Raw genomic sequence first — 72,089 nt, 5'->3', positions numbered from 1 at the left:
CCACAGTATCTAAGTGGCTTAGCTTAGGAGATGCAAGAAAGAATCTATGGCACATCCAGCTCTGTCTTCCAACACCTCATTGAGCATCCCACAGGATCTGTCACCTGAGGCACATGCCACACTCTGCCAAATAATTTCAGCCCAGATGTAAGCTATTTCAAATTCCACATGCAAGATGAATAGAAGGACACAGGCAAGAACCTAAGGGTCTTGGATAGATGGAGAAAATATAGAGTTGTTGATATAATGGTTGATATAATGGAATGGAATGTTTTGGCATCATTATCATCTTACCATGCTACTGTGCCTAATTTTTATGCCGCAATAAAAATCCTCAGAGTAATTTCATATTTGCATCTGAACTATGGTCAATCATTTACGATGAGAGACCTGCAAGGGATATATATTTGGAATTTAGATGGTGTTTGGTGTGGGCTCACTACAGATGAATCAAACAATATGCAATAAATTTCATGGACAGTTAAGTTTTACTTATGGTGGCATAAATCACAGGGGAGATCATATTATAGAAGGCTATGCAGGGAAACGGATAAAATGGTAAAACAAAGTCAGATCTTGTTGTGAGTAGCTAAGCTTCAGTAGAGTGGGAAGCACAGGAATGAGATGCAGAATGGCAGGATTAAAAATGAGGTTTAACTTCCCTCTGAAAATAAAGGCATATGTAACAGCAGCGAAGCCACCTTTTTGACCCACCTGAACATCCAGAGTCTGCTGAAGAATGGAATTAATTTATCAGAGTTCCACAGCTGTAATCAAGCATGCCATGGTATTAAAAGAAAAAACTACATACCTGTAGGACAAATTGAATGGGAGAAAATAGATGCTACAGTTTTGATCAAATGTTAGTCTCTTTCATTGTGTGGAGAGGAAATCAGGTGGTTTAACTCTTCTTGTAGATTTCAGGTCATAGACTCAACATACCAGAAAGCATGTCTCACAATGCTTGTTCTTTATTTTTGCCACAACTCTGAATAGTTGCAAGCTTTAATTTGTAGATTAATAACCTAACGCCTTAGTTTATTAATATGCGGAGGCAAATTTTAAATGGTAGGGCTGCAAGTTGTTTATTGTTTTGTGTTATTTTGGTTCTGGTGTGTTGTTGTAATAGAGGGAAGTATTTTTGTTGTTGTTGTTCTTAAATAAAATGGTACCAGAACTGCAACACACTTCTCATGTTAGAGTAGAATTCTGCATGTGTCTGCATGTGAAAATGATTAATTAGCCATCTGGTGGAAAAGAAGAAGTGGAAGTGGATGGCAGAAGCTTTTCTATTTCAGGCTGTGGGGTTCCCTAATGATTTTTCATTTGCTCCAGCTTTTAAGTTTCAGGTGAACTGTTAAGACCTTTTTCTCTTACCAAGGCTTTAGTGTGTTCTGTCTTTCTGTCCCGATCTTTATTTTAATATATGAAATTGATTTTCATCATTTAAACTGTTTTTGTGTTTCATGTATTTCGTTATTTTTGTAAGCTGCTTTTGGTGTCTGTGGGTGTGTACATATATAGTGTGCATGGACCCAATATTCACCTTGCATCCATATCTGTGCATTAAAAAAATAAATCTGATGTTTGTCAGCTGTTCTGAGCTCTCTCTGTTTTGATCTGTGCTCTAGGTTCCAAGCAGCTCTGTATAAAATGAAGCTCATTCCTCATTCACCATATTGGGGAATCTACAAATAGCTATAATGGGTGGCCAAAGTAGAAAACTTACACCACAGGATCTCCTGCAGAGTGGATTAAGCCTGCCCAACTGTAGGCAAATACATCCAGAGGTTTTGTGCAGGTCAGCTTTTCATTTTGATATTTTAAACAAAGGAAAAGTCTATAACTTTTTGATTGCCTGGCAGAACTTGATGCAATTTGCAAGAATGGTCACCCCTTCTGAAGGGATGGAGTCTGTCAGATTTCAGAATGCATCGAAAAGACTGCATGAAAAGACTTGACTATTTCAGGGTGGGTGCAATATAAATAATCGGGGGTGGAAAACAGTGCATGGTTCCGTAGGAACAGCTGCAGTGTGGGAAATGTCGCTCCCCAGCAATGAAACTGTTGACTCAGGAGTTGTTGATGGGTGTGGATTTCTGCCCTCCGTGGGTGGGTTTGTTTGTTTTTCTTTGAGCAGGGGTGCATGCAGCTTTTTCTTCCAAATTTAAAGCTGGAAAATTGAGAAATTAAAATTGACAGATTTGTCTATCCCTACTGTCCCAGGACATTTTAGCATCAGTCTGAGCATCATTCTGGCAGGATGCCGCTGAAAGGGGTTTCCTTTATAGGGTAGATGCTTGTATGTGACCACACACCATTTGCCCAACATCAGGGACACAAGCCTCAGCTCACTTCACAGTAGCTAAAACAATAGCACATGATTTAGACGCAAATGTGACAACAGATGCTTTAAAGCCTGTATTTAATTGCAGGCTGATCCTACCAGATTTTGGAGTACCAGAGCTGAGCAAAGCAGTCAAATATTTACTTATATTTTACTGCCACTGGGTGGGTATGATGAGGGTTGTGCCACCTGAATTTTCTGCCAAACAACCATCTCTTTGTTGGACACCATCACCCTAAAACCCCCTGTGCTGAAATAAATTTTGTGGAGCTGGGATATAGGGTTTACATGCAGTGGAGTGTTTAAGGGAGCCCAATCAACATTGCTTGATTGTTTATTGGCTATTTATTCTTCTCTGTCCTGAGGGCTCAGGGTAGGCTACTTGGCTGTTCTCCCTACCTTAACTTTTCCATCCAATTCAACCCTGGTATCCATTAATGCAGCAAGAGCGCTATAACAAAATACTGTTGTGAATTTCTAATTTACCAGTTCACCAGTGCAGACTTCATGAACTCAACGTCTTTTGAAGTAATGGAGTGGAATTCAGGGAAGATTTTATCTCTTGCATTTTTCCCTCTCCGTCTCTCTCTCTCTCTCTCTCTCTCTCACACACACACACACACACACACACACACCTCAACATGAAGAAACAGCCTAAATAAAGTATGCTTCTAGAAAGATATTGGCGTGTACACACAGGCTCAGGTATGCGCACCCAATTTGAGATTTCCTTCTTTAAGTTGCTGTCAGGAGCAGGACAGCAATGAAAAACCACATGTCAGTGAAGTTAACTCTTTATTCAAAGCAACAAAATTATTACAGGTCTAGTGATCACAGCAACCCTTCCCAGAAGGTCTTCCCTCAATGAGGCAGTTGTGAGCACTGAAATTCAAACCTGAGAGAATTTATTCAGTGCAGCACTGTAGCAAACTTTCTTTACAATCTATGCAGGACTGTAGAGAAGTGGTATCAATATCCTCAAGGGCTTCCTAGACTACAGAAATAATAACAGCACTTTGCCACTCGGCAGTTATCCAATCCACTCACAGTTTGGCCTTCAACCTCATCATTTATCTGCTTGGGCACCAGATTATTAGTCTATAAACCAATCAAAGGGGGGCTCTTATTGCTTTAAATAAGTACACTTAATTAGTAACGTGTTTTGGAATATTATATCAAGAGGTCTTGGGTGCCAAGTTAAAAAATTACTAGGATAAATGAGATGGTTGCACCTCTGTAATTAAAGCCAAGGCAATCTATAACATTATGTCATTTTCTGATTACTAATGATTTATTGCACTATTACATCCATTATTATATAATTACAGTTACCTGGTCATTAGTATGAATTGCACGATCAAACCCTAGAGGTGTGAGTGAAAGAGGAGATTGTCCATATTGAAATGCAATGTCCAAGTTAGGTAACTGGCTTTTGTAGCTCACACACGTCTGCTTGGTCACAGGATAGTTAGAACTTTCCATTTGGAAAGATGTGAATAGAACCGTGTCTTCTATTAATGCCAAGGTGGGTCTCAGTTTTTTCCTGAAAAAGTGGTGGTAGACAAGTTTCCCCTGGATTGGTTTGGAACAAGCACAGAATAAACTATTTCCCCCCTAAATAAGCATATCAGACAGTATTCAACCCCCAATTAACAACCTCACTTTTCACTTTTTCCAAAACTGGTTGGTGGCAGCAGTGGTGAGGTCTTGTGACTTCATATCTGAGACTGCATTAGACTCAAAACTTTGATGTGGCAACATCCTGAACATTAGAAATATGTTAAATGTAGCACCCATGGTTCCTGATGTGCTGTCAGGAGTGATGGGTTTGAGCACTTTGGGCAAAAGATCTCTAGATGGACTAGATGATCCCTTTGGTCCCTTCCAACTCTACAATTCAGTGACTCTATGTCTCCAAGGGTTACTGATGTCCAGTATGTAGGACATACTGCAGGCTTGGGCAAACTTGGCCCTTCAGATGTTTTGGGACTACAACTCCCATCATCCCTAGCTAACAGGACCAGTGGTCAGGGATGATGGGAATTGTAGTCCCAAAACATCTGGAGGGCCAAGTTTGGCCATGCCTGACCTAATGGAACACTTTCCAGATGGCTGCAGCCACTGCCAGATAAGGTTGAATGGCAAAGGGAAACGTGGCATGGGCTGGAACCAATTACAAGGTGCATCTGAAGTTTGTGGCTTAGGAATCTGATTCGTTATACTCTTGAATTGACCCTTCTAAACTTTACCACCGTAAGCCTTGGTACCATCCCTATTTGTATGAAAATCAGTGCATAGGACGCAACTCCTACTGAAGGAGTTTTGCTGCCCCCCCTAAAATATTTGAGGGGGCTGCCCCCCCAGTTGATTGACATTGCCATTCAAATGGTGTGTGCGCACAGCATCATGTGATTGATTACATGGGGTGGGGCTTACCCGCCCCCCAAATATTTTATCCAAGTTGGCACTCCTGAATCAGTTTTTAAAAAATTAATAACAAAACATTAGAATGTTAAAACTGTGAGTTAAAATTTTGATTTCCTGTTTTTGTTTTGACGAGAACTCTTGTAGTCAAATCACATCCAGCATTTTTAAAATTTTACTCTCTGTTTTAATGTTTTAGGATACTGGTTCTGTTATGAACATTATACATGCTTTAAATTATATGCTCAGTAATATAGTTGCATCCTGATTTTTTTAAATATTGATAATTACCTTAGAGTTGATTTAATATAGTTCTCTAATTTAATTTATTTTAATCCAACTTTCATATTGCATTTTAAATTGCTATAATCTACACTTGGGCCTTATGGTGAAGTGTGGGTACAAAAATGAATCACCATCACCATATTAAAATTGGATGTTTTACTCTGCTTTTGTACTTAACATTTTTAGATTATTGGTAAAGTAAGTGTTTTCTTCCAACACCATCCAGTGTCACAACTATTTGCCTTTGATTGCTTGTTTCAGAATGGGACAAATTGAACTAACATAAATTCCAGTGGGTTTCACTTGGAAGAACAAAGCCTTGAGCATGGGGGTGCATATATAAGGCAGCAATAAAAATGAAATCAGAATCTGATTTGAGGAAAGCTGAATTCTACAACCTATATAAATCATGCAGATTTGCATATATTATATTTTAAAATGCATTATGCTTCTGTTACTCATTGGGAAGACATCATGTCCTTTATAGATCAAACAACCCATTTCAGATATCCAGCTATCCATTTCAGATATCCTTAGAATAAGTCCAATGCTACTGAATCTGTTAAATCTAATAATAAGTCCAATGTATTCTAATGTTTTCCATCTTTAGCTGTTCCAGCTGCAGTGAAATGTATACTATGCTTGTGTTTAGGGTTCCTAATCCAAATAAAGACCAAAGTCAATTTTTCCAAATTTTTTTTTGGGGGGGGAGGGGGTAGAATTTTTGTGTTTAAAGTTCTCTCCAAGCTGTTGGGAAAAGACTGAAAAAATTATGCGTGCCTGGATAATATTTACTGAAATTCCACATACACAGACAGCATTTCTGTCCATGAATGAAGTGGTACACTGTGAATCCAGTTTTAGTTATTGTTTAATACTAGAGCTGTGATGGCCCTGCCTGTTACTATTTCTAATCCTTTATCTTATCCCTTTGCTTCTTCATCTGCTGAATAGTTTCATTCAGTATTAACTGAGCTGAAATATATCAGGAGAGCATTTTCTGAGAATATTGCTAGCAATTTTCCTTTCCAGGCATCATCAAACTGTTGCAGCATCTCACCCCCCACTTCACCATTTGCAAATACAGTGGTACCTCGGGTTAAGTACTTAATTCGTTCCGGAGGTCCATTCTTAACCTGAAACTGTTCTTAACCTGAGGTACCACTTTAGCTAATGGGGCCTCCTGCTGCCGCTGTGCCGCCAGAGCACGATTTCTGTTCTCATCCTGAAGCGAAGTTCTTAACCTGAGGTACTATTTCTGGGTTAGTGGAGTTTGTAACCTAAAGCGTATGTAACCTGAAGCGTATGTAACCCGAGGTACCACTGTAGGATGGGACAAACCCACCAGAGGGTTTGAGCTCCTTGGAGGAAGGGCAAAAGTTACAAATTTCATCAATATATTAAAATAGATGAGTTAGAATCACATGTTTAGTTACAGAAGAATTGAGATGTTACAACATGATTTCATGAATGTTTGTCAAAAGAAACCAATAAAGATGAATTGCAATAATAATAATAATAATAATAATAAAAAATAAAAAATAGATGAGTTAGATTTCTCCTGCATCTGATCAGTTACTATTTTTGTACTTTAGCATTGAACTCCTTGAATCACCTCATCTGTTTGTAGATTATATTTTACTAATGAGATACTTAAAAGCAGATTCCTGCATCACAGGGGGTTGGAGTAGATGACCCTCAGGGTCCCTCGCAGCTCTACAGTTCTCGTATTCTATGACTTAATAGACTTTTTGAGACTTAATGAGGCAAAATACCTGATGTGTCGGCACAAAATGTCCAAGCAAACCTGCAGTTGCCAAAACAGAAGCCGAGTTTCTAAAATAATAATGCTGACAGTGAAATCCTAAGGAGCTGCCACATCTGATACACTGCTGTGCTCTTTCAGCAGGGCTGAAGTGAGAGAGGAGGAAAGGTCTGCATTCCTATGGCCCTTTCCAGGCTGCAAAACTCCTTCCCATATCCAGAAGCATGTCTAATTCCCATCTACCATTTGCTTGGCATGCAAGGGGAACAAGAGAGCTTTAGACCATGGAGGCTACAGGTTTACTAATTAATGGGCCAGACCATGTTCCTGGTCAGGTGTTGTGGCGATCACACACGGTCCCCGGACGTTTGACGGTCTATTGATCCCTGTGCCACCACTGTGATTGCTTTCTTCGCTGCCACCAACCCAATTCTCTCGGGTACACACGGAGTCCAGACAGTTTTTAACATTAACAAATAATCAAGTTTATTTTATAGGTATGAACTGTTAATGGTTTCAGAACTCACAGAGTTAAAGAGTTCTGGTGACGTCTCTTTCCTGAGGCGTGGTTAGAAACACTTAAGGGAGTGATTTGACTCTAAGTGTTTCAGTCTGACTCTGGGACGCTATGCGAGAGGGAGAATGTGTCAGTTCTCGCCAGGTCTGAATTTATGGTGTTATTCTTCATGATTAAAGGCAAGGGAAGATAAGGACTGCCTTGTGTCTGCTCTGAATTTATTACACACGTGCTGCAATTGCTTTTCACCGCTGTGTTTCGCTCTGCCACCGGCAAGAGAGAGAGGCTGGAAGGATCGATTGATCGGCACGGACAGCAGCAGAGTTGCGCAAGGAGGAAGTGTGCCAGGCTCCATGTTCAGCCTCTGTTTACACTCTTGTCCGGTGTAATCCAAGAGGTTATGGATGCTCGCTAACGCTTTGAAGCATTGCAGGAACGTCCCACGTGTGGGGGAAGCCAGCTGAAAAGTTGCTGGGTACAGCTGGAGCTCTGGAGCTGTGTCTTTGAAGCTGGAAGGAGCTCGCTGGGGAGAAGCGATCTGCCGGAGCCGGGAGGCGGAGGAAGCTACTGCCGAGGCGTGAGTAAGCTTAGCCCCCGGGGGAGGAGATGGCTCAGTCCCAGGAACACGGCTTTGAGCTTAAGCTGCCGTGTGCGAAGTTAACGATTAACTCGTGGCTAGAGTGGAGTTATTTAGCAGAGTTGTCCCTAGTTGGAGCCAAGCTCTGGGAAACAGTCGCGCCGATGTCTACGTCAGCTGGGGCTGTTGCAAGCCAACATGAAGCTGAGGAGCGTGTGCTTGCTTTTCTGGCTGAGAACGTGAGTGCTGATTTGAGGCCTATTGTTCTGGATGCAAGGAAGCCTGAGGTCGCTTGGGTAGCTCTCCAGGAAGCGTGTAAAGCTGGGGGCGGAGACAAGGGCCGGGAGATGGCTGCATCAGGACAGGAGAGGCATGAGAGCACGGAAAGCCGGTGCACAGCTGGGAAAGGCTGTGGGACCCCTGAGGGGGGCGAAGGGACTATTGCCACTGCTGCTGCTGCTGGTGGTTTAGCAGAGTCTAAAAGCTGCGTGGGTGATGCAACATGTCTGCGTGAGGAGCTTGGAGAGAGGCAAGCTGCTGGGGGCCCTTTACCCATCACTGGGGGTGCAGGAAAGCGTCCTGGGAGCCCTGTGAGCGGGGGGGGGGGGGGCGGTGAGCAGTAAAAGCTCAGAGAAGCCTCTTTTTCCAAAGGCTGCCAAGAGTTGTTTGCGTCGTGAGTTGAAGCCTGGGAAACAGGACAAAGCGAAAGGCTTCAAGGCCAGCCATCTGCTGCAGAGGGAGATACGTGCTGCAGAGCTGTCTGGGAACTCTGAGATAAGTCCAGTCTTCAGAGCAACGCAGGAAGTTGCGGTTACAGACGCTGCCAAGGACAGGTGCAGCCAGACGTTTGTTGGCATGGCAACGCTACAGAGCAATGCCAGCAGGGACACAACTGTGAAGTGGGTGTTGGACTCAGGAGCGAGTCATCACCTGATAACGCCATCTGCTGGGGAGCTGCGGAATTGCAGAGCTGTTTCAACTGGAATGACTGTTATATTAGCTGACGGGACAAAACGAAATGTATCTAAAGCAGCAAATGTATATGTTTCTGTTTTGCAGGCGGAGCTGGAGTGCTTCATTGTACCAGGGATGAAGTGTTGCCTGTTATCGATTTCTGCTCTGGCGAAGCAGGGATACAAAATTTGTTTTGAAAATGATACCTGTTCCATTTTCAGAGGGGGGAGGCAACTTGTCAACGTGGAAAGCAAGGACAATCTCTTTGTTCTGGAAACACCTCTGGAGGGTGGTGGGAATGCAGGGAAAGCACAGGCGCAGTGTGCTAGTGTTCCCAGCCATGATTCATGTGTTCATATATGGCACAAGAGAATGTCTCATGCTTGTCTGGAAGATGTTAAAAGGTTGCCAGGCTACACCAAAGGTTGTAAAATCACGCCATGTGAGGGATCCCTAGTGTGCAGGGCATGCAGCAAGGTTCAAAGGTGCAGGTTTCCCGGGGTAAAGAGGGTAACCACAAAACCTTTTGAGTTGGTTCACACAGACCTTACAGGACCAATGAAGTGTGAGAGTCTGGGTGGGGCCAGGTATCTGCTAACGATAGCGGATGATTTTTCTCAGAATTTATGGTCTTTTTCTCTCAGGTCGCAGAGAGAGGCGGCGCAACTCATCCAGGATTGGGTTGCGGAGGTAGAACTAAGGTTCTCCACCAAGGTGCAAGAGTTCAGGAGCGACCGTGGGTCACAGTTCACTGGGTCTGCTCTGAAGGAGTTCTTCAAGGAAAAGGGAATTCGTCACCAGGTGACGGGTGCAAAGTCTCCTCAAGAGAGAGGCGTGGCAGAGCACAGGAGTGAAGCACTGGCTGAAGTTGTCAGGGTTTTACTGTGTGACTCTGGGCTGCCTCAGGGCTTTTGGAGTGAGGCTTGGAAGTTTGCCAGCTTTATTTTTAACAGGTCCTACAATCACGATGTAGGTGACACACCGTTTTTTCTGTTGCACAAGAGGAAGCCACAGGTGCATTTCTTCCGTTCGTTTGGTTCCAAGGCTTCAGTGCCAATACCAACAGCGCAACGGAAGGAGGGTGGTCCTAGGTACCAGGACATGATCTTCTGTGGGTATGATCCTGCAACAAATGGGTGGAAGTTTGCATACCCAGAGGGTGATCAGACCACGCTGCTGGTCAGCAAGCATGCTGAGTTCTTTGAGCAGGGTGGTTGGTCACAACCTAGGTATGGTTCTGATTTTCTCTCAGAATGCTTGTCCGATTCTGAGGGGGAGGAAAGGGAGGAAGAAAGGGAGGAAGGAGAGGCAGAGGCGGAGCCTGTTGCTGAAGACCAGGTTGCCGATGATGGTCAAGCACAGGGGTGGGTTTCTCCACAGGTTAAGAGAGAACCCAAGAGTGAGCCTTCATCTCCTGTTAGCCAAGTGCAGGAGGCCCGAAGACGCAGCAAGTCAGAGGGGGAGTCTTCTGAGCTTGCTGGAGACACACTTGCTGACCCCAGTGGGTCAGGAGGAGCGCCCGAGGTTGTGCTCCGGCGGTCAACTCGGACCACAAAGGGGATTCCACCGGAGAGGTTTCAGGTCACCAGTGCGTGGGTTGGTTTCGCACAGTGTGATTCTGGGAGTGTGGAAGGGATTCAACAATTGCCTGGGATAGATGCCAGTGGGAGGAAAAAGGCAATGGGAGGTGAGTTGAACTCAAAGAGGTCTGTAAATAGGGGTTCACAGTTTCCCTCAGGATTCGTGACGAGAGGGGGTGTTAATGGTTTCAGAACTCACAGAGTTAAAGAGTTCTGGTGACGTCTCTTTCCTGAGGCGTGGTTAGAAACACTTAAGGGAGTGGTTTGACTCTAAGTGTTTCAGTCTGACTCTGGGACGCTATGCGAGAGGGAGAATGTGTCAGTTCTAGCCAGGTCTGAATTTATGGTGTTATTCTTCATGATTAAAGGCAAGGGAAGATAAGGACTGCCTTGTGTCTGCTCTGAATTTATTACACACGTGCTGCAATTGCTTTTCACCGCTGTGTTTCGCTCTGCCACCGGCAAGAGAGAGAGGCTGGAAGGATCGATTGATCGGCACAGACAGCAGCAGAGTTGCGCAAGGAGGATGTGTGCCAGGCTCCATGTTCAGCCTCTGTTTACACTCTTGTCCGGTGTAATCCAAGATGAACAAGTTTATGATTTCAGTTAATTTTTCTTGGCAGTTGCTTAATCTTAGTTTCTTAGTGACCTATATGTTCCTAACAACTTCAAACTGATTATCCCAACTATCTATCTGACTCCACCTAACAGTTTCTCTCAATCTCTCACCACACAACTCGACCAACCCACAGACTTATCCTCCCTCTTCCTTTTCCAACTCCCTACTCTCAACTGACCCCCCCCCACAACTCTAACTCCTCCCCTTGGTTCCCACTGGCCAATCATCTTCACACACATTTAACCCTTTCCTTATGACCCACCTAGGAGGCAAACGGCACAGGTGTACACTGAAACTGAAGCTTGCAGGCAGGAGTCCACTGAACCAGATGACACAGACCAGTGCCTATAGGACCAAAGTCTCAAGAGTCCTCTGGGCCTGAGGAATCAGGTTCTTCCCAAGGTATACAGGACACACACCAAGTGAGAGGTCATAGAATGTAGGAGACATGCCCATCTTCAGGTCAAAAGCCTGGCTTTGGAAGAGGTGCTGGGGCTGTTTACACACTATGCCTTTAAAGCATATTCAAAGAACCATGATTCCCTCAAAGAATTCTGGGCACTGTAGTTTGTTAGACCAGAATTCTTTGAAGGAAAGAATGTGTTTCAAATGTACTAATAGTGTGCACACAGTCTAGTTCTCCAAAAGGGGGCTGAATCAAGGAGAGATGAACTGGAGACAGAGGTTCAAAAGGCTTCAGTTCACTTCTTGTATAAGCAAGTTACTCACTTGGAGCTCTCCATGGTACTGCCTTGTTTCAAAACCTCCTTCACAGAACCTTCGTTCCTACTGATAATTGAAATCCAACATTGGTTGGGCCAGGACACTGGACGTTCCAGTAATTCTGGAGAGGGAAGCTCCAAGATTAGATTGCTTATGATTTCAGATGAGTAGATCTTATATATTCTATAGCTCCTGGGACATTCTTCCAGGAATGATACAACTGCACTCTATATCTCTTCAATTTACTAAATTAATCCTTCCCTCTCCCAGGTAACTCCTTGCAAAAAACAAAATCTCTAAGAGTTCTCTTTACCAATAATTAGTCTTTATGAGACTTCAGGGGACCCCAACAACCTCCCTACCACATGTTTATGTTATTTTCCTCAGTTTTAATTTGGGACTGAACAAAACACATAGCTTTGTGTTTCTCATTTTCCGGACAAGGTTATACAGCTAAGTACAAGTATATTTCCTTAACCTAAATGTAACATTATAACTTACTTGCCACCAGACTCCATTTTGTCCCCTTCACTTCATGGCTGTAAGTTCTGTTTATTGCTTCCTTCCTTCCTTATTATTTTCTTTGCTTATAAAGCAAGCTGTTGTTTTCCTGTTGTTTGTACAAGCTTTATTGTTTTTGCATTGATTTCCTATTTGTTTTTCCCTTCCTAAGTCATCCTGCCAAATGCACTTCTTGGCAGTTCATGTGCTCTTACAGGAGATATACAATATAGATTCCTTACAGATAATTAGTAGATCAAATTTCCAAGACAGGCAAGGGTACAGAAGACTATACAGGTACAGTTTGTCACAGAACACAATGGAACCACACATAAATAGGTCTTGAACATTTCCTTATTGAGCACACTATCTGAATGATTTAGCTTGACAGCCTCCTCTGAAGGGCACTGCTTTAATGTGTTCTAAGCTGGCTCAATGGGTTTTAAATTCACTAAACTTTGCAGCTCTTCTAAGCCCAATAGACTGTTTATTGCTATTTGCTGATTGTAGTTGACTTAGGCAACACTCTAAACCACAGCTGGTGCCCAGTATGGTGTTACAAAGCAGTGCACATCAGCCAGGGAAGAAGCTGAGGGCAGCGTGATTGCTGTGCTAGCCTGGAGCTGGTGCAGTAATTGGACCCAGACCATGTGACATCAGTATGAGGGTCCAATGGATCTTGGGTCAGCTCAGCCTTTTCCTGCAACTGAAATGCCCCATTTCAGGGCCTTCCATTGACTGATGCCACTGGGATCCTGCTGGTAGCTCTCTTGCCCACCCCCATACTTGGTGGGAGGATGGAGAGCTCTGTACTGGTGGAGTGATAGCTGTTAGTGGGAGGAAGGCTTCCTATACCCTGCCCAATACAGCCCTTCTCCCCAGATTGGCACAACGGTTTTGTATTGCTTGGCCCAAATCTGATTTATTCTTGACTCATGAGACCAATTGCACTCGAGGGCACAATGATGGCAGTAGCTTTACACTACCTTATGTTTTTGAATAATCTACATTTGCCATGTGTGTTGTCGGCAGGTTTAAATACCTCTGTTCTCATTCAAACTCTCTGCCCAAAGATTCACAGAATGTCATTGCTCATGCAGGGATCATTTCTCCATTCTGCTAAATGTTGATAATGGTTGCCTGTCAGGGTTGATAGTGAAGCCCTAAAACTAAATAAACAACAACAGCCCTAAAACTAAATAAACAAATTAATGTAAAAATAAATCTTCTTTGATAACGTAATGATTGACTAGTATGTAGATGTCCTGAGTTTACTTGAAAACAATAACTAATCTGTTGCCTGAGGACACCATTCTGCCACCATTTTTGCTACCCTGACTTGAAAGTTTCCATTTTGTCTGGAAAAGAAGGCTAGAACAATCATGGACCCCGGAGAAAATGCACTTGATAGTTACCACTGAAATCATCTTTTGAAATACAGGGTGCTGCCCTCAACTCTCATGGGACTTCCTAAAGCCATGCTCCATCTTTTGCCCTTTCCTAAACCAATCAAAACAACACTGAAGCTCTCTTCATAAATTACTCCTGCGAAGCAGAAAAAAGTGAATGAAGAGGTATACTTTTCGCCCCTGCCCCCATGATGCATTGCTTCCCTCCATCTCTGCCTTTGAGGTCCATGGCTGTCTTAAGCTGGAATACCACGTCATGGTTACCTCTCTGAAGGTCTTCAGAATCCTGGGAAGCCTCTGAACACAAAGGGAAATCCACAGTGCATTCAAATACATTGAATATTTAGCATCCTTTACAAAAAGTACTTTAAGTTCCACCTTTGAATTTTCCTGCGCAAGTGTATTTCTAGGATTTGCATCTGTAATTTGCCACGAAAATATAATTGATTGAATACTGAAACTACATAACCATTTGGGGTTCATTAAACAAATTTTTCTTTAATGTCAGCATTTCTCTGCAGCCCAATACTGAGCAAAACTCATTTATAATTAGGGACATCTAATGCTATCATTTTCCCCCTTAACATTCAAATCTTGAATCTCTTTATTTAAAAAGCTGCTTTTATTTTCAACCATCTGGAATGAAACATAGCTTTATACTCTGGTTATTGAGTAAGAGTGTCACGCTTTTGCGGAATTGTGTTTGGAACACGGAATAAATGGCCTGTGATGTTTAGCACTCTTGGTTAAAATCCCATTTTTATGGTTCAAAAAAGTACTATGACCTATGTGCTACAGTGACTGATTTATCTAAACAGCAGTTCAACTACCCGGGAGTTTTAAAAGACTTGGTGCGGGACGGTGGGAGACAAATGTTTTATGGCTTCCAAATGAACAACATAAATTAAATCACATTATTGAGTGACTTATGCTGCCAAAAGCACACCAGAGTTATGATTTAATGGCAGCTGAACTAGCATTAGATTATAATAATTTGGCTGCACTCCTTGAACAACTTACTCCAGAGTTGTTATGGTGACTTAAATGGTCCAAGGTACAGGTTGAAGCTTGCATGAATACTGGATATTTACAATTTACAAATGGAATTGCAGATTGAGGAGTTCTAACTTTTACCATATGACTGCAATTATAATGGCACCGATTCACAATTAGCCATTATTTAAGACAGTGCATGGATCATTTCCTGAAGAAATTGAAATGTTATGTGCAGATTATAACAGTTTTCAGTGGTCAGCTATGCCTACCTGTAGTCCTTGGTGGGTTGACCTTAATACCTTACTAGCACCAGATTTGAATGTTGAAATCACAAATAAATTCTTGTAGTTGCTCTACATTTATAAAGTTTCCCATTCCTATGAGCTGACCAACCACAACTATATTATGAAGAAGTGGCAACAGGACTGCGTATTTGTTTAGGAAATTGGGAGGAGACTGTGTACATAGGGAAGGCCACATAATTTTAAATCACAAGTTTAAATTTCATTTAAACTTTCTAAAACAGGGTCAGTATAAACATGAAGGATTACAGTTAGAAACATAGAGTCTGCTTAGAGCCCTTAACAGTTTGGGACCAGTTTACTTGTGGGATCAATTTATTCCATATATGCCCCCTCAATTGCTTCTGTCTGCAGATCTGGAACTGTTATAGGTGCTAAATGGTACCCTTGTAAGAAATCAGTCTTTTAGCGTGTGCCATCTTCTGTGCTTTGGGACTCCCTGCATATCAACATCAAGGACACACCCTCACCATATTCCTTTTGGCCCCGCTATATATATATATATATATATATATATATATATATATATATAATGTCTAGGGAAGGCTATCTAGACATGTAGAATGTTTACAGGTATTTTAAGATCTTCCAGCCTATCATTGATTTTAATTATCTTCTCAGTATTTTAGATACCTGTTTTAGATTTTTTTATAATTGATACTTTTCATGATGTTTTCTTTTTTCTAAACTGCTTAGAGGTTTTATTATAATCAAGCAGCATATATATTTTTGTTAAATATAGAGTGTGAAGATTCTGTTTTCGTTGCAGCAATGGTGCTATATAATGTAACCACAATCTAAACTAACCTGATTTCTTTTTTTTCATACTTGGAATACTTGTTGAATAATACATTTTCTTTTCACTTTTCTGTTGTGGCTTTTAATATAACCTGGAAATATAATAAAAACAAAATATATCTTATGAACTCTCAACACAGTAGTAAATGAAATATCCACAAGTGAATTATAAAGTTATGCATGAATTCTAACTCAATTGTATTTATTGGAATACTATTTTGTATGTGCATCTTTCTATTCCAGAAAATATAGTGTAGGGTTTTGCATTATATTATATCATTTGGAGCTATGAAAGAGTGCATCTGTATCTATATTTATATATGCCAATTCTTAGCTTCTAGCTGTAGTGTAAAATATTACATACTAGCATGATCATACCAACTCTCAGATACATTATGTGGTGACATATACACTGTGCTAAGTTATCTCTTACATTATTCAGTCTTGATTCAGGCACCAAAAAATAAAAATCCATATTGTTACGACTGCTGGCTGACCATTTGTTTCTTAGGAAGACTGCTAGTGAAAACTGCTGCAGTATTATATTTTACTTGGGAAATTGTCTGGAAATAAGTCCTGTTGAACTCAGCGGGGTTTACTTCTGAGTAGACACATAGAGAATAATGCTGTCGTACAAGGAAATGGTTGACTAAATGAAACCAATAGTTAGAAGGTAGTTGGGGGGGAAATATGTGTGTGTTTAAATGAGATGCCCATCAGAGTTTTGGGAAAGTAACAGCTCTCTAGATAAAGGGAAAGCGTGTTCTCCTTCATGGAGAGCACGTGTTGCGGTGGGGGCCGCCAGGACACTCCAAAGTTTGGGGGGCGGGCTAATTGATTGTTGGCCACTGATGCGATTGGGGCTTCCCTTGTTGGGAAGAAGTTAATGTTGCCATTTATTGATTGACAGCCAGAAATACTAAAACTCCTTGCACGAGGCTAGGGCTTCCTCTTTTCGCCCGTGCATCGGATTGCCCGTCCCTCCCTCCCTAGAATAGGGTTGTTCGCTTTGACCTTGCTATGCCTGTCATGGGGTCGTCTGCTTTGGAGCGGGGGCCTGGTAGGAATTTTGTCCATCTGGCTGATTGGCTGGGGCCATTTGGTTTTTGCCTACTGCGTAGCAAATCGCCACAACTTGTAAGGTTCGCGGTTAGGCATTGGTTTATGGTTTGGTTGGTTGAGGGGCATGGATTGGCTGTGCCTGCCCCTCTAATGCTGCTGCTGCAAGGGATTCCGTTAAAGGAATTGGGGGCTAACTGTTGCTTGTCCACTCTGTCAAGGGGGCTCGGGCCATAGCAATGAGCTCCTGGTTGCATTTGGGGTGAGGGCCGGTTCCCTGCTCCGTCGCTACCTCCCAAGTGTATTCCCCTATTCTGACTTTCGCATTGTGCAGAATGTCAGTCAGTCCCCCATGGTGGGGGCAGATAGTCGCAACCAATGCCTACGCAACCACTCACAAATTTGTATTTTAATAAAGTTGTGACCAAAATTATGCCAAAAATCTTAAACAAAAAATTCTGTGTGATGAGTGAGTTATTTGGGTGGACCTGGGGACCTCGACACGCAAGTGACAGATATTTGGAAAAGAACCAGTTTCTTTAATTTTGGTATATGCCTGAAAGTTCTGCTAACAAATTGGAATTATTGTGTAGATATACTAACACTGGAAGGTAGAAATAGACACAAACAGTGGAACAAAGAACAGGCTTTCCTTTGGGGTTGAAAGCTTGTTGGTTTCCCAGAAAGATATTCACCAACTGCATTTCAAATTCCCCCCCCCCCCAGCTCAAGAAAAGGTCATGCAATTGTGCCTTCCTATAGAATTCCTCCAGTGCATCTGAGGATGAAACTGTTGCCAATTTTATTGGATTTCCCCTTCATTCAAATTCAGATCCAGTGCAGAACAAGAATATATTTTACTTGGCTGTTCTGCAAGCTAATTCCAATCAAATTCTTACTGCTTTGACACAGCAAGGCGTTTATCCTATATTTTACGTTGCTTGTTTCTTAAATTTCAGCGTGCGGCAAAGCTATGCATTTGGCTTTCTGAATTATATCAGAAACTGCAGAGGACTCTTTGCCAGAGATTTTCACTTTCCCAACAGAAGTAGTTTGCTTTGGACAACTTTGAAGTGTTCACTACCGTCTGACCTTTAGGTGCAAGAAGAAAGGCAATTCTTTTCTAAAGGTTGCATACTGATCACGGCGGCAGCTGCATATGAGAGAGACAATAGGAGGGCACAACCATTTTTATGCAGATAAAAAGCACAGCAATGCAAGATTCTCTGGGGCTGAAGAGCCACTGGATTCCTCAAAACCCCAAAGCAGGCATGATGAACCAAAGCGGAAAGGTTTGGCTTTGTGCAATACATGTCTACAGAGAAGCCGCATACAGATAAGACTTTGGCTTCTAATGTTGACTGTGTTGCACCTCCAGTATCAGAGCAGCTATGATTCTGCTGATTTCAGTGTGATGGAACTTACTGACTTTTGAATGCTGGGGCCTTACAGACTGTTGCTATTCGTGGTTGGGATTCAGTCTCATACCAAGACATTCAGTTTGCACAATTAAAGTTGATTTGGTGCTTTTATGCAACAAAACTGCTTGCCCCCCCCCATTTTTTTATCATTTTATAATACAGTGGTACCTCAGGTTAAGAACTTAATTCATTCTGGAGGTCCATTCTTAACCTGAAACTGTTCTTAACCTGAAGCACCACTTTAGCTAATGGGGCCTCCTGCTGCTTAATGCCATGTGTCATGTGCCATGTGCCGCGCCGCCGCTGCATGATTTATGTTCTCATCCTGAAGCAAAGTTCTTAATCCAAGGTTCTGCTTACGGGTTAGCGGAGTCTATAACCTGAAGCATCTGTAACCTGAAGCATCTGTAACCTGAGGTACCACTGTAAATGAAAGCAGTGGGGAAATGCACTTGAAGTGTGGGTTAATGATTGCTTGATGCAACATTGCCTAACCTGCCAACAAACAAATCAGGATGAATGCTCAATAAATATGTCACCTGGAAATAACAACGGTTGTGGAGGCTTCTTCCCCCTTTCCAACTATTTTAAGATGGCCATGGTTGAGCAGAACAAAAGTCTGCCCTATGATTGTCCATAATGCACTGAGATTATGTGTTTACAAACCCTTTATATTGTTCATGTTCCATTCTGAAATCTCTCCAGCAATGGTCCTAAACATAGCATAGACCAGAGTGGGCAACCTCAGTCTAACATCAAGCTCACTTGGGGGTACAGAAGGAGGAGAAGGAAGAAAATGCCAAAACAATGGCATAGTGGAATGTGGCAGAGGGGGGAAACCTTCTGCAAGTGATCAGTTCAGACCGCTGGCAAGACTAATCTGCTGTCTTTCAGCAGTCAGTTGGGTGGGGAGGTATGGGAATGGGAGAGAAGGGATGTCAGTGAGAGAGAGAGTATTTAAGGAAAGGGTGTTACCTCACCCACGTTAGGCTCAATCTCACCAGTATGCGGCTCCTGACAAATTGTGCATGAGAGAGTGTGTCCCTCAACAGAAAAAGGGTTCCCTATCCACAGTATGGACCACTCTTGTTTATAAAGGTCTGTATGGAGTGATACAAACTCTCAAAAGGCCTTAGAGGACAAGCTCTCATTTTCCAGTTTAGTTCTTTCCTGCAAAGGTGGCAACTCCATTCCAGTGCCTCCCCCACCCATCAAATTATTTATATATCTATAAACATATTAAAAACAAGTCTGGGGAGAATTGCATTTACTGCTAGCTTTAATGAATGCTATTCACAGTCTGTGGCTTTATAATTAAAGTGTGCATACAACTGTTAGTAATAACAACTCGGATATTTCTCATTGATTACCTAAATATATTAAGAAGAGACAAATGACTAGTTTAATTATTCACAGAGCACTTTTTTCTCCTGGAAGCTCATTACTCAAGGCAAGACTTGACTAAAAAGAATACATTTCTCACATGGGGCAAGTGTTAGCCACATTATGGAATCAAATGTTTCTGATAAACTAAGTTCCCCATTTTCACCCCTTCATGAACACCACTCTTGTTTCTCTTCTCAAATCCTGAATTTAATATAATAACAAAGCACTTCATTTGCTTCAAACTTTACTTTCCCCCCATTCCTCCATTGTATTTCTGAGGTGGTGGGCTTTTTAATAGGAGGGTCAAGTTTTAAGACTCTTCTCATTGTCCTCCCCTCTGTGTGTATAATTCATATCTGCATTAGTATAGACAAACCTTTTCCAACCATTTGTAACTGGGTAATGTAATGAAGGGTAAGGTAACTAAACGCTGAAATCTTAAACACCATTTTCATATTTCCATTTATAAATATCGGATGGTAGACTTTTAATTTTTTTTAAAATGAAGTCAGTTCTTAATTCAGATTCTTGTCATTGTCCTGCTGCTGCAATGTTGCAATTAATTTTTAACAGTTTTGTAGGTTTTTTGGGGGGGAATATGCTAATCCATTCATTTTCTCATGCTCAAAAGTCCTTTGAAAATAAATTCCCTCAATATTGCTTTTGTAAGAAGAGTTTAGTTTCACTGTGTCATTCATCTCCAGCACTGGCCCCATGACTTATTAATGATTATGTTCAAGACTCACCCTTCCATTTTATTCCAGCTTCCCCAACTCATTAGAGATGGATTTATTTATTTTCCTCCTTCCCTTTTCTTGCTCAATAATTTCTGAAAAATCCAATATAATTCATTGCTTCCACATATGCTCACATAACAGTACACAATGCAATGTCATACTTAGTTCTAAGCAGAAGGCACCATTATAAATTTCACTTTTGTGTCATTGGGGAGGGAAGAAGGCTCAGCAGCTAAGGAAGGGGTGGGGAGCCTCAGCCCTACAAGCCAAACATGGTCCTGTTTGCTCTTTTGGATCTTGTTTGGGCCACACACATCCCAGGTCACATCCCTCACAGTCCTTGCTCTGCGTCCCACTTTAGTGATTTTACCTTGCTGGACTTTGTTATCTTGCCTGTCTGAATGGATAGTGGGACATACCTGGCTACATCCACTTTTGCCACCCCAACCACTGGCATACAGGCCATGAAATACCCACATACAAGGGTATGTGGCCCTCACAATGGCAAAAGTCTTTCACTCCTCCACTGAGGACAACATCTGAAACTTCTATTTCATATACACTATACAGGAAGCAGAGAGCTGACTTCAAGTTTTGGCATGCCATTGGACAAGATATCTTGAGTATGGACCCTCCTTTCTGCTGTGGCTGCCTGCCCTCTTTGTTTGGAGAGTATTTTGGACCACCACCCAGAAACAGAAGCCTATGGAAAAAATTGCTCCTTCTCACAATTGCTTATTTATTAGGGACAGGCTGATGCGCTGCAGTAGCAATGAGGGAAAGGGCCATGGCTCAGTGGCTCAATGGCAGTGTGCCTGTTAAGTATAATTGTTAATTTCACACCAAAATGGAGAATGCCTATATGTTTATTGCCAAAGTGTTTAACATTGGAAAATTCAATTGAAGCATACTGAAGCTCTCTGAGCTTGAACAGGTTGATAATTAACAGGTGAAGTTCTCTACTAGCCTTCATGTGGTGTTTAACTTTATATCATGTGGGTGCGGTATTGAATTGCAAGTCTCCATTTTGAAGGGAGTTGCCTCTTAGTCTTTCTCTGGAAGCCACAGAGAACAAAACGATGTGATAATGATTCCTCTCCAGGAGCAAATAGCCTTGGGCTCGATGCAGGCTAATGTAAGCTATGGGAGAGATGAAGCTTTGATTTTTGCTCTGATTGTAATTATATTATATATTTAAGAAGAACATATGCTTGAATGTGCATAATAATAATAATAATAATAATAATAATAATAATAATTTATTATTTATACCCCACCCATCTGGCTGGGCCTCCCCAGCCACTCTGGGCGGCTTCCATAGAAACCAAAAATACAGTAAAATACCACACGTTAAAAACTTCCCTGAACAGGGCTGCCTTAAGATGTCTTTGTACAACTTTTTGGATGCATCATTGACTGTTTTGTACCTGTTTTGAATAAGTTCTGGTTAGTAAAGCTTTGAATCGTATTTATGGGTCTGGACAATTGTTATTCCAAAAGAAGTCAGCTTTTATGCATCATATTACTTAATGCTGTGCGATATGAATACCTGCAATACTGTTTCATAAGCAAAAGGCTCCAGTTTGGTCTCCCTCCCTCATATCCATGTGTGGTTGGAAAAAGGAGAACGCTTCCATGCTAGCTGGTACTTGAATTAGTACATGTAGCAGGCACAGAGGGTATGTTCTGTGACTGCACAGAGGAACTGCAGCCACAGGGAAGCAGCCTCTCTTTCTTCCTTGTGGTCCCTATGTATCACATGTATGCATGGGTAGCAAGCTAACTTTCCAGAAGTGGGGCAGATGTGTCAGGTTGCAGTGAGGAGAGCAGTGCCTTTTCCAAAAGGAGCATTGTCTCAGGAGCAGACATATCTCTGTTCGTATGAAAAAGTATACACTTGGTTTGTATCAGAGGCACTAGCTTCTCAGGATGATTGAGGGTGTCCGGCATGATGTCCTGATGTTGTGCACATGATGTCACGAGGAGCCAGGGGTCAGAGCCGAACACCCTCTGAACATTGAGGGAACCCAGGTACACAGACCATACTTTCATTGGAGGTGACATGTGAGTGCTACTAAATATTAAACAGTAATTAGTGAGCTTAAATATAAGTGAGATATCAAGTCCTTTAATATGCTTTTGAAACGCATGTCTTCTGTGTAGAGTGAATGCTTTACCATTTGACTTTTTCAGTTCCTGACTACAGTGCATAAGGAGGCGACAAGAACTAAGAGCACAGCTAGTCCAAAAGGGAAAAAAATAAATCACAATGATGGATGACTCCATTATACCTGGCAATATTGTGCAGCTTAACAAAAAAGAGCTAGCAGTAGGAAATTATCTTTTTCTTTCAGTTACTCATCATAAAGGAGAATGTTTCTACTCAACACACAATTGTAAAATCATTTAATCAGTGGTCAGAACAACTTTCATCCCTCAGCAGAGCTGAATGGTGCTGAAAGCAGTAGTAGCTGGTGTTTGTTTATTTTCATGAATTAAATTGAGCAGGTGAAGGTTTGCAGAGTCTGTAAAGTGCTTCATATTCTTCCACAAAAAGCAGGCTGGAGTTGTGAAAATTGCCTTCCTTATTTGCAAACTGCTGCTGCTTACAGACAGGAATGACATAGGAACCCAAGAAGCTGCCTTACAATGAGTCAGGCCCTTGGCCCATCTATTTCATTAATGTCTGCACCAAGAGTGGGGAGCCTGTGGCCCTGCAGATGATGTTGGACTGCAATTCCCATCAGCCCCAGCCATCAAGGTCAATGATTAGGGATGATGGGAGTTGTAGTCCAGCAGCATAAGGAGAGCTACAGGCTAATAATAATAATAATTTCATTATTTATACCCCATCCATTTAGCTGGGTTGCCCCAGCCACTCTGCGTACCTTCCAACACATATGAAAACATCATAAAATATCAAACTTCCCTACACAGGGCTTTCTTCAGGTGTCTTCTAAAAGTTGTGTAGTTCTTTATCTCCTTGACATCTGATGGGAGGGCATTCCATGGAGAAGGTGGAGAAGGCCCTCTGCCTGGTTCCCTGTAACCTCACTTCTCACAGTGAGGGAACCACCAGAAGGCCCTCAGAGCTGGACCTCAGTGTCTGGGCTGAACAATGGAGGTGGAGACACTCCTTCAGGTAAACAGGACTGGGGCCATTTAGGGCTTTAAAGGTCAGTGGTTCTGATTTAAAGGCGAGGTAGAGCTGGGTATCATCCGTATACCGGTGAACCCCCAGCACTTGTCTGTGTATGTAGAAATGCAAGGATGCCACAAATCCCAAAGTCAGATCTGCTGTCAGAACTGAAAATAATTCTTTGGTATTGCAAGCAAGGCACTTTGTTCAAAAAAGGAATAATCTAGTCAAACGTAAGCACTTGGAAATCCAGTTTAGCTCTCTGTGATTGAAGTGCACCATTTTGGCTGTATCATGTTCAAGGTTTTGTTTTGTTTTTTATAAGATATTTATTGAGATTTTCAAAATATTACAAAATAAAAATAAAAAAGAAGAAAATACAAAATAAAAATGGTTAAAAACAACTCAATCTTTCCATTACTTATTTTTCATTAGCTTGTTTCCCGGACCTCCTCACGCCTCCCTTTTTTGTATTCCAGTTTGGTTTGTTGGTTCAGCAAATCCTTACCCTCTTTGTTTATCCTAGTCTTTAATCTTAAAATATTGTAACGTTAAATTTTTACCTATTAATAATCCATTTTTCATATTCCCTTATAGTATTACAGCTGAAAACCACTTAATTTCTATCCAACATCGTTCTAACGTTCATTAATTTTACAATATTTCTGTAGATAGTCTTTAAATTTCTTCCAATCTTCTTCCACCGACTCTTCTCCCTGGTCTCGGATTCTGCCAGTCATTTCCGCCAGTTCCATATAGTCTATCACCTTCATCTGCCATTCTTCCAGAGTGGGTAGGTCTTGTGTCTTCCAATACTTTGCGATGAGTATTCTTGCTGCTGTTGTTGCATACATAAAAAAAGTTCTATCCTTCTTTGGCACCAATTGGCCGACTATGCCCAGGAGAAAGGCCTCTGGTTTCTTCAAAAAGGTATATTTAAATACCTTTTTCATTTCATTATAGATCATCTCCCAGAAAGCCTTAATCCTTGGGCACGTCGACCAAAGGTGAAAGAATGTACCTTCAGTTTCTTTACATTTCCAACATTTATTATCGGGCAAATGATAGATTTTTGCAAGCTTGACTGGGGTCATGTACCACCTATATATCATTTTCATAATATCCTCTCTTAAGGCATTGCATGCCGTAAACTTCATACCTGTGGTCCATAACTGATCCCAGTCAGCCATCATTATGTTATGTCCAACATCTTGTGCCCATTTAATCATAGCAGATTTCACCGTTTCATCCTGAGTATTCCATTTCAACAGCAAGTTATACATTCTTGACAAATTCTTAGTTTTGGGTTCTAACAGTTCTGTTTCCAATTTTGATTTTTCCACCTGGAAGCCAATTTTCTTGTCCAAATTATATGCCTCCATTATCTGATAATAATGAAGCCAGTCTCGCACTTTATTTTTTAATTTTTCAAAACTCTGTAATTTCAGTCTATCTCCATCTTGTTCCAAAATTTCCCAATATTTCAGCCATGTGGCCTCCATATTGAGCCTTTTCAGAGCTTTCGCTTCCATCGGTGACAGCCACCTTGGGGTTTTATTTTCCAATAAATCCTTATATCTTATCCAAACATTAAACAATGCTTTCCTGCATGTTCAAGGTTTTGAACCAAAGCTCAATGAGAAAGCTTTTACAAAGTAACAGCACCTTTTAGGAGTTTGGAAAACTGGTAACATATCACAGACTGTATTTTCTGCATTTTGTTTCTCACAGACCTCGAGGTTTACAACCCCACCCACCCCACCCATAGATACCATATATATGTGCATGTATACCTGTGACTCAGAATTGCATTTTATGCACCTAATGAAAGCTTTTGCCATAATAAATTTGTTAGTCTTTAAGGTGCCACAAGACTCCTGGTAGTTTCTTCTGCAAAAGGCTTACAAAGCTAAGACTGCTGGAAATTCTGGCATTGCTTTAATGATAAGAACAAGAGACTAAGAACTAGGTATTCTGCATTTTTAAAATAATGGTTCTGATATTGACAAAGGGAGACAATATTAAATATTAATTTAAAAAACTCTATTGTTAAACATAGAGAAAGAAGGACTAAGCATATATAATTGCTTTATTATTATTATATTTTTAAAAAATTTCCAAGGGAAGCCTTGGGCAAGTATAATTCTTTTAGAATAAATTAGGCGAGAAAGCAATGAAAAAGAAAACAGTGATGTGAAAGAACCCATAGGAGGATATATAGTGCTTTAATATTTAAAAATCTTCAGGGGAAAGTGTGGATGTATCCACTTTCCCATCTATTTATAAAATGAAATTGAAGAATATTTCATACAAACAAGAGTCAATGTGGAGTATGACAATGTACCATGACAAAATAACATATAAGAGGGATTTTTTAAAAACAAAACAAAAGTATACTGATATTAATGTTGCCTCCAGTGCCTTCCAGCTAAAAAAACCCCACTGTGACTAATAGGCATCAATAGCCCTCCCCTCCATGAATTTGTCCAATCCTCTTTTAAAGCTATCCAAGCTTGTGGCCACCACTGCCTCATGTGGCATTTTTGCCAGGCTGGAATGTGTTATTGAACTCTGATAAGGCCTTCCCCTTGCTTCCCTGGAGGACAGAAAGGGTTGGGGATGTATATATAGAAACCGGCCTATCATCCAAAGGTCAAATCTACATTGGTAGCTCATTCTACTTTTGCCTCTGTTCCCTCCCACTGCAATGTGGCCATGGAAGGTTGCCCAGAAGGGAATGTGCCTCTTGAGCTAGAAAAAGATTCCTCACCTTTGCTTTACTCCATAGTGATGGAGTACAGATACATGTTCCTTGGCCTCTCAGGAGGCTTCCTGTAGGAGGAGCTGGACCCTTGCTGCCCTGGCAATGGGGCTGCAGCTCATTCTGCTGCTCACTTGGTCAGGAGGACCACAGAGCTTCTCAAAGGGGTCATGCACATACTGCTGCTTTGCTGTGGGTGTTTTGTTTCTCTTACCTCCAGAGATAGTGGATGGATGGGACAAGGAAGCATCATTCATACTATCTCCCTAGGAAAGTACGGGTGGATTCCCATTTCTTCCTGCTCAGGATCATCTTGCATGATGTAGAAAAACATGGAACAGCACAAAACAAGAAGCCATATAGAAATAGTTTCTTTCCATAGGGAAAAAAAATGTAATCGTCAATGGGGGCAGAGAAAATAATATTATGGGTTGGGTTTAATGAAGAGGCATCATGGAGAGGGCGGTTTTCCACTTTAGGTCATTTGGTCCAAATAATAGGTCTTATATCATGTATGAAGAACAAAAGTAAAGAAATCTGTTGGAAGCCTGTCAATAAGGCCTGTTTCAGTTTCAGTTACTGAGCCATTTTAGTGACTTAATAATAAACTAATATCAACACCTGTTCTTATAAATGATTTTATAACAAAGACAACCACAGGAGGATAATTGGGGGAAGAAGGGACGAGAGGAAAAAAGGAACCATTTTAAAAGATCTTTCATATAATAATTCTGCATTACACTTTGGGATAGAAAAAAATATTTTATTAGACAATGCACTTCAGCCAAATAAAATGTATTGCTTTTGATCTTCCTATGCCCTTAGATTTTCTGGGGAGGCAGGGATGAAGTGCAGCTTAAGCTTCAAAAGTCGGCCTTGAGCTAAAATATATAAAAAATGTATGTTCTTTGAAATGCTTTAGAATATAAGGATTTTGCTGTTATTAGACAAATCACTTCTAACCTCTGTTCACACTCTAGAAACATGTGCAGGAACACAAGAAGAAAGAATTTTCTTGTTTTCTTTTCCGGTTTGTATTCTGAGATCTATCCTCAGTGCAGCTTTGTGTGATCTGGAGTCAGTGCTTGAAACATGAGAAGTTATTTCCCCACAAAACAAATTCCTTGCACTTTAGCAAAGAAACAAAACCAAAACATGTTTAGCTGGGCTTGATCTTTTCTCCCTGATATGTTGGCCAAAGTTGCCATTCAGTTCTTCCACAGCCAAAATTGTGCCACACCTGTTTGTCTCTGTGGAATTGTTGATTTTGCGTGACCCCGCTAATTGATTTACGGTCCCCAATTAGCTCTTTATGGCCGGTCCGGCACACTTCCCTGCGAAGACTCTGCTCCGTCTCCAGTAGCTCCAGTCACGCCTCAGCAGAGTTAGCACAGCGGTGAAAACTGTCACGTAGCTTCCACTTAGCTTCCGACAAACACACAGAGCCCGGTTTGTCTATTTACAGTTTCTTTATTCCGACATTCCCCAGAAAACTCCTGGGCTCACCGCAGCCATGACAAACTGCGACCTTCACTCTCAAAGAACCAGAGAGGAACAGAACGTAACTCCTCCCAGCTCCTCCCAGCTTCGAAAGCTGACGTCAGAATGTTGAGGCATCATGGGAACTTCTTAACCAGTTAAGTTCCAAACCCAACACCCCCTCTTGCCGAAAATTCTGACAAGACCTTTTTGAGTTCAACACCTTCCCCTTTGCCTTATGCCACTTCCCGGCATCTTTCCCAGGCACCTGTTGAACCCCTTCAACACTCCCAGAATCACACTGTGCGACACTTTTCCACGCACTTGTGACCTGATACCCTACTGACCCATTTGGGCCAGCAGTTGTGTCTTCTCCGTCAGATCCTTCCCCCTCTGACTTGACACCCTGTTTGTGAGCTTTCTCCATTACACTAACCGGAGATGAAGCCTCACACCTGGACACTCCTTTCACAACCTTTGGAGATGCCCAGACCTGCCCTGAACCCTGATCTTGGACCTGGTCCCCATCACCGGGTTCTGAACCCTGATCCTGGACCTGGTCCCTATCACCGGGATCAGCCTCTGGCTCCCTTTCCTCCTCAGAATCAGACAGACATTCTGAGAGAAAATCAGGACCATCCCTGAGCCTTGAACATCCATCCTGTTCACAGAACTCAGCCTGCTTACTGACCAGCAGCTTGGTTTGATCACCCTCTGGGTATGCAAACTTCCACCCATTGGTTGCAGGATCATATCCACAGAAGATCATTTCCTGAACCTTTGGACCACCTGCCTCAAAGAGCTCAAAGGGCTCTTTGGCTACCCTCCCAAACCCGGGAAAACCATGTACCTTTGCACCTTTGCATGCCCTGCACCCAAGGGACCTCCCACATTTCCGGAGTTTGTACCCTTTTGTGCACCTGTGCAGCTTTTGCACATGACTGGGAACCTTAGCACACTGCGCCTGTGCTTTTCCAGCATTCCCACCACCCTCCAGAGGTGACTCCAGAACAAAGAGATTGTTCTGCCCCGGGTGGTGGGAATGCTGGAAAAGCACAGGCGCAGTGTGCTAAGGTTCCCAGTCATGTGCAAAAGCTGCACAGGTGCACAAAAGGGTACAACTTCTTAACCAGTTAAGTTCCAAACCCAACAGTCTCCCCATTCCCTGATGTAGTAGAACCACTCTGGAAGCCATTGGAAGATTCTTTCCCTGTTCCTCAGGCTTCATGTTTGTTGTAGGCCTCTCCACACATGGGGACACCATTTAGGGAAGGAAAATGAGGAAGTCCACATGGTATTGTTCTTGCTGTTTAACACTGATAAAGCATTGATAAAACACTTACATTCTGCTAAGCCCTGCAACAAGTCCTGCCTCTACAGATTCACAATCAAATAGACACAAACAAAAGGAAAAAAAGAGATGAGGAGGGATGAGGACAGAGAGTAATGGGACAGATTTTCTTTCATTGGCCAATGGATGGGACTAGGTTGGTCTTCTTCACGCCTTGATGTTCTTCCCAGGAGCATCTAGTGGCCCTAGAGCTTGCAAACACACTGGTTCTACACATTAATAGTGAAATCCTATACATATCTACTGAAAACTAAGTCCCTTTGGATTCAATGGGCTTTATTCCCCAGAACGTTCGTGCAGGATTTCACCCTAAATGACTTATTGAATGGGCATATGTACCAGGTATGTATAACAATGCTTTAAAAAAGAAGAAGAGGTGACTATAGTGATAAGTATAGATGTTCTATGGTATGAAGAGGTGGATGAACAATGCATGTTATTTCTTGGACATTTCTTAACACCATAGCAGCTTCACACCAGCCCCTACTTAGCTTTCACATTCTTGTTTGTGTCCTCCAATACACATTACAAAGTGATACTGTACAGAATGCTGCCAGGAGAGTTCTGAAGAACTCAGGAGGATTGTTTTATTCATTTGCACATTCTTCACCATGGGAAAATATTACAGGAGTTTTGTTTCAGGATTGTAAAAAGTACCTAATCATTCCCTGTGTAAGTTATGTACAGAAGGTGAAAGCGGTAATGTTTTACTAGGTGCTGTTCTGCACTGAGCAAGGGTTTGAAGACGCTGACCCTTCAAGGTCCTTTCAGCTTGATCATTCTGTCTGGTTGGCACTGGTTGCCATTTGCGTACTTGTAACATGGAATGGTAGCTTCAGCTGTCCTACTGTTTCTGAAGCATAGACTTCATGTGCCTGTTCCAGTGAATAGACAGATCTGGGGCTTAGGTCTACACCCCTGGCACTGACAACCATCCAGCTCCAAGGCAGTGGCAAAGTTTCAACTAACTGCAACGTAGGCACCATATCATATCCCTTTTGCCTAAATGACACATTTGTGGCCCTCTAGAGTGGCAATTTCCTTGCATTTTGGTGCTTGAATGAACACGGAAAGCCCTGAACACAATGTTTTAAACCAAAAGGTTCTCTGTTAATTGAATTTTGCATTGTAGTCAATGCAACCCAACTCTGAGTAGACCTGCACAGTCGAGACCCATTGTGGTTAATTGACATGCCTAATCAAGGTCCATTACTTCCAGTGAGTCTACTATGAGAAGAAATTAGTTGGATACAATCTTTTATTTTTAGAAATAAATAAAAGTAGAGATGGAAAATAGAGATGGATGCTAGTTTTTCATTGTCAGGGACTTTTAACATGGGGAAGTATTAAGTTGTGTGGACCTCCCCCCCCCCCCACCTACATTTTGAAATGATGCAGCCCCAGGAAGACTATACCACATGTCTTTTCTGAATGTGTAGATAGACCTTTTGATCTAGGGAAAAGAAAGCAGAAACTCTATTATCAACACGTTTTGCTTTGAGAAGGTATTACAGGCATGGCCTTGAGATTTACTTTTGCCTTGTTTGTGATCTATATTCCTGTGAAGGCGCCAAGTTCTGAATTTAGCCACCTCTATGCAGAGGTGTTTGAGAGGAAAGCAATTGTGTCCGCTTCAGTCCCCTGCTGTTATGTTCATCCAGGTGCCCTTATATATCTCCAGTGAAACTGAATTGAACATCCTACATTTTCTGATTGCCTAACAAAAGAGCTAGGCCTTGAACATGTTATCAGCATCACCTTGAAGGGTCTATTTGTGTCTCAAAAGGAATATTTTAGCTTGTGTCATTTTACAGTGGAGGTGCTCTCAGCTCTTAGGGCTGACAGCCTTAATGGAACCTTTTAAAAGCAGCAGCTGAAAACCAAGCCTTCTTAACATTACTTTTTAAAACCACATTTACTGCATGGTACAATGCACCATTGTTTCAGTGGTTCAATGTGTCAGATAACTCATCAATTGCTTTGTAAAAGGATTCGGCCATAGGTTCAACAGATGTTTCCTTTGCTAAGGGATGAAGCCGATTAAGGTTATCCTCCTGTTAAAATGGAAGAGGCAGAGTGATAAGTGGATTTCTCCTGTTCTGTTCCTTAACCCATGAAAGCATGTCCACACTAAACCATTCTGTTCCATCCTATTCCACTGACGTGCTGTGGATTTTTAAAAAGTTCTGCTAGAGCTAAGACTGGCAAAATCAGCTTCCAATAATATTCTGTTCTATTTGTGGGTGGTGACGTGTGTGTGTATGTTTGTGTGTGTGTGTGTTTGGGGGGAGATTCACTGAATATTTCTGTAGGGGATGGAAAGCCTGAAAAATGAATATTGAAAAAGAAAAATACCAGGATATAGCTCATAAAGTTCTGTTCTGAATAAAATTCATCTCAGTTAATGCTGCATGAAATTATATTGATAGCTCAGACTGCAGGGTAAAGGAAATGATGAGCTCAGAGAAGAGAACCGGAAAGACCAAGGGCCCAGCCTATTGCTCCCTTCAACAAAATTTAAAACCCATGGCTGTACTGAGGGGATTTGTGCATAGAGTTCTGAAGTTCATGTATAAAAATACATAACAGTTTCAATCTAACTGTTGATACAAAATTATGGTGTGCAATTTTATTAATTTAATCAGAGACTTGTCTCTAGAACTCAGTGGCATTGCATGCCCACCGCGTTGTGAAACCTTGTTCCCATGTATCCTCATCCCCTCCAACATAAATATATATTTGCTTAAACTCAGCCATTGCCACCACCCTGGCCACTGCCACTATTGTTATGCTGCTTTGTTACAGCAAAGGGACGATCCATTGCACTGCAGGTGATGCAATGAAGGACCATGGAAAATAGGGCAGACAATGGGTTGTCTCCAACTAGGTTCTATTCAGTGTATGTCTATAGAAATTTATAGACCTAAGTCAGTCCTGTCTATCAATTTAAGAAGTTCTTCCTTGATAAGGCCAATGGTCCATCTAGTCTAGCATCCTGTTCTCACTGTGGCCAACCAGATGCCTGTGGGAAACTCAGAATCAGGATTCAAGCACAAGAGCCCTCTCCCCTGTCGGACTTGCGTTTGACTGAGCGACTCCTCCAAGCTCCTCTGGAATTGCCTCCGACGATGATTAACGACCTGAGCCTCTTATAAGGCTCCATTCATGTTCCCCCATTACGTAGAGTATCCAGCACAGGGAAGGACGAGATAGTATGATCTACATCGCAAAGAGTTTTATTCCTAACTACGCAGACAGAAAAGAAATAAACATGCTTTCTCTGTGAAAGCAGAGAGCAACTGAAAAACAAAGGAACAGGAAACCAGTAACATCACATCCGTCTCCTGTCTTCCGTGAGACTTCCAACAGTCTGGAATGTCTCTGGAATGTAAACAGAGCCGTGTGACTCCAAGAGCACTGCACAGTGGCAACACACAGAAACTAACATCCCTATGGAGGCAGAGCATAGCTATCATGCCTAGTAGCCATTGATAGCCTTATCCTCCATGCACTTGTCCAATCCTCTTTTAAAGCCATCCAAGTTGGTGGCCCTAACTGCATCCTGTGGGAGTGAGTTCCATAGTTTAACTATGCACTGCATGACAAAAGGGTTTGCTTATCTATTCTGAATCTTCCAACTCATTGGATGTCTATGGGCTTTTTTGGCCGTGGCCCTGATCTGGTGGAACGCTCTGTCACAAGAGACTAGGGCCCTGCAGGACTCGATATCTTTCTGCAGGGCCTGAAAGACAGAGCTGTCCCACCAGGCCTTTGGCCAAGGCACAGTCTGACCCCCTCTCTCCTTCTGTAATCCTCATATGGTTGCCACTAATTTGACTCTGAATTGATTTTAGAATGAATTGATTTTAGAATATATTTCAATTATTGATTGTGATTTTATGTAAACTGTGTTATTTTTACTGTTGCTACCCCCCTCTGAGCCCGGCTTCGGCTAGGGCGGGCGGGATATAAATAAAATTTTATTATTATTATGGGAGAAAAAAATTTCTCTATCCACTTTCTCCATATTACGCATCATTTTACAAACTTCTATCATGTCACCTCTTACTTGTCTTTTATTTAAACTAAGAAGCCCCAAACGTTACAACCTGTTCTCATACATAAGGCGTTCCATCCCCTTGATCATTTTGGTTGCCTTTTTCTGCACCTTTCAGTGTGTCTGCTCTGCGTATTACTAACAACTGATACAACGTTTGATACAACAATTGATACACCATTGCAGAGGGTTGGAACAGATGAATTTTATGCCTGAATCCTTAGTCTGGCACAACCCACCATTGTGCCTATTTATTATAAGGAATAATTTCCAGCTACAGATAAGGGTGAGGTCCTTACACCACTTAAGCTTGCATCTGTCCTAATCTGTTTAACTTGATCCTTTTTCAGAACCATGGTCCCAGCGCTCTGTGACATTCCACTGATCCAGAAATTATGTTCTGGTGCTTAATTTTAATGGTGTGTACATCTTTCAAGTCTTGAGCCCTGAAGAATCAAGCACAGCCTGGTTTCTTAAAAAAATATGTTGCTGTGTTTACCCCTTTCTCACTAATTTAGCTGTCAATGAAGATGCCACATGCTAGCTACAGCAGCAACCTCTGAAATGATCAGGTTAGTCTCACATGATTGCATTAGCTCTACTCCCTGTTAAGATTAGCGTGCCTGGCAATGCTACAGATCCTTCCTGTCGATGTTCTCCGTTAATCTCCATATCACGCTGTCCTGAATCGGTATCATGTGTCATTTTTAAGAGACACCTGGAGCAATGCGCTATTTTCTCCTTTTGTAGGGAAAAGCTAAAATTTCAAGCGGTTAACTTATCAACTATTACTGCAGATTAAACTTCTCCTAGTCACATCTATCTTTCGCAGCAATTGCACACTTTGTGACTATTTCAACGACCTAGAGTACTCAGGAAAAATGCAATTAATGATAAACCACATGTGGAAAATGCAGAAAGTTCCCTACAGAAGTCAGTTTCTTAGCCTCTTTTTATCACTGGAATTCACGGTACTTTAAAAAAAGAACATTTTTCAAAACACTGTGGTTTTAACAAGTGTGAACGAAATGCAAAAACCTAGAGCTATTAAAATATAGAATTGCAAAGGGTTGTATTCAACAGTGCCCTTCTATTCACAGGAGAGTGTTTGTTCTAGAAAAGGCTATTGTAAATGTATGAGGGGAAACAATTTCTGTTGATTCTCCTTTCCCCCTGCAACCCTCTATGTCACCTCCAACTCTGTTCTAGAGGGTCTCCCAAACCTCTGGGGGAGATTCGGACAGCAGCTCTGTAAATTATGAAATGCTCACTGTGAATGTATTGGAAAGAAATGGATACATTTGGATAATTCCGAATGCAGAATTCTGGGATTGCAGGAAAAGTTGTAGAAAAGAGCTCTGCGTGTTCCAAAAAAGGGAAGTGAAAAAGCACTTAACAGAATCACAAAAGCAGAATCACAAAGAAGATCTCAAAGAAGATCTGAAACATATTTCACTGGAAGACTTTGCCCTTGTTCAGATGAATGGCACTACCAATAATGTGTAAGCAGCCTGTGATGGAGTCCTTTGGTTTTCTGCACTTGGAAGACTGATATATTAAAAAGCAAGAGGGAAAGAGAGAATAAAGAATGAACTGGAGAATAAATCCATATATGAAAAAATCCCTTCTGTACTTCAAAACATATAATGAAAAATGCTGGAAACTTGGTGAAGCTTTTAAAGGGCAATTTCAATGCATTCCACACACATAGAGAGAATGAATAGTTTGAGAAGCACCAGAGAAGGGAAGTGAGATTGTATTGGATTTGCTCCTTCAGAATAAAGTCACTCTTTGATAAAAGAGGCTACCGAAGAGAGCTGTGATGATGTCAGTGACACAGAAATTGAATGGAAAAGGGTCTTCACCAGCCCCATCCATCTACTTGCTCTCCCATGCTACCCATATTGTAGCATTTATGCATTATTTTTATGACACAACTGAGACAAATGCAGATATATCTCATCGTGTTGTCTTTTATGTCATATAATAGAATTTATTACTCCTTTTATGCTACAAATATATGATATAAATCTTAATTTGTCAAGATAGTGGACAAATGATGACATAGTGGCCTACAGAATTCTTGCAGGATTCTTTCATCAAGCTAATCTGAGCTGCTTCTTCTTCTTCTTCTTCTTCTTCTTCTTCTTCTTCTTCTTCTTCTTCTTAGCATTTGTATACTGCCCTATACCCGTAGATCTCAGGGAGGTTCACAACATAAAATTACAATATAAAAAGAACAAAAAATGCATAGTAAAATTAAGAACAAATACAACCCAAGAATTCCTCCTTCCACAACACATTTAAAAGGGCATCGGATCTCAATCAGCCCAAGGCCTGGTTGAAGGGGAATGTTTTCACCTGGTGCCTAAAGGGGTATAATGAAGGTACCTGCCAAACCTCCCTGGGGAGGGAATTCCACAAATGGGGAGCCACTGCAGAAAAGGCCCTTTTTCGTGTTGCCATCCTCTCATGGTTTTGCATTTTTATCAGCACAAAGTAATGGTGATAATCTTTATATATATAATAATAATATTTATTTAATTTTCCATTTTAACAATCCAATAAAAACCACATTAAAAAAATTCCAAATTACAAAATAATCAAACAGTCCAGATTTTATGCTGAATTATAAGTCTTTGGTTGGCTTCCCATGCTCTGAGGTTCGGGGGGTGACAATCATCTCATATTTGTGCTGCTTCTCTTAATTAGTCCAGGTTGTTCCCATAAGACATTTCGATGTTAATCCTTCATTTATTTTTAACAGCCTCTGAGTTCATCCGGCAAGCGGGTTAAACCAAGTTGTATATTTCTGTGTGGATGTTTATTTTGGTGATAATCATCATTGTAATCAGGTTAGTATCCAACAGTTGTTTCAGTGGAAGGTATTGTGTGCAACCGATCTTCCTCTTCTCCTCTTCCCCCTTCAGCCCCCTATACTAAAAAAATCCTATCCAGAGAGTTGAGGGCCCTCCTGGACAGCATGGGTTGTGTTGTATGGAGCTGCAGTGGGAGTGGGGAAAACTTCAACACCCACCCTCAACACACAATGCACACATACTCTCTCTAGTGTGGATTGAGCATGCTCAGAAGATTTGGAATGCTGAGTATCAGCTGAAAAAGAAAAATGGAGAATTGGGAAGGGGAAATCTGCGCTGCAGGAGGATGGAATGACTGGCTGGATCTATAAGCAGGTTCAGTTTTATTAAAAGCTAGTAATACATTTTGTTGCAACATTTTGTTGAGGCTCGCATGTTGGGAAGATGTAATTCTCAGCCTTCATCTAAGCAATCAACCAAACTAAATAACTTGCATGATTATGAAAGCCTATTTTGGATATTCTTAGTCCACCTCTTTCCCATGGGTCTTGTAGTGATTTTTTTTTTTTAAAAAAAAGTAGAATTAGAGCTTCCTGTTTCCTCTGTGCCAGGGAATGGATGCCTCTACCAACACCATGGAGAGAGACAGACGGAGATAATCAGAAAATGACGGGATTGCATTTTCTGCATTCCTCTTCTGTTGGAAGAGGAACCTGGCTCTCACCCACAGTTTGCCTGTTGGTCTGGCACTCGCTTCCCCATGGAATGTGAGGGCAGGCAAAGGCACTGGGTGCATGGAGCACTCCAGCTGCTGCAATCTCTCTCCCCCCCCCATCCTGTTCCTGGAAGCATGGGTTATCCTGGTAATCGGGTTCTATTTGGAGTAAACTACAGGCACGTGTTTGGGACGCGGGTGGCGCTGTGGTCTAAACCACAGAGCCTAGGGCTTGCCAATCAGAAGGTCGGCGGTTCAAATCCCAGCGAAAGGGTGAGCTCCCATTGCTCGGTCCCAGCTCCTGCCAACCTAGCAGTTTGAAAGCATGTCAAAGTGCAAGTAGATAAATAGGTACCGCTCTGGTGGGAAGGTGAACGGCAATTCCGTGCGCTGCTCTGTTTCGCCATGCAGGCCACATGCTGGCCACATGACCCAGAAGCTGTATGCCAGCTCCCTCGGCCAGTAAAGCGAGATGAGCGCCGCAACCCCAGATTCATCTGCAACTGGACCTAACGGTCAGGGGTCCCCTTTACCTTTACAGGCGCGTGTTAGAGATGATGATATAAGAAACTGCAAAAACAACCCAGCTACAAGGATTTGAAAGGTTTGGATTGAGAATGGATTTCATTCAGTGAAAGAGACAATGGGGGGAGCGGAGCCCACAGTTGGCTTATATTAAAGTTTTTATCTACATTTATGATATGGCAACCCTCCTCTGAATGCAAAGTGTTTTTTTATATAAAAAAATCTGTATAAATGAGGATGGAAGAAATTGGAATATAAATATGGAATTTAACAAAACTGGAACTGTGTGTGAGAGAGAAGCGGGGTGGGGAATGCTACGCTTTGAAAATATGGAGCAAAATCCTTCCTAACCTCCGTTATCCACTAAGGAATATGTTTGAGATAAGGACAATTGGCCATAAATCAGCAGCAGGGAGGAAAGGAGTCTACCAGCTTCAGGAACAGAAGCTTTTGGATTAACTATACGCAGTCTGGATTCAGACCGTTCTTCCTAGGCTGGACAGCTTGTTTACTGGAAGCCAAATCACGGGACAGTGATGCAGTGACTTTTGGAAACTGTGAGATAATTGCTTCTTCTGAGGCATGACAGGAACCATCAACAGTTGTAGGAATGAAGGATATAACACCATATATGGACGGGAAAACATCATGGGGGGAAACTGTCACACACAGGAAAGAATAAGGATTACAGTTACAGTTCCTCACTTGAAATTTTATAAATTACCTAATATACCAACACGAATGAAGTCACAAGATTGTAGCTTATTATATCTGAATATTCGTAATTATATCTGAATGGAAATTATTAAAATTTTGGAACTTGGAAAAAATGTTGAAGAACAAAGCCATTAAATCTGGCACGTGGGGAGGCCAGTTTAATTAAATAGTATAATTTGACATTTGAATAATTGGCATTAATAATTGTCTAAATTGGATAAAATTGGTATTATTATAATGAGGCTGCTATTGGAATGATATTGGAAAATCAATAAAAATATATTAAAATTTTAATTTAGGTCATTTACTAATTCCTAATTGCTTTTTGTCAATCTTTCAATAATTTTGTCTTCTAAAGATACACTGTGATATAAAAAGAATGGTTTTGGTAATATATTTGAGCTGTGTTCTTTTCTTTCTGAAAACTGTCATTGGGACACATTCCAAACCCTTGGCATACTCTCTCTGTTAGGCATCATTATGCAGGATACTGCCTGATTTTTGTTTGTACTGTTAAATAAAATCCTCTAGCATCTCTTTAGAAGATGTAATTGAATTAATTAGTAATAGCAAATTGCCCAGAGAAGAGATGGGAGGTAACACATGTCATGCCTTTGCCAGCAGTTAGTAGAACAGTACCAGCAAAACTTGACCTTTTGCTATGCCACTAGCAAGTCTGTGTATGGGAAAGAAGTTTTATGTCAAATTGGTTACATTGATTGACCAATATGGGATAAGGAAAATGACTCTGCTACCCAGATTTCCTGCAGGAAATCAAGTTCTTACAGTCAAACTCTAATTAAAAAGTGCAATGCCATAAATACAATGAGCAGCAGAGAAATATCAGTCTCTGACCAAAGAACACTAAATTTGATTCAGACTTCTCTATGCTTAGATTAGTTCCATTGATTTCAATAGGTTAGCTCTAAGCATGGCCTAAGGCATGCGGGTGGTGCTGTGGGTTAAACTACAGAGCCTAGGACTTGCCGATCAGAAGGTCGGCGGTTTGAATCCCCGCAACGGAGTGAGCTCCTGTTGCTTGGTCCCTGCTCCTGCCAACCTAGCAGTTCGAAAGCACGTCAAAGTGCAAGTAGATAAATAGGCGGGAAGGTAAACGGAGTTTCCGTGTGCTGCTCTGGTTCGCCAGAAGCGGCTCAGTCATGCTGGCCACATGACCCAGAAGCTGTACGCTGGCTCCCTCGGCCAATAAAGTGAGATGAGCGCCGCAACCCCAGAGTCGGCCACGACTGGACCTAATGGTCGGGGGTCCCTTTACCTTTAAGCATGGCCTAAGTCAGGACCTAGCCCATTGTATTTAGACTACTAGCTCTTAATCTCAGGGTTGTAAGTTTGATCCCCACACTGGGCAAAAGATTTCTGTATTGCAGGGGGTTGGACTAGAAGACCCTCACAGTCCCTTCCAACTCTATGATTCTGATTCTGATTCTCTCACCTTGGGTTCAGGGCTTGTCACTACTGAAGCTCTAAAAAATATAGCATCGGCTACTGTGACACTTGAGGTTTTATTACTGTACTTGCTTGACTACATAAGAATATAATCAGATTTTTTTTCCTCCCATGAGGTGGAATTATTGGAAAGCCACTTTACAAGTCATACTAATTGTAATTGAACTCAGAGCACCATTGCCATGAACCATGATTTGTTACCTTATTTTTACTAGATAATTTGCATGAAGGCCTAGGAGTCTAAGCTTTGCATGAATGTAATAACTGGTATGGAACGGTTCCCTCAGGAAGTTATTGATGGTGGCACTTCAGTGTCAAGTACTCAAGGAGCAAGTTATTCACTGTGAGGAAAGAGAAATATTTAATATACTGTGATCCATTAATATGTGCCTTAATCCATGAATTTTAAAATCTGCAAAATGCTCAGTTATGTGTCCCTTTTTATTTCAGTTTCCATCAAATTCAAGAGAGTTTTCACTGCGTTTTCTGGAGATTAAATACAATGGATAGTTTCCAGATTGTATGAATCACATGTGTTAGAATGTTAGGTTTACATGCCATAACTCTGTACTTAACTATTCAGATATAATAATAATAATAATAATAATAATAAATTTTATTTATATCCCGCCCTCCCCAGCCGAAGCCGGGCTCAGAGAGGCTAACAACAGTAAAATGATTTAACATTCTAAAATCATTTCATTCTAAAATTAATTCCAATCAGATAAATGGCAACCATTGCGCTAGAGTTCTGTGAGGATTGCCAAAGGAGGGAGTCAGGCTGTGCCCTGGCCAAAGGCCTGGTGGAACAGCTCTGTCTTGCAGGCCCTGCGGAAAGATGTCAAGTCCTGCAGGGCCCTAGTCTCTTGTGACAGAGCGTTCCACCAGATCGGAGCCATAGCTGAAAAAGCCCTGGCTCTAGTTGAGGCCAGACTAACGTCTCTGTGGCCTGGGACCTTCAAGATGTTTTTGTTTGAAGACCGTAAGTTCCTCTGTGGGACATACCAGGAGAGGCGGTCCCGTAGGTACGAGGGTCCTAGGCCGTATAGGGCTTTAAAGGTTAAAACCAGCACCTTAAACCTGATCCTGTTCTCCACCGGGAGCCAGTGCAGCTGGTATAGCACCAGGTGAATGTGATCTCACAGCGAGGACCCCGTAAGGAGTCTCGCCGCGGCATTCTGCACCCGCTGGAGTTTCTGGGTCAGTCTCAAGGGCAGCCCCATGTAGAGCGAGTTACAATAATCCAGTCTGGAGGTGACCGTCGCATGGATCACAGTGGCTAGGTCAGGGCGAGAGAGGTAAGGAGCCAACTGCTTAGCTTGGCGGAGATGAAAAAATGCCACCTTTGTTATAGCTGCATTCGGCGCCTCCATGGAAAGGGAGGTGTCGAAGATTACACCCAAACTCTTAACGGACGGTGCTGGCACTAATTGCACCCCCGCAAGAGATTGGAGTTGCCCCCCCCCCCCAATCCCATATCATCCCGACCCAGCCAAAGGACTTCTGTCTTCGAAGGATTTAACTTCAACCGGCTCCCACGTAACCATCCACCCACAGCTTCCAAACATCTGATCAGTTCAATGGGACTTATTCCCAGAAAAATGTGTGTAGAATTGCAGCTTTAGATGCTTTAGTTGAAGCTAATAACATTTAATTTTTTTTCTTTTTCAGTACAGCAAAGTAAACTATTTTAAATGCAGACGGCATGGGAGATATCCAACAGAATAAAAAGCACCAAATTTAAACACTCAGGTATTAATTTCAAAACTATTGGGTGACATCCAAAATCCAGTGTGGTCATTCTGCCAGTGGAACAGACTTCCACATGCGCAACAGGACTTCCACTTCCTCTTCTCCCCCGCTGGGGTACCCTAAACCCCCAATCTACACTAGAGGGTTCCCCAACTCAACCATTTAGAGCATGTATCTTCTGAGGGAGATGGACAGGAGCTGCATGGGGAGGAGATGAAGTCCTGCTGCATGAGCAGAGCCATTCATTCAGTATTGTGAGCCCAAATCCGTAGAACTCCCTCTCAACAGAGATCAGACAGTCACCCTCCCTGAAGAGGTGGAGCTAGCTGCTCTGGCACCCGGAACGGCACACATGCTGTGCACCTGGGGTGGGACTAGCCACCTGCGTGGGCGGGGCTAGTGTCCCAGGGGGTGCTGCCCAAGGTGAGCGTCCCAGGTGGCAGCACGGTGATGTCACCCACCCACCCCAGGATGACACCTGGGGCAGGCCACACCCACCACACCCCCTTCCTCTGCCAGTGCCTCCCTGTCAAACTTCAGGTGGTTGTTGAAGACCTTTCTATTCCAACAGGCATTCTAAGTAAGCTGTACTTCTGCTTTTACCTGTGGTTTCTGTTTCTTTTCAACACTGCATTATTTTTCTTTTGGGAATTGCCTTATTGATTGTTGGGTAAACAGCTTTGTGACCATCTATGGTGAAAGGTGAGTTTATATTGGAAATAAATAAATAGCTATTGGGAAATTCGCAATGTAAACCATGGACACCAATTCCTCTTTGCACCCATCAACAAATACCAGTGGTGGGCAAGGCCAGAAGCAAAAATGGACAAAGGTGGTGCAGCCTTGATAGAGAGTTTGTGGCCTAGTGAGAGTCTGAAAGGCCAGAGAAAAAGGCTTGGAGGGCCACATATGGCCAATGGCCTAGAGGTTCTCCTGTTCCTGGCTTGGAGAGTTGTGGAAGCTGGCAGGGGTATATGATGGAAGAGGTGGAGGAGGCATAGCCATCAAATGCATCCTTACTTTCCCTCAAGAGATTCTATTGTGCATGTGGCAGGGGAAGGGCTGAATCCCCAAATAATGTCCATCTTCCATGAATATGCCTCAGCCTTTTAAAAAATACTTTAGATTAGAAACTATTTACCACATCTTATAAAAATGAATTATCTATCTATATCTATCTATCTATCTATCTATCTATCTATCTATCTATCTATCTATCAGTATCTATCTAAATTGAGAGCCGTTAGCTCCTGGCATTGTGTGAAGAAGTTCTTCCTTTCATCCTATTCAATATCATTTGGTGAAAGAAGCCTCAAGGATGATGAAAGCTGGAGGATTTGAACTCCCTCCCTCCATGCCATTCTTAATTCCATCAGCTTCTACCATCTATCTAGATGCAGATATATTCCTGTTCCTAGCAAATCCTTCCCTGCATTTAGTTTTAGACTCTTCCATGTTAACAAGAATTGTGTGTGGGGCAGGGGGCGGAGAGCTGAAAAATAGTGGATCCTTAAATGAAGGGGTGGTGGGGAAATAATCTTCTGGAATGATAATAGTACTCACCTGTTACAATATTCCAAAGCATTCTGTATGATGAGAAGGAGCGTGAAAAGGGGGGGGGAGTGCAAGACACTTGAAAAACATATTTGCATCAGTCAGTAGATGGACTGTAAAAAACAACAACCAACATGCATGTGTTTATCAGCAGTGACAGTAATTATCCAAGAAAGAAAAAGATAACCTTTGATACGTCAGCTGTTAAAAAAAAAACCAGACTTAAATCACAGCATCTTTGAGACACTGTCAACCAGAGTTAACTAATAAGGATTCTCCCACAATACACTGACAGGCTGCTGACAAGTTCCAAGTCTGTACAAGATCAAGACAGATTAGAACCTTGTACCAATTATCTATGCTGGATATCTAATGATATTCTCTGTCATGTTTGCTGTTAAGAGATGCATCTGTGCCATGCATGTGCTATGCTACACTGGTCTGCCATTTTGCAGGAGTATGGATAAGAACACCCTTCATTTCTGAGAGGCACCACCCTACCCTGCGCAAATAACTACCATTTATCTGTGGGATATCCAGCCTCATATAACCAACATGCTTAAGCTTATAAATGCTTGAAGGGGTTAAGACCATAGAGTAAGCTGTTTTGCCAGGCTTAGTTCACCTTGGGAGGGACTGGGTAACCATGCCTTTGTTCCCCTTCAGTCCAGCAGAGGAACTAATGTATGAGGATATGTGAGCTGGTTATCCTAAACCTGCTCAACCCCTTTCCTGGGTTGCTCATGCACTGATACTTCTCATTTCATGTAGAAAATATTTAAACTGCTGCTGCTCACAGCTCCTGTGGTGTGTATGTGCGTGTGAGCTCCTTTAGAGGCAAAATCCTCTGTCAGAGGCTGACAATTTTTTACCCCAGGCAATGCCCATCTAGAAGGCAATGAGAAGGGAGAGAAATGTTAAAAACAGAACATGGCATTTAAAATATGGGAAATTGCTCACTTTTCACTCAAGTAACATTTAGTAGGAAAGGCCAGTGTGAGTCACACCATAGGCATAATCAAGATCTGGAGCATTTCAGGGAGGGGGAAAGAGAAGAGAGTTTCCTGCGTGACTGAAAGATGAGAAACTGGGTCGCAGAAGGAGACTCATTTAAATAGAAGAAACAGACCAGCTTGAGAAAGGGCAACATTTTTATATCGCCATAACCAGGAGCAAACTTCTAATCATTATATATAAAAAGTTTTGCAGCAAAAGTAGCTTCAAGGCACTGTGAAGCAAGTCAGTGAGGGACTGAAGACATATGAAGGATGAAATGTAGAATATGCACATGCTCTGGGAATTTCTTTTTAAAAGGTGAGGTGCAGCAGGTTATGACATACTGCAGAAAGGCCTTGAAACTGAATTCTTCCACATGTTGTAGATTTGATAGGGTTGACCTACTCTCAGAATAATCATTGCTTCTATATTAGGGACTGGTGAATCAGCACCCCCAGTGCTACCTGGAGTAGGGAGCCAGATCATTTAGACAAAGAACAGTGGTGCAGTGAAGGGGAAATGTGGGAGAGCATAACTCCTGGGCTTTCTTCAGAGCAGAAACAATAGTATCAATTGATGGAGCAAGGGAATGAGATGATGATAAGACTAGTGGAAACATTCCTATAGGTGAGGGCATTCTTGATCACTGATTTTGAGTATTATCCCTGGATAGAGATGGTATTTCTGTTCCTTAGAAATATTTGATTGTACCGATTTTCTCTTGTGAACTGCCTCGTCGTTTTACAACAAAAGGTTGCCTATAAATGTTTAAATAAATGCAGTTATAAGAAAACCAGCCTCACAGTCTGAGCGTATGCTGAGCTAGGACTCACCAGGGCCTGGGATCCGTTCTTCCTTTCAGCTTTACAAGATTTACTTTAGGCACGCCACTCCTGAGCCCTGGCTTTTCCCAGCCCACCCTTGTTTCCCTTTTAATTTCCTTCTCTTCCCCTGCCCATCCTTCCCTGTGCCCTTCACTTAATTAGATTCTGAGCCTACAGTCAAAGCCTGCCTTATATTTTTTAACTTGCTATAGCGTCTCAAGGCTTTAGGTGCGTTATTATTAATATCATTATTATTTCAGGAATGTGATGAAACTGTAATTATGTGTCTTGCTGTCAAAAATGCCATTTATGTCACTAGCGATGTATAATATGCCTAGAGGGCTGTGAATGATATCTCACAAGATTTATTTTTATTTTATTATCAGGTGGGGACTCTGATAGAATTAATATTGATAGCAAATCCAAACACGTTCCTTTCTGAGCTTGCCCAGCATTAGTGCTAACAACGGAAGGGAATAAAATACAATTACGGAGTACTGTTTTTCTCCATAAATGTGACCCGTCACTTGGGATGTGGGAGGAATTTGATTTGGTTTGTATTTGAAAGCAAATTTACCTAATTGGCCCTTTACAAAAACAAGATGCAAACTGAAATAGTTCTTTGAATTTTGCAGTGCGCTTCTCCAGATAAGCAATGAGTATAAAATCGTATGCAGTGGTACGAAGTGTGTGAGGGGTTTGTTGACCTTGACTTCAGACACTGGGGGACGGGTAGACCTCTCCAAATCACCCAGGTTATGTCACAGATTACAGCGCTGCATGCAGCTGTGTTCTGAATATTATGTTGTGATATAAATCATTCGGTTGTTGGACATAAAAGAGTCCACCTGTTAATTTGTCTTCCCTGCCATTTGTCTTTCAAGTTCATAAAGGAAACAATTGATAGGTAACTAATTAACCTCAGCAGAAATATGTACAGTGGTACCTCAGGTTAAGTTCCGGAGGTCCGTACTTAACCTGAAACTGTTCTTAACCTGAAGCACCACTTTAGCTAATGGGGCCTCCCTCTGCTACCGCGCCACCAGAGCACAATTTCTGTTCTCATCCTGAAGCAAAGTTTTTAACCTGAAGCACTATTTCTGGGTTAGTGGAGTCTGTAACCTGAAGCGTATGTAATCTGAAGTGTATGTAACCCGAGGTACCACTGTATTTTAAAACATGGAGCTTTAATACAAATCCTGAGAATACTCTCTACTCAAGTCCTAACATACTACTCCATAGAACAGCTATTCAAAACCTTACCTATATTTAAAGCTGTATGAACCCTGAACTGAATTTATAGAGAAAGACATGCCGTGGATCAAGTCTTCTAAAATCTCCACCCTCTGATCTGGAAGCACTTTCTCCTAGACTCTAGAGAAGAAAGAATTGCTCAAAATAGACCTGTGCACCTTGAGCATATTACTGGATGTAAATGATGAGATTTAAATATTACTGCCTACTTCCCAGTCATGTATCTCTGTGGAACAACCATAGGTACTGTACCAAGTGCTTTACTTATTCCATTCCTTAACAGCGTGGTTTACTGATTTCTTAATTGTGCGGCTCACTAAGACTTCAATTCCATGAACGCCTCCTTGACAGTAAGTCCCACAGAACCTGACTTACCTCTGAGGTAAATATACATAATGTTAAACAGTTAAAACTCCCATTTCCTTTTGCAGATTGAAAAACGAAGTGCCAGTGGATTATAGGATGGGAAATCTGACATTTGAAGCAGCGCTGGGCTTTGACAGAAAGATGAATAAAGCAAAGACATTTGGGTAAAGGCTAAGTTTACATAACCTGATGTGACGTTTCCAGCCTCCAGATGCACTCGTCACGCGGAATAAAAGCATAAGCTAAAAAAGCTCAATGTGCAGTACAGTGATATGTCTTTTCCCCAATGGATATTATAATTGTTTATATATAAAATACGAGGGAGAGAGATGTGTTGTATGTCAAGCCTTTGGTTTTTCTTTATTTTAAAGGTGCAATAGGATACAACTCTATCAGCTGTGTATTATTCATGTTCCATTTACAGCACTGGCTCCAGAGTTTTAGTGCTATTTCACACATGAGGACCAGCCACTCTGATTTCTTATTTCCAATACAGGCTGTAACTTCCCAAGCCCAATAATCTCTTGATTTCAAGTTCTGTATTTATATATATAGCTGCACATATTCCTTCTGGGCAGAACATCCCTTTCTTATCTCTCCAAACAAGAAACATATGCTGTGGTCACACATCAGAGATTGCAAAATGGAGTATTTTTTTTATTTTTAAAGGGATAGCCACTTCTTTGTTTCCACCAGGTGGAGTGATGTGAAATGTCAGACATCAACAGTAACAAGCAATTTCCCCCCATCTCCGTGGAGGAATTGCTGCCGCCTTATCTCCCCCTTGGCTATAGATAAATGGGGTAAAACAAGATCAGCAATTAATTTCATTTCAAGCATAATGACTTTAGGCACAGACACTATCTAGTGGATAATAATCAGCTGGGTTAAAAGCCCCACGGCTCTTGCAGTCAATCTTGTATCCCTGTTACAATACGTGGTTACACACAGACATTTCAGACAAATAGAAAATTATCATTTGAAATTTGCCCCAAAGCAGATAATATTGTGAATTTTGCTACAGTAATGTTAGAAGCAGGGTTTGTAATCAATTGACTATTAAAAGACCAAGCTTTAAGCTTGCTGTTGTATTTTGAAGAGGGTCATTGTTCATTTACAATTACAGTTAAGTCCTAAAAGTATAGAATTAGTTCACAATAATTTTACAAAATGAAGGCTACCAAACACCGTTCCATAAATGTTAAGAAACATGCACCAATTTCTACATTCTTCATTATAGTTGTTTTGAGTCCTGTTCTTGTGTATCAAATGACTAATAAGTTCTACTACTACTACTACTACTACTACTACTAATAAAAGATGTAGAGTTTATTGTTCAAACTAACACAAATCCATGACTGAGATTCTGGAGGCTGAATAAAGAAGTTTGGAGCTTGATGGACCAGTAATATAATGTGACTTTACATTTTCATATTAAATGCATATTTGTTTCATTTAAGCTCAAATAACTACCCATGTCAACCCATCAACTATTTCATTTTTTTACAATAATGCTAGCTGGGTGTCCAATTTATTCAAATATACAAATTTATTTTAAAAATAGAAGTCTATCTGTAGAAGTAACCATTTCCTCTAGAAATTCTGGAGATTCAGAATAGCTGTCTAATACAATGTTGGTTTTACAACTTACAAATATTGCAAACTTTCTGTTTAAATTAATGCTAACTTAAGTCCCATTGATCTCAGCGGATCATCTCTAAGTTTGACTAAGTCTGGCTTCAACCAATTGACTTCACCTTGAACTTTACTATGTTTACTCAACCCTATTGATTTCATTGAGATTTCCCTCTGGATAAGTGCTTGAGACCGAAGCCCTAAATGTTCCTTCAACATTCCCTGTTACAAAGAATCAACAGTGTGAAACTCTGGCAAAAATTAAAACCTTCTGAAACATGATCAGCAGAATGCATTTGCAGAATTGCTCATTTTCTCCTGGTGAAGTGCTGTGCATTTTGATATGGTACTATGTCAATAGCAATAAATAAGTTCATAATGCATGAAGGTACCTCTGCCTTTTTCAAGAGATCACAGAATCGTTTTTCACATGAACATCAGCTCCATCTCCACTGTGTCTAATTGTAGATTTAATGACAGATGGATGGAAAAACCCATTTACAGTATTGTCAGCAGCCGCTCAGTTGTCAGAAGGAACAGGCCATACAGATGCTGCTAAAATAAAAGGACTGTTTTTCAGGCCAGACCAGAAGGTTTCATTTCTCTTTCATCGGGGTCAGTCCAGGACAGTTTACTGCTTCAGGCAAAACGCCCCAATGCTGCCCCCACCCCCTGTGATGATGACAACCCTGCAGGTTCGGGCCCTGCCCCATCCGGGCAAAGAGTGGAAGAAGAGAAAGGAAAAGGTGTTTGGTGAGAGAGAAGAGAAAGAGCTGGATGCAACGTAGCTGGGAATCTGGGGAGATGTGCCACTATACAGGCAACACTATGGAAGCTACCCCCCCCCCAGCTGATGTTAGAATTCCTGCTCCATGATTGCAGTCATAGGATTGTTGTCTATCACATGACGGTGTATGTTTTGACTCCACAGAGTGGGAAGTGACGGAGACAGGATGTTTGTGTTACTGTGTTCTGTGAAGGGGGACTATTGTGCTTTGTTCTTTTTCTCTTTGCTGTCCGAGATGCTAGAGAGAGAGGGATCTATGTTGCAGTGCTCCGTGTGTGTTTATATGTAAATAAAGTAGATTAGCCAAAATGCTGAGTTGCTGAGGTTGGCATCGGTCTCGGGGAATTGTGCAGGCTGGGCGCACAAGGAGCAATAGTGCAACAGGCAGTCATTGACCCCATTGACTCGCCCTCCACCTCTTCCAGCAGCCCATTTGTGTGTCTGTCTGTCTGTCCAGGGAACAGAAGGAGCAAAAGTGTGTTTCTAGGCAGAGTGCAAGGGGAGCCACCACTGCTGCCCAAACTTGCTCCCTGAGTTAAGTGAAGTGACTGCTGTGAACCAAGCAAGCAAACTTGGCCAGTGCCAGTGGCATTGTGGTGGTGAGAGCAAAGCCCTGGCGGGGGCTGGCAGCAGTAAAACGGCAGGGGAGGGTGCAGAGGTTCGATCATACTCATTTTGGATAACACTAGTCAGCAATAGCAACAAGGAAGATTGACCTGGGAATATTTCAAATAGAAAAATCCCAGCATAGACACTAGATATCCAGGAACAACATCCCATGGTCTTCATTTGAAGGATATCAAGCTTTTAGCTGGGTCAGGGCTGGAGAAACTTTCACCCTGCAGATACTTCTACAGCCACAGCTCCCATCATCTCTGAGCATTGGACATGTTGACAAGGACTATCGTTGACATTTGGAGTCTATCAACATCTGGTGGGCCACAGTTTCCCCTCTTCTGCCCTATGGACCAAGTCTGTACTTGGAAATTAGTACTGGAAATTAAACACAGAAAATAAGCTGTACTAGAGGACAAAAAAGATTCATTTTTAATAATGTGACAAAACTATTTTATATATTAATGATTATAACCATCTTCAAATGCATCCTGTAAGATTTGGTTCTACATGGATTTATTAGTAATTTTTCAGCATTAAGTGAGAATATCAAGGACAATATTCTGATAGTTATAAATAAGACAAATCTTTTTGAAAATGTTACTACTCCCCCAACACCAATCATCATCATCATCATCATAATTCCCCCCCCTCCCAGGAATGTGAATGAAATGACTGAAATTTGTGTTCTCTCCTTTTCTGTGTTAATTTTATTTTTCATTCGAATGCACTGCTTTTCTTCTTTCCTTTATTCTTGTATGTTATTGAAGTATATGTTCTTGTTTAAATCAATAAAAATATGCACATATTTTTCCAAGAGATCTTCTTCAGTTTTCACCAGCCTTCAAACTCTGCTTAGCTCCCATTGTCTTTTTAAAGCTGAGTTTGTGCTGAAGGTGGGATCCAAAAATATTAACCAAACAGTTCTGTCAGTCACTTGTATCTATATTTAATAATTTATGTATGTATCTATGCATATATGAGACAAATCTGAGATGCCGAGTTAAAATCCATATTGCTCTTGAAAAATAGTTTGAATGATAGTTGATGGCAACACCGATGCCAGAATGGCAGTTGGTAGCATGCTGAGATGATCACAACATGGTATGAAGAACACATTATAGTACAATGTGGAATTAACCACTTCCCCCTCTGTGATAGCCGTTTGATGACTATTATATTAATAAAAGCATGGTTTTACTTAGTTGGACATTTTAAGACTGTTATGCATTCTCTAAAATGATCAAGTGTTTCTGGGATACGAAAATATTAACTAACAATCCCTGACAGGGAATGCTGAAATTTATCAAGAAAAAAGAGGAATAGAAGTGTCTACACAGGATATAGTTACTGAAGGAAGATGACATTTTAAAGTTCATATTCTTCATTTATCTGAATGTAAGGAATGAATAGGGAAAAAATCAGCTGTCAGCTGAAGAATAATAGTGCCATATACAGTATTTATTAACATAATCTTTTTTCACACATTTTTTAAGGCCTTCATAAAAATGTAAGCTATTCTGACTTGTCTTTTCACAATTAGCTACCAAGAGATTTGGTTGTTTGTTGGTATAAATCAGCATACAGATGATTTAGTTAGTATGTCTCTGGGTACATAGACAACAGGAGGATAGCAGTCTCTTCCATGCCCAGCTTACAGTTTTTAGATATACTGGTTGCAGTTGAAATAAAATGTTGAATCAGATGGATCACTGGTTTCATTAAATGAAGCCACAAGTTCTCTATTAATCTATATTGGAAATTGAGTGTGCTCCCATAAATTGTCTTGACAGTGACTTAAAACTTAAAAACTACAATTTCCTAGGAATAATTCTCTATAGTTGTGGTGGGGAATTTGTGGTCCTCTTGATATTGTTGGCTCCCAACTGCCATCAGCCCCTGCCAGTGTGGCCAGTGGTTGAGGGTGTTGGGAAATGTAGCACAACACATCAAGAGGGCCACAGGTTCCCCACACCTGTTCTGTGGTTATTGCTTTGGTTAAATTGGATTTGTATCTTAGTTCAATATTGTGCTGCTTTCCGTTCAGGAAAAAATGATAGCTAAGGTTTGCCCAAAATCTTAGTAATTAACTAATCTGGCCAAGTATTCTGTTCCAGGCAGTGGTCTCAGATGGCAGACAGGGTTTCTCCCCAAAGCAGTTTAGGGAACTGAAAATGGCAGCCATGGTAAAGAAGAAGAAAAAGGATGCCTAATTTGCCACTCACTATGGAACTACCATTATAGTAGGTGTGACAAGTCCCTTTGTTTTATTTAAATATGCATTTGATCTCAGTTTACACATTTCCAAAAGTATTTTTAGTTTAAAATACTATTTTCCCCCAATTTATTTTGCTCTTTGTTAAGAACTGTGTCTGAAAATTAAGAGAAGTGTGAAATCTGAAAGATCGTTATGTTCCAAACCTCGTCAGAGGAATTGTGTCTGAAGCCATATGTAGATTTTAATTAGATGCTAATTGGATCTCACTGTAGTTGATGATTCATTATTGTGGACCTGCATCGGTCAACTTCACAATCATTTGTGAGGCTGAAACACAGAGCCCTATAATCATAAGGAGATATTTCAAGTGAACTGAGGCGAGGACCAGAGTTTCCTAAATATATCCTGTCTGTGGTATAGGAAGGAGGGAAAAGAGCACAAGTTCCAGTTGCAGGACTATACGAAGAAGAGTGATGGCTGATAATCCTTTAAATAAATGTAGGAGACAGTGGAGGGCAGCAAGACATGATCTGGAATGAAAAGACCTTCATTTATCTGTCAACATTCATTTGTTGTATAAGCTCACAGTCAGTCTTACTTGAGGATTCTTCCTGGATGCTCTACTGTTATTGTGCTTGGAGGAAAATAATAGCAATAGGGGTTAACATGCTTAGTGCCCAGAATTCCCCAGTACAATTTGGGGGCTTATTCCTATGAGTGCAATTGGTGAGGAGAATACATGGTCATTGGTTCCCATTACTCAGCTAATGTTGAGAAAGATGGGAAAGACTAGATTAGGACAAAGTAAATGAAGTTATCCATTCTTAAGGAAATCCATTCTTAAGGAAGTTATCCATTCTTAAGGAAATCAGCCCTGAGTGCTCACTGGAAGGACAGATCGTGAAGCTGAGGCTCTAATACTTTGGCCACCTCATGAGAAGAGAAGACTCCCTGGAAAAGACCCTGATGTTGGGAAAGATGGAGGGCACAAGGAGAAGGGGACGACAGAGGATGAGATGGTTGGATAGTGTCTTCGAAGCTACAAACATGAGTCTGACCAAACTGTGGGAGGCAGTGGAAGACAGGAGGGCCTGGTGTGCTCTGGTCCATGGGGTCCCGAAGAGTCCAACACGACTAAACGACTAAACAACAACAACAAATGAAGTTAAGGTTTAAGCAGGTAGGTGTGGATTTTAAGCCTTAAACGAAGGTAAATAGAAACTTATCTCCAAAAATTCAATTATTATTCAGTAATGCATTTGTTAGTTTGTAAGGTTCCATGCTGCATGAAAATAAATCCACTCAATTATTTCCAAGAGCACAGGTGTGATGCATAAAGGAGCTTTTTATCATATGGAATGATAATTTAATTACAATTTTTGAAAACCAGCTTTTCTTCAAAAAATATGCTACTGCTTTAAAAAACAGGGCTATATATCTTAGTTTGGACCCACTCACTTTATGCAGGGGTGGGGGATATTGGATAAACATCCAAAAATACTATTGTGAATACTATGGTATAAAGTTTTAGGGCATGTCTACACTACAAGCTTAAATTGCCTTTCGGTGCACATGTCTACTCAGTACACATGTCTACTCAGAAGTAGGGATGGAGTAGAAATTTGGTTCAGTTGACATTTAAGGGAGTAATTTTAACTATGTAATTTATACTGCCCTAAATTAAACTGCTGCAATTTTCTGCCAGATCCAAACCCCCTTCAGGATAAGGGCTACTGCTAGCTTAGCTGGCCTAAGCCTGTCAGAGGAAAAACAAGCCTTTAAAATAGAGTTTGACTTACACCACTCTTTTTGACGTGATGAGCAGTCTTGTGGTTCTTGGGAGGAAAATGTTGCACTCAAGTCCAATTCTAAAACCACAGCTTTCTATTGCAATCAATTTCCGTCATAATTTCAGGCAATTCTTCTGATTTCATGGCAGTTACATGGATAAGACAGTGACCTGCTCTTGAGACATTTTCTGCAGGTGGATCCCTCTCATTTCATTCTGGTGGGCTGTAATTCACATACATTTTTCTTGTGGGGCCCCCTCCCTCCAATTGGCAAACTCTTCACTACATAACTATATTTGTTTCTGGACATCAGTTAATCTGCTCCCTCTCCTGGCAATCATGCTATTTTTCTTTCTTTTTTCTTTTTTTGCAGTATCATACATCATACCAGACTGATTGGTTTACAGGACTGTAAACATTGCAGCTGTTTCCTGTTTGTCTTATAAAATGGAGCACTGCATTATTTTTTACTTATACACCTTTTCCTCGGCACTTATAGCTGGCAGATATTCTGGTTTAGGGACTTGCTTGTGTTAGCAGCTGCTGAGTGTTTTGTAGTCTTCTAGCACACTCATATATCCCATAAATCATTTGTCTCTGTGTAAAGTGCTAGTGCATCGGCATATTTCCCTTTGTTTGCGGGGGGGGGGGGGGGGAATCTTCAGACAAAGGACCAAATTACAAGTGAAAGAAATGAGAGAGACCCAATACTGGATTTCCAGACACCTTTTTAGTTCCTTCAAAGCTGGTGTGGAGTGGGTGTCAAGGTGGAAGTCAGGAGCAAGTCAGCAATAACTCAAAAGTGTCAGTGAAGTTAACTCTTTATTCAAAGAAACAAAACAGCTCTGGCCTAGTGATCACAGCAACTGCTCCCAAGAGGTCTTGCCCCAATGAGGCAGTTGCAAGAACTGAAGGTCGCCGCCTTCCCACTGCTCACTAAATCTCCTCCCCCAGGTCCTTCCCCAGCAACCTGAAGCTCCTTTGGCTTGTCTCTCTTTGCTCCACATCCTCTTCATGTTTTAGGAGACCAGGGGGAAGGGAGCTGGTCACAGCAGGAGTGGGAGATTCCCTGGCTATCTCATCTGTGCCTCTTGGCCACTCTCCTCTCCAGCCTCTGATTCTGGACTACTGTCTGCCACAGCTTCTTCCTGCTCATCAAACCCTGTTGACTTTTCAGCTGTTGACACCTCCACCTTCTAGGCTGCTCCCTCTTCTCCCTGTGACCACTCAGTGTCATCTCACCAACACCCCCTTGCTCTGGATTCCCCAGCTGGTGCCTCCCATCTCTTCTCTATACCCAGCCAGTCTATGACAATCAGTCATAAATGGTTGCGGGCTAAGAGACTTACGCATGTAGGTATTTCAAGAATGGAGTAGGGGCTAGTGATTGTGTTTGTCACTAGCTGCACAGACCGCTATTGAGCAATCTGTCCATTTAAACATGCTGAAATACCAAAGTGCCAAGCAGGAGTAGTTGTTATGCTCGTTTTGAATTTTAAAATTGGTCCACAGCCAGCCAGAAGTATCTGGGATTAAATCAAGTGCATCAGTAAGTGTCATCTTCAAGTCAAAAGAGTGATGGTGTAGTAAATGGCATGTTAACATTCAGATATCATTTCTGAAATCCATAAACACAACTGTCAAAACCAAACAGGCATGCAATAGTATAGTGGCACATGTCTGATAGTGGTATGTGTTTCCTTGGTGCTCCAAGAAGAGCTACAACTCATCTGCTCACTGTTAATTTTACATATTGAGATGAGTAGGCCTAAAAACATGCCATAAATATAACAAAATGGACCTAAAGAAAGTGTCAACATCTATTTTGAACTATTCTTTTTTAGCTGTTTTATTATATTTACTATAATATTTATATCATGCCTAACCCGCTCCTGCCAGTCCCAAGGACGTGGGTGGTGCTGTGGGTAAAACCTCAGTGCCTAGGACTTGCTGATCGTAAGGTCGGCGGTTCAAATCCCTGCAGCGGGGTGAGCTCCCGTCGTTCGGTCCCAGCTCCTGCCCACCTAGCAGTTCGAAAGCACCCTTAAGTGCAAGTAGATAAATAGGTACCGCTTTATAGCGGGAAGGTAAACGGTGTTTCCGTGTGCGGCGCTGGTGCTGGCTCGCCAGGTGCAGCTTTGTCACGCTGGCCACGTGACCCGGAAGTGTCTTCGGATGGCGCCGGCTCCTGGCCTCTTGAGCGGGATGAGCGCGCAACCCTAGAGTCGGTCATGACTGGCCCGTACGGGCAGGGGTACCTTTACCTTTAACCCCCTCCTGCCAGTCCCAAGGAGCTTCAGAACCCCAGGATGTCTCTTACCTTCAGATACAATCTGATGAACCTCTCATTTTTACAAGAGATGCCAGACTAAAATTGCATCACCTGGAAGTAAAGCAAAGAAAGTTATGTTGGTGGGTGGGTGTAGTAGTTGTTGAAAGAATTATTTAAATGCCTATTTTTGTCAAATGGAAGCATTTTGATTTAAACTGTTGCATGTCATTAAAGGCTAAACAGCTTGAATTGCAGGAGCAGATTTTGTGGGCAGCAGAGGGAAAAAGGACGTGGGGAAAAGCTGCTTTGTGAACACAGTTCCATTTGAAAAATGAAAATGCTAAGGGTTTAATGACTTAGGCTTTGGGGTCCAACAATTTAGCAATTCTGTTAGGAATGGATAACACCTTTGTGTTCACAAGATATGGCACTAAGAGTGGAGGGAGATTGATGCTTCCCTGTGGCCTATCCCTCCAGCATGATTGCTGCTACATGACCCTGTAAGTGAATTAGTAGGTGAATGGTCAGTAACAGATATATGGCAAGTTTCATCAGGCCAGGTCAGAGGAAAAGTTCTAGGAAACTTAAATAGTCTTTTACCATACGATGCTAGCCTATAAAAAGATATTCACTTATCTGTTATGTGCCTATCTTTCCTTGCCTTATACTTTTCTCCCTGTAAAATATTGATCCTGATGTCTTACCCTGAAGGAGAGAGGAGAATAAGATTAGTAAGCAGAGCACTGCAGTCCTCTGTCTCTTTAGCATTTAATTCAAACTACCCTTTCCTCTCTTGAAGTTTGGAAGTTCTTTTAGAGTTACAGTATAATTTACCTTCTGCTGGAAACTTAAGTATTAGTTACTACATTGGCCCTATGGAAGGGGAAAACTGGAGGAAGTGAGGTAGCTTGAAAGCTGTATAAGCTGGGTCTGCATCAGGATTTGTGGGGTCCTTGACAGTCATCGCCAATGGATTCTACAGGGATGGGGTAGTGGAATTGATTTCCACGTGGTGGACTCTAACAATTAGAATTACTGCTTCTGAAATGTAGTGCAAAACTTGCACTTGGTTCGTTGGTGTCTGTAGTGGAATATTTTGAGCAAGTGTACAAAACCTACAAACAGAAAATAATTTAATAATAAAAGCACTGGTGATTCTTTGAAAACTTTGAAAACATTGATGATGGTGGTGATTTAGTTATACCCCACCCATCTGGCTGGGTTTCCCAGAACTGCCTTGTATGCTTTTACAGTGGGTGGCGGGGAAATGCTTGAAACCTATATGTATTTCATTTGTTAACAGATCTGTGACATGTCCTTAATGCATGTCAAGTTGTATAGCTCAGATGTCCTCTGCCAGTGCCAAACTGAAAGTCAACATAAAAATTCTGAACATACTACGAATGCTAATCACTTACAGATTTATCAGTCATACTTGGGATATAGTCCAAAACTATGGTCAACAATAAGCAGAAGAAACACACCATATCGACTTGCATATCTGTCAGACAGAATTTAGGAAAATGAATGGTAAAAGGTATTTGAAAATGGCAGTGCAAACTGGATCCTTTATTGTGCTTGTGCTAAGGGTCAAGGTTGCAAAAGAGTCAGAATCCTTTGTTACAATGCTCATATTGCCATAAGCAATAAATACTTCGCATCATATAAAATAAAGGTATTTAGGCAATATTTTCACTGTTTACAACATCGCTCAAGCCCTGTACCCAAATATCTGGGTAGTACTATAATCCTCCAGATGCTTCCAGTTACAACAGCTATCCTTTCCTCCCAAAGGAGCCCAGGGAGGCAAATATAATAAACCCTGCAATTTACATGGCTATCAGCACCCAGCTTTAAGTATAATTAGAGAGAGAGAAAGCTATTGTTCTCTCCATTCCCTCATACTACTGGAACTAGTAACCAGTTCAATAACTTTCTCTTTACACCTTTAATAGAATGCCTTGTTCCTCAATAGCTTTCTGCTGCAAACTGATGGCTTTGAAGACGCTTTCTATGGAAAAGCTCTCTGTTTTATTTGTAGTGTCAGACTAAATCTACTGCAGTACAAAAGTTAGCTTATACTCTGTGACATAGCAATCAATTAACTCTGCTTAGCTTTGATACTCATCTTCCCATTGGTTAACTCATTAACACAGGCAGGTCAACAGGCAGGCTCTCACCAAGTCCGCAAGCGTCTAGCAATTCATTCATTACTTTACAAACACCATCTGTTAGCATCACCTTTCAGTCAACTAGAGTGTGAAGTAAAGACTTTAAGGCACATGGGTTCCTGGACAACTGAACTGAGGCAAAACTTATCAGAGAACTTCTGTATTGTATATTTAATAATGCCCAGCTGTTGTCTAGGCATAAAGAACCCCAGGGCATGTGGTTTCTAGGATACATAACAGCCAAACTAAGGACTCCGGTGACATAGGAGCATTGCTTTTCTGAGGGCCCCTTGGAAATTCCTTGGTTGCCTGTTAGTCCTTATCTCTTGTTCAAAGTGAGGAAAGCCACCTGGATTTGACTGCCCATTTTTACCTCCTCACCATTTAAAAAGCAAAATTACATTAAAAATTCTTTTTCTCCCCGCCCCCCCCCCTTACCCTGAACTTTACTTGATTTATAACTAAATTGTCTCTCCCTGGTGCCTGAATGAAGGATATGAGAGAGGATTACAAGTTTATACTCAACTGTGATATCAAGGTAGAAAGAGTAGCTGCATCCTAAACCCACTTACCTGGGAGAAAACCTCACAGAATTCAATAGGGTTTACTTCTGAGTCAACTTAGGTTTGCAGCCACAGATGGCTTTGTGATGGGCCGTTAGACACTTCATTAACTTTAAAAGGGAACACATAGGAAAGTAATTGATTTGCAAATATCTTCTAATGAATGAGATATGCATGGTAACTGTGTGCTACAAAAAATTACACACACACACACACACACACACATTTCCAGCGAATGATGAAACAGAACACAGGCTCATGCAAAAATAAACCAATTGCAGCTGAACAAAAAATACCAGATGAAAATGCAAATTAATATTGAAATGGATGGAACCGTTTTTGTATGTCTCTACTTTTGAGGTGGCCGATGGGTGTTTGTGGTTGTTGTTCTTTCTTTCATTCTACAAATCGTTGGCACTCTGCAGCCTTCCCAGGTGTCTGTACTTTCATCAAAGGCCAGGGGAGGATTGCACGAGGTAACTTCTTCCGTGGGGCTTTCTCAGATTTGGAAATGCAAACAGCCAGGGTCCCAGAGTACATAAAGGAGTGCTAGAGAAATGCAGTCTGGAAAGAAAAATGCATGAGCCACTCTTGGCTACTTTACTAATAAAAAAAATGTACATTGCATTTTCTGTGAATGAAATATCAAAATGGAAACCTCTTTTGTAGCTTTCAAGAAACACTTGGGAAAGTGGAGTGCAGATTTTGGCACAGCATTGGCATATCTTAGCAAAGCTTGAATTAATGGGACGATAATATTTTCTTTCATTCGGGATATGAAAGCAGACAGCAAGGTTCATTCTTCTTGTAAAAATGCAAATAAAAAGAGCCTTTTTTGGGACTCTGTTTCAAATAATCCACTATCTTCTGCTGTTTCCTCTTTAAATGTAGAACATGCATAAAGTCAGAGGTAAATAAATGCACACACACTGTAGACTAGAAATAACCATAAAAACTCAGACGTTGATATTAAAGTGGACTGTAGTATTTTGAAAATAAAATTGTTGTGCAAGCAAATTCATTTTACTTAAGGCAGTTCGGATGCTCCAGTCATTCAATGTCAGAATACACATATTCAACACACACATTCATGGAAGCAATGCCGTGTGTCAGGTTGATGGACAAATCATTTCAAGCCAGCCTGAAGACATCATCATGTCAAGGTAACAGTAAAAATATATTACAGTAAATCTATGGAAAATTCTAATGATACATGATTGCCTTCTTTGTGAGGTTTGGAAAATTATGCTCTAATGTGAAGATGACAGCATGCTATCAGGGTAAATGACACTGACCTAAAATATTAAAACAAACTATTAAGCCTTAACATTGTATTAAAATCTGCAGAATTTCCCTTACTATTTCCTTGAAGATCTTACTAATGTTCTCACATAACAGCTATTATAATCTTAGCTTCTTAGAAAGTGATAATATCTTCTATGAGTTTAATTAACATTTTGAGAAAGGAAAAGAAATTTTGTGATGCTTTGAAATTTGAAAAAACACACAGAATTCTGACTTTGAATTCCAACCCTTTTCAAAATTCTCTTTTGAAAACATTGAAGAACACTTTGGAACATATGCTTTAACTCTTGCTGGAAGTTTTAATGCAACTTGTTGTGAAAACTCTCAAGAAGATAGAAGCAAAATAATCTGTCATACTTCATGCTGGAGTGATCCTGTAGCTGTGCAGATGGGAGGAGACCAGGACCCAAAGTTAGGATCGAGTTCTATACCAGAGGTGAGTAAGTTCTGTCCATACATGCAAGTTTTAATGCAGCAGTGTAAAGCAAGCCAGCATAACCTCTGGACTTGCAGGTGACTGCCCATCCTCCATCCAACAGGGGCTTATAAATATTTTGGTCTGTGAAGTGCTTGGGCCCCCAAAGGAAAGGCTTCTCAAGGAGTGCATGGACTGGTTGCATTCAGCTGAGTAGATCGCAAGTTGTGCAAATGATATGTTGAGTTGCATTATTCTTGGTTGTTTTCACTGAAAGCCCAACAGTATTCAAAACTCAGGATGCTGAGAAAACAACAGGTAATTCAAATTTTCATTTAAGTCCAAATCTTAGTGATCAAAGACAGAGGAAGCTGCTGTGTTCTACTGGTCACATATCCTTACCTAGCCACGATGGCTTTGTGCTACATCCAGTGTTAAAAGCAACAAACTTTGGAATACCATTTGCTAGGAATCGCAAGTGAGAACAGGATGCTGGACTAGATAGACCACTGGTTTAATCCAGCAGGTGGTTCTTATACTGTATTCTTTGACTAGTGACTGCTGTTTAGGTTCTGGGCCGGGCATCTTTTGTGGCTATGCTGCTCAAGGATGCTGGATCTCGGACTCTTTTTTTGCATGCAAAGCCTGTTCTCCAGCTCTTGCAGTTTTTGGCTCTTGGCATTTTTAGAGGGTAGGGTCTTTGTTATTGTAAATTGTAATGGTTACATAAAAGACATATTTTGGTAGTGACAACTTCTCTAAAACTGCTTCCAGAATGGCACAGGAGCCTGACTCATAATGCTAAGGTGTCTACACCATGCACAACAACTTCTGAGATATATTCTAAACAATAGTCGTGGAAGATGTCAGACGTAAATAATGTCCTCCGTTTCACTTCCCATAAAAGTGAAGTACTTTGAGCAAGGGCAATGTTATTTTTCATGATTCCACACAGGTTTAAGTGCATTAAGTTTTCAAAGGTAATGCCGCTTACAGAATAATTCAGCAATAAACCAAGGAGTGCTGGGAGACCTTTGAGACAAACTGATTTATTGTGCTTCAGCTTTTGTCGGTGACAATCTACTCCGTCAGGTGGATAAAGTGGACTAAGGAATGGTGGTTACATAAACATATGGGTTGAGATTCCTGTGAAGGATTACCCAGCTCAACAGGTTGGGAAGATGATGCGGCTATTAAGACAGAGATAACCTGATAGGTGTGAAGCATTTCTTGAGACATCAAATAAGCATAATAGTAAACAACTGGTGTACAAGGAAATGGAAAGCTTTTGCACCTACCAAAATAATTCTGATACGCTTATAAATCAAATGGATTGCATGGCCTTTTTGTTTTAAAAAATAAAGTGGCCATATCCTGTTTATTGTTTATTTCTGCTCTGAAAGGGAACGTTACCTCTGTTTGGAGAATGTCTACTAAAGTAATTCTGTATTATTACCAGGACCCAAGGATTTTGTGGATGGCTCAACATCCTAGTAATTAAAAAATCCATACTGCTTCCTCTAATGGTAAACTTTATACTTAATCCTGTGTACTATTAGAGCTTCAGTGAAAGTTAATTCATGGGCAATACTTCTCTCTTTTATTTTTTCACACTTCTTATATGGGTACATACCCACACTTCATAGGGTATGTACATGGACGTTACTCACACATGACACAGGGCGTGATGACATGTCATGATGACACCCCTCAACTTACACACATGATGCAAGCACGCCCAACAGTGTGGGTGCATGACATGAGCATGGCCTGCAGCATGCATGCATGGCTGCTATGGACCTTTGAGGGTGCCCGACCCCTCCTAGATGGTGCACCTGCCATAGTTTAACTATGCCCAGTGAAGAACTACTTACTTTTGGCTGCCTTGAATCTTTCCCCCATTAAGCTCCATTGAATGGCCTTGGGCTCTAGTATTTGCAGTTGGTCCCTTATCTTATGAACCATTTCTCCCTGGTTTTAATCAAGAGTAGGAAACTCATCTGCATCTCACAACAACTAACTGAATGTGATAGCACACAATTAATTGATTTTACTGGTATCATTGTGGTTCTGTTACATATATATGCCAGAATCCCTATGCGTGTCTACTCCCCCCCCCCAACATGTTCCCTTGAAAGGTCAGATCTTTTGCATGGAGACAATTGCGTGCTGCCCTGAATGTGAACTACATTAACCCAAGAACATGCACATGCAAGACTATTCCAAAAAGAGGTTAGTTTGTTACAAGAAACAAAGCAAACATTGACTCAATACAAAGTAGTTAATGCGAAGCAGCGTATATAAAGATGTATTTAAGTAACATTCACACTCTAAATTTCCTTAGTGTGTGTGGAAACTCTCAAGAAGATAGAAGCAAAATTATCTGCCATACCTCTTGCTGGAGCAATCCTGTAGCTGTGCAGATGAGAGGAGACCAGGACCCAAGGTTAGAATCAGGAGTTCTATACCTGAGGTGAGTAAGTTCTCTCTAGACACGCAGGTAGTCAGGCAATAGAATCCTTACCAACCCTTTGGTTCAGGTTCCATGATGCCTTAACGTGGTCCTTCAGAAAGGATGTGGAAATGCATGGCTGTTTTTGAAGCAGTGATAGCTAGCAAACTAGTGCCACAGCCTAGTTTTAAGTAGGATTTTGGTATCTGTAGGAAAGATGGGAGAAGTCTAATGATGCAAAAAGGGCTGGTTTAGTTATATACAGGTAGGTGTGCACAAAGGAGGGCTGAAAAGGTAAAGTAGGGAAGTCTTCTTGTCTACCATAAGGTGATGAGTTCCTGTATGTGATGAAGTATACTTAAGATAGCTTCTTGAATAGGTTTCCTACCTGTAAACAAATGTTTTGCATATTGTTTCCTGGTGTGTCAGAACATATGAAATGTGCATCTTACTGTTCTGCTTATCCTCTTAATTTCCAACTTTGTGATCCCAATATTTGTTTAAAGAGAACTTGTACCTGGAGATCAGAGACAAGGCATCTCTTCATTCAGTAACCTTTCAAACTGCCCAATGGTTTCATTATTATCATTATTTTAATCCAATTTCCCTGGTGGTTCTTGTCAAACAAGCAAGGTAAAGGTCAAAAGAAAGAAGAATGGTGAAAGAGAGGTTACCCACAATATACCTCTTTGGTTATGTTAAGATACTTTGAACCATAGTGAATGCTGCCCAAAGGAAAAATGCCCAGATGCTTTTTATCTTCATCAAGAAAAACTCAGTTAGTTTTTGTCTACATGTTATGAATATACACAAAATATGTTATGCACACCATATGCTATAGATCTATTTTTGTGAGTAGGTGTTTTCAGAATTATCCCTTCAACATTCTAAATATAAAAAAGCAGATCAGGAAAACCTCCTCCTTTTGTAATAAAATAAAAGGAGATTTGTGTATCAATCATTTTAAATGATGATGGAGTAGAGATGTTGTAGCTGATATTATGAACAACTTTAATCTTGAAAGTAAAACTTTTCTGCATTTTTCCACACACACAAATCAATAATTTTAAAGGTTAACAGTTAACTCTTTGCGTAGCAACAGAAGTTCAAATCAATGGCAAACTCTCAAAATCAATACAAGTATTGAAAGGCAGCTGGAACGCGTGGCAACAGGACATCAAATTAAGGAAACGGCACAAACTCAGTTTATTTGACTAGGATAACAACATTACAGAGAAACAAAATGACTGCTGGAGTTCAGATAAATAGATCAAAGATACCTGTGAAAAGCATAGAATTATGTTTCTTTTGTGTTTTCAGTTTTTATGGGTTACAACCAGCTCCCCGCCATCTATCATTGCTTTGCATTTAAGATATGTTATAAGTAAAAGTAACTAACGAACTTCAATTTATCACTATTTATCAGCTATGGCAAAAAAACCCCCAAATGTTCAAACTATACCCACATGGTCCGGGGATGGGTTTGGGAAAGGAAAATGATTGTGGAAAATAGAATAAAGGACTACACACAATCTTTGATGTGAGCTTATGTTCTTAGGTTAGACTTATAGTGGTCTCTCTCAGGTTCCAGTCTAGTGCACTAACCTGACTGACTAATAATGGTAGGGCTTTAAGTAGAGGATTTTGCTTCTAATACAGGTGACTCTCAACTTATGGTAGGGTTACATTCTGGGGCTAGTGCTTGAAAACAAAATCGTGTGTAGTCAAACCTCATTGGGTTCAATGACAGGTGGGATTGCCAAAGACTTTCCCCCCAGGCACCCACCCCCTTTCCTCCCTATTATTATTATTATTATTATTATTATTATTATTATTTTGCCAAGCATATAAAGCTGAATGCATAGAAGTTAAAAGTGTATAAGTTGCAACTTACCTTTATTTTATATCCATCATTACTCTTCACTGCAATAGTGAAGGGCAAAGGATATGGAGAACACTGCAATGAGAACACTTTATTGAGCTTCTATACCAGTATAGCCAGGGATGTGGGTGGCGCTGTGGTCTAAACCCCAGAGCCTAGGGCTTGCCGATCGGAAGGTCGGCAGTTCGAATCCCCACAACGGGGTGACCTCCAGTTGTTTGGTCCCAGCTCCTGCCCACCTAGCAGTTCGAAAGCACGTCAGAGTGCAAGTAGATAAATAGGTACCACTCCAGCGGGAAGGTAAACGGTGTTTCCGTGCGCTGCTCTGGTTCGCCAGAAGCAGCTTAGTCATGTTGGCCACATGACCCGGAAGCTGTCTGCAGATAAAAGCCAGCTCCCTCGGCCTATAGAGCGAGATGAGCGCCGCAACCCCAGAGTCGTTCGCAACTGGACCTAACGGTCAGGGGTCCCTTTACCTTTACCAGTATAGCCAGTGATTGGGTCTCCCTCTGCATTGGCAGGCTTATAAAAGTTTGTAATTATTGTTAAAATTATTGTTAAATTACTTGTATTTTGCTATTCATATTACTCTTTTTATTATTATTCATACATTCGTTTTTAATATACTTCTGGAATTGTGCCATTACCTTAAAAAAGTTTTAACAGATTCAGGGTCAGTTTAATCTTAAAATGCAACAAAGTAGACCCTCAGTCCATCTTCAATCTAACCATAGTGTAATTAACTCACAGTACCTTTCAAAAACTGTAGTCATGTATTTTCTCTTCTGAAATGCCCACCAACCCACAAAATGATGGCTTATCCACCTTACTGGGACTCAGCAATTCTGGATAAAATTATGCTACTGCTAGGCTATTTTTTCTCCTTCTAGCTATAGAAGTAGAATGATAGTATCAATCATCAAACAAGATTTCTGAGAGAGGCACACTTTCTGACACACAGAGCTTACAAGAGAGTTCTGCATTTTAAGACTTTACACCTTCGCAAGCAGTGGGATAGGCTAAGAGGAGTTCATTCTAGCCTATCTCCAGCTCCCCTTCCCCCAATCTTGCCCTCTCCTTATATGGTGGTGTAATTAATAGTTGTAATGTCTTGGAGACACTCTGTCTTTCTGGAAGACTGTTTAGAGATACAGATTGGCACAAATATATATAAATCCATTCAGGACAACCTGATACATCTTTAGTGATTTGTAGTTGCTTCAACCCAATCTGGGCAAGAGAAAAAAATGGGCCAAATTTGCCCAATTCAATTTGGGAATCAACCAGTTGTGGGGCTCAGTACCAGCATCATCTGCATGTCTGGTAGAACTGCATGGCCTCTTCAACATTGATTATACACAGCATTCTTTAATTAGCTTTCCTAATATCACATTTTTTTTGTGTGTGTGGTTACTTCACTTACATAGTTAGGAAAGATGCTTGAGGGCACAAGGAGAAGGGGATGACAGAGAACAAGATGGTTGGACAGTGTTCTCGAAACTACTAACATGAGTTTGACCAAACTGCGGGAGACAGTGGAAGACAGGAGTGCCTGGCGTGTTCTGGTCCATGGGGTCATGAAGAGTCGGACATGCTTAACGACTAAACAACAACTCTCAATTATGCAGAAAGAACTGAGCACCCATTTCATCACCACATAAATTTATACAGCACTATTGAATAGTAGCAGTTCACAACACTGCTAAAACAAAATTCTGAGAAGATGTTGGAATTGTAACATCTAATGGAAAGATGGTAAATAACATTCTAATGTACCAGTGTTAAAAATAAAATAAAATACACTAAGGTCTTATTTAGATCAAGGAAGGGAACTTTTCTAGTCCAGTAGGCCAGATTGTTATCTCTCTGCCATTTGCAGGCAAATTTTGGCAGGTGGATGGAGCCATCCACATGTCAATCACCTGATGTCACAATGAGGTCAGGTGCAGGGTGGGTGTGGGGTGGGTGTGTCACAAGATGGTGAGGCCTGTTGGGCTCAATTTGACCCATGGGCTGCAGTTCCCCACCCCTGATCTAGATGGGGGGGGGGGGGAATGATGTATTTGATAGAGCTCCATGGACTTCTCCAAGATGAATGAGTGGTAAACGGATGCAATGGTTGTATCAAAACGGTAGCCTTATTTTTGTTCAGATTTGTTTCTTCAAATCCATTTTTTTTCTGTGTAGAATTGGCAAATGAGCATCCACACAGTTCCATTTTTTGTCAATTACCACTTTCATTGGTGTTCCGCTGCTTGTCATACACACCATTGGGCAGAACTTGACAGACAATATCCCTGCCCTTAACCTGTCCTGCTTTCCAGTTATCTCACAAGATTAAACAGCAGTTTGCCTGATAATGATGATTTTCTGATTTAACATAATTGCACAAGACCTGTAGTAATAAAAATACATTGAGGATGCTTAAGTTTTTTAAGCGGGTTGTGTTTGCCGAGCTTTATAAAAATTCATTTTTTCCAGCCTTCTCCAACTGTTATTCAACTTCAGGTAAATGCACCCCCAGATCCAACCATTGTTGCTCAGAGGTGGGAGGTAAGGGCAGACAAAACTGTCAATTTTGGTTACTCTCATTTGGTTTCTCATTTTTCTACTCTTCAGTTCTCCACATCATTTTATGATTTTTTTAAAAAGTCCATTAAAAGCACCAGCATTTTACTGTGATTTTCTCTTAATATACCCTTTTTGTATGCAGTTTTGCCTGAGATAGATTTATGCAGAGCATTTTCCTATAACAGAATGCATTTCTGTATGCTATTTCAGCTAATATATGCATCTTACCCTACTAGATACATTTTTCTACGCCTTACTTGGCTAAGGAACTGCAAAATTCAGAGAAGTGCAAATTTGGAAGGGAGGCTGTGTTTTGGTTCACATAGTGTTTCAGAACATGCCAATGAGATAAAGCTGCTTTTAAATATGAACTGAAACAATTTTTTTCTCCCCATCCCTAGTGAGAGGGCAATCAAAACAATTCTGATCCTCTTCTTTTCCAAACCTGTCCAAGAGTCTCCTGCAGCACTGGAGTGTGTTTTTTGTGTGTGGAATATACACAGCAAGAGATGGCAAGAGGTCTCCCTGCTGAAAAGAGAAGCTTGCCTCTTCCTACTGCTCCCACCCCCACAACAATGTCTCTAATAGCTCCATGCGGGACTGATTTGATTCCCTTCTTCCCTCTCAGGAACATGATCGGATTCTGAGGCACTGCAATCTGAAGCTGAAATCAGTTGGGGGAGGCTGGGAGAGAGGAATTAATTTACAGTAAGTTTGGCACAATACCCTTCTCCAATCAGCCCCAAACATTTATTTTTGTTATTATAGATCTCGAGCAAGCCTACTCATGCCAGAAGCAATCAGACGTGGGAGTGCAGCAATAGAGGTGACACGCTGAAATGTCACTACATATATGGCACACTATTCATAACTCCCCCCCCCCAAAAAAAAATCCTTACAAGTGTCCACAGCAGTGACAGCACCATAATGATTTATTTTTAATTACTGAATTTTCCATGGTAAGGTGAAATCCAGGTTAAACAAAGAAAAAAGGATGGGCTGGCATTCTGATGAGGATTATGTAGAGTGGATGCTGCAAAAAAACAAGGAAGCAAGCAAGCAAACAAACAAACAAACCCTTCTGAGCATGACCAACACAGAGTTCGCAATAAACTGTCCGATGCTAATATTTATGTACAGTATACAATTGTGGCACAGTATTCCAATTCTTCCCCAAACAATAGGGGAGCTTTGCTATCTTTCCCCCCAATGATTGCTAACTCTACATCTTTTCATACCTTCAAATTCCATGTACAGTTACCCCATTTGGATCCTTCTCAGGTGCTTTCCCCAGAGCCTGTTACACCTGAAGAGCCAAGGATCTGCTGTCCCATCATTCCTGTGCAATGGCACAGGGTACATGCCAGGTAGGAGGACACAGAAAGGAGAAGTGCTCACCTTCAGGCCAAGGATTTGGTCTGTGAAAATGGAATTTAGGAATGGTAGACTGAATGAAGGACTTCAGTTGCCCTCCAACCTTTGTTAGAGCAAGTTGATCAGTTGAAGCTTGTCATGATGACGCCTTGCTTCCTCACCTTGGGAATACTTGCTGTGTATGCATCCCCTCTTCCCATGTGTATGCATAGAAGTTCTTTGCTGGCAAGGTGTTGACCTATTTTGATCCTGTCCATAAAATGGAATGGCCATTAACAAGTGACTTAGGCCTTAATTTCATGTGGGCACGATGCAATTACCTTGATATTTGTCATTAACTCTTAAGGTTGAAATCCTTGAACAGATTAAATTAGTCAGATGAGATGCAGGAACCCGGACTGCTCTTAAATTTGGATCTGTTTGATGGGAAAGCACAATACCGTTGCCATAAATTCAGATGAGCTTTATTGATCATTGGAGAGGTTTTCTGAGTCTTGATGTCGTCCATAAATATGGAAGACAGTACTTCCTACAGATTGCCTTGATTCCCATAATTGATTCAGCTTCGAATACTTTCAGTGATGAACAGCTATGCACTGTCTCTTGTTAATAAAACTGAAGCATGGTTTAATACAGGAAATCAAGGGAGAAATTCAATGGTGCCTGTCCACCAGCAGAACAGACACTGTAGAAGAGAGCCTCTATCTTCCCATTGTTCCCCATGACTCCACAGAATCTCTTCCAGAGGACTTGGGCTGTCCCAGAGCAAACATGGATGGGCAAGGGAGCTGCTGGGGAAGGAGAGGAGGGGGGAGTGCCATGTCATGAGTGGGTATGCTATGTTTATGTTTGGGCACACCTCCCTAGAGATTTACTTTTCATACTTCCTCTAGCACCTGTGGCAGTACTAATTTATAAAATAAAAAAATCTGCAACATCAGAACATGAGAAGAGCTTATCTAGTTCAGGATCTTATTCTCCTAGTGGCAAACCAGATGTTTGTGGCTCACAAACAGCACACCAACACAACAGCGTTCTCCTACCCACAGCTGGCCCAAGACATTTTGCTGCCTGAAGCAAAGGACAAGATGGTGGCTCCCTTCCATGTTCAGAAGGGTAGAAAGGTGCTCTCAGTGGTTGCCTGTCGAACACTGTGGAACATCCTTCTATGGAGAAATGATAGAGCATCAGCTTTGCACACAGATCACCAGTATCTTCAGGTAGGGCTGGAAGAGGTTGCTGCCTGACACCGTAGAGCAGGCATACCAAACTTGGCCCTCCAGCTGTTTTGGGACTATAACTCCCATCATCCCTAAAAGGACCAGTGGTCAGGGATGATGGGAATTGTAGTCCCAAAACATCTGGAGGGCCGTGTTTGGCCATGCCTGCCCTAGAGAGTCTTGCCAGTCAGTGCAGACAATACTGGTCTAGACCAGGCTTCCTCAAATTCGACCCTCCAGATGTTTTTGGCCTACAACTCCCATGATCCCTAGCTAGCAGGACCAGTGGTCAGGGATGATGGAAATTGTAGTCTCAAAACATCTGGAGGGCCGAGTTTGAGGAAGCCTGGTCTAGATGGATCCATGGACTAACTTAGTATAAAGCTGCTCGCCAAAGTTTGCAAATCTTTAGAAGGATGATAAGTGAGACATTAACATGAGCAGGAGCAAAGGTACGTTTAAGTTTGTGAAGAGCAGATGTGTTAACCACAGATTTGCTTAATTAGTTCTAAATCCTTTTTAATGTGATGGTTTCTGCACTGAGCACATGGCTACTTAATTTCAAAAGAATGCTCCTCTTCATGGTAATTTTTCACTGTGCACACCCGAAGGGAAGGAAACTTAGAAAATGTTGACCGTTATATGTAATAAACTGTTAACAGGCCAGTAGTCCCAACTGCAGACACATTTGAGAGCCATAATGACAGGCTGTATCAATGATAAGTGACCTAAGAAGGTTATAAATACACCTTAACTGGCTATTATTCTTGACTGTGTCCAAAATCTGCTTACGAAAGGGAGTAGAAGACTTAGATACTACAGCATGGAAGTCCATAAATATGAATTTACATGATGGGTTGTGGGAAAGTACAGAATGAATTTAGTGGCTTAGCAATCTGCATTTTTAACAGGAGTCACCCTGCTCAATCTCCCTGCATACCAAACTGGGACACTTTTTAAAAAAAATATATATTATCTTGTCCCATTTAACATTGGTAAGTGGAACATACTTTCCATCCATTGAGAATTTACTGTGACTTTTATGGACATTTATGGGCACTTGCAAAATGGCGAAGTCTGCAAAAATACAATGGATTCTCAGAGGGAATGTCTGTTCCAGAGTTTTCGTCTCTGAACAAGTGGGTAGTGTGTCAGGCTATGGCCACAAAATTGCAGGGTTGAAATCTATGGAATCTCTGGTAGCTTTGACTTGAGTATCCTTATTTATTTAAGTAACACCTCATTCTTCCACCTGGGGTTAGTCCTTGTATCCAACTCAGGGCATAAAAATTATTGAAGTTTAAGGAAGGGAGGTAAATTTCCCTGGGACACAAGAGGTCAAGGTGTAGACTTGACGTGTATAGGTTCCTACTTCTCTCTATGATTCTTTACTCAGTCCCTTGAGCATTTTGAGCATGATGAGCACGTCTTGCCTTGGATACATCCACCCTTGCCATACTCCAGCCCAGATGCTACATGCAGAATATAATGCTTGAAGTGGCTGACAGAATTTGAAATCACATGTCTGGATGAAGGTAATGTAATGCCCACTTCAGACATTATATTCTACACTTGATGGGTGCTGGGAAAAGGAAGTGGTCAAGCTTGAGACCTGCTCCTGAACTTGTTACATGGGGAGATGAAATCTTGCCCTTCAATTCACCAACCCATTTATGTTGTTGTTGTTTAGTTGTGTCTGACTCTTTGTGACCCCATGGACCAGAGCACGCCAGGCACTCCTGTCTTTCACTGCCTCCCGCAGTTTGGTCAAACTCATGCTAGTAGCTTCGAGAACACTGTCCAACCATCTCGTCCTCTGTCATCCCCTTCTCCTTGTGCCCTCCATCTTTCCCAACATCAGGGTCTTTTCCAGGGAGTCTTCTCTTCTCATGAGGTGTCCAAAGTATTGGAGCCTCAGCTTCAGGATCTGTCCTTCCAGTGAGCACTCAGGGCTGATTTCCTTAGGAACGGATAGGTTTGATCTTCTTGCAGTCCATGGGACTCTCAAGAGTCTCCTCTAGCACCATAATTCAAAAGCATCAATTCTTCGGCGATCAGCCTTCTTTATGGTCCAACTTTCACTTCCATACATCACTACTGGGAAAACCATCGCTTTGTGGTGATAACTGAGAGGGTGCATTTTGGCTAGTAGGAAGGCAAAGAAATTCTCTGAAAGTTTGGAGGAGAAGCCTTAAATCTAATGAAGTAAACTTTTGGATCCAATCCAAAAGTTTCCTTCATTTTTAGCCAATCAACAGCACAAGTGACTATTTGTTGGCTTGTTGTCCTTTACATAGTTTAACTTGTTCTGCTCAAGCTTATTTAGAAATCATTGATAGCTCAGTAATTCTGGCCATCAAAGTGGAGCAGAGGATTGAATAAAGGATTTAATCCAGCAACGAACAAGCAACTCCTTTATACTGTCAGCAAACCCCTCAGCCTTAAAAGTATATAACGGTGATTTATTTCTTAATAGAGGAGTACATTAAATAGCTAACATATCAGCCGGAACTATGACCTTGAGCAGAATTACACACTTCATTGACAAAATGAAGCATCCTCCTGTTGCATTGCGGCTCCCAGCCATCTTATAAATGTCATTTTGACTAATCTTCTTTGATAAAATAATTTATGGGAGTCACC

The sequence above is a fragment of the Podarcis pityusensis genome, assembly GCF_964106645.2.
Source record: "Podarcis pityusensis genome assembly, chromosome: 7".
Taxonomy (NCBI): domain Eukaryota; kingdom Metazoa; phylum Chordata; class Lepidosauria; order Squamata; family Lacertidae; genus Podarcis; species Podarcis pityusensis.
Note: the sequence above shows the minus strand (reverse complement) of the source record.